Below are 72089 nucleotides of genomic sequence, written 5' to 3'. Positions count from 1 at the left end.
TATTGAGTTTCGCCTCTTGGGCTTCTATACTCTTTGGTCACATTAGATAAGAAAATGGAGTCAGATTAAATAATAAAATGGAGTCAGATTTGAGTTTAACCTAAATTGAATAACTCTACGCACTGAAAGACCAAACACGCAGGAAACTCTCATCCAGCACCGGATACCTTCCTTGGGCCAAGTGTCTGGACCTTAGAAAGTGGTGACCCAGCCGACCAGATCTCCTTACAAAGTGGTGACTGGTAACCGGATCTGCTAAACAGGCGAGTGACGTCTTTCAGCTCAATATGGATTTGTACCGAACAAGAGGTTTGACCATCTCCTTCTCTTTCTCCAGCTGCTGTGGTAAGAACAATTCTTTTTTGCCTTTTAGAAGTATTGAGGGAAAGACAGACGCATCCCATACATAAACATATCTCGAATGAGTCGGAAATACTCATGTTGTTTGACCGGAGACCGGATCCGGTGGGTTTGAGAATTAGACGAAACCGCAAACTTGTCGGGGACATGATAACCGCAGCGTAGATAAGGAATGAGATCTTGTTCTGAAGTGGAAATATCTCTTTGTATGCCTAAGCAACAAGAGATGAAACTTAAAATTTAAATACCATCATCCAAATTATTGTCTGGTACTCAAAAGAGAGTTCAAAATAGAACTCAGCAAACTGTGTTCTATAATGTTTTATTTGCTTCATTGCAACAAATGAGCAACAATTTAAGGAGAATGAACAAACAGAATAAAAATGCTTAATTATAAACAATTGGAAAACTTGTTATTTGATAAAGGAAGATCAATTAAGTTGATACATTTGAATATGATATGGAAGTTGGCAAAACCGAGTGATAAAATCACAACACAGATAAAAGAGCTTCCAAGAAAGCTCCAAAATGATACCTAAACTTTTGAGGACTTTTGAGGAGTGGTACACTCTGCTATTTTCCATATAGCTGCAGTTAAATCACGTAGAGGAGCATAGAAATGCCATGTGGCCCCAGTGTGATTCACAATTGTCTTAACAATGAAAATGCTTTCCTCACAACAGGATCCAATACCTCTGAACTTTGCATTGCATATTGCCCCTTAACAAAAACATTGGTATGGAAGCATTTTTTAGCCAGATCACACCTCATACTCACATTCTCAGGCGGGCTCCCTGTTACTAAAGGACTAAATTTGCATTGCAATGGTGAAGCTTCCTTGCCTTTGTTTGGAGCATGACTGTATTTACACAAAGCCACAGTCGAATGCAGCCACAAAACACCATTCAATCTTTTAAATTGACTTGAAAAATAATGAAAGGAGGGTGTAAAATACTAAACATCATACCAAAATACAAGAGGTCTTCATGTGCCACAGATATCTGAATGTGTGAACAACACCATATAACAACATTAACCAGACAACAGTGAAACAGATGAACACATTTCTGCCCACAGATCTGACTGTAATGAGAGCAAATGCAACTAAAGCCATGGACATTGGTCCATTGGAATTCACGATGACATGGGTGATAAGAACACCAAATCTAGAAAATGTCCCCAGTAGAACTGGGCTCTCTAATGCTCATGACACAGCAGACTGTGAGGGCTCGACTGCAAGAGCAGCATCAGGTGTTACACACTCAGACTGCACTGAAACAGGAGCAGTGATTCAGATCTGACCAAGCGAACTCCATTTCATGAGACATCTGGAATTAAAACTACAATACACGAGGATTAATGTAGTTAAAATAATTCCACGTGCCTGTACATGAAACTGATTATAAGGTCCAAATGAACTGTGGTTCTCTTTGTATTTGTTTCTGTTGGAGCCATAGCAGACCAATAAAAATACTGAATCAATGACCTGAGCAGACATTTGTCCATTGACTGGGTATCAAATAAAATGTTTCTCTCTCTGTCTGAATTTACTTGTGCAGAGACAACTGTCACACACAGTTAATTCATTATTCATAAATTGTTTGGATAGTGACAGTAGGAACAACAAAAGTGAGAGTGTGTTGAGTGTAGTTCTTATGGTGGAGGGAGTGTAATAACGCAAATTGCAACAGAAAAGTGTGGGGTGGGAAAGGTTAAGAATTTCTGGTGTGTTTTGTGCATTAAACTGTTACTAGTTTTAGTGCAGTGTTGTGCTTATGGGACTATGGGTTTAGAGGAACAAACTGCAACACTGGGTGGGTGAAGGAAGGATCACACATTCTTTTTATTGAGGAACAGAATTGTTTTCTGTGTTGGGGCTTAGACGATTCCTCCTTTTGGACAGAACCTCTCCAGCCTTGGAAAAGGTCCTTTCGCATGGAACAGAGGATACAGGGGAACATAAAAATGTTAGTTTCAGCTGGTATAAATGAGGATACAGATGTTAATGTTGAGCCCAATATACTAGTGGATCCTCAGAAGATTGTTAGTAGTCCGTGCATGCTCCTGCAGTGCTGGATAATGCCTGAGCATGGAGGAGGTGTTATTGTTGTATGACAGCTCCTTTAGGCACAGCAAGCATTTCACCTAGAAACATAAACGAATAGACATGAAATATAATACAGCCTTATAGTGAGTATTAATATTAGATCAAGATAGTAAAACAATAATAATACACATACCTTATTGTGACCAACCATTTCAAAAAACTCCCGGACAGAGGAGGATTCCTCTTTCTTGCTGGCTCCATTACAAGGAAAAAGGAAGATGTCACAAAAAGCAAACAAATCCAAAAAGACAATCCAAATCAAAAAGCAGTCCAGCCCAGCAGTGGAGCCATCTCACTGTAATTTGTGTCTGTGACACTAGAGGGCATATGAGTATTTTTGAGTACATTTAAGCCAACCGCTGATGAGTTACAGGTGCGCAATGGAAGGTCAAACAAACTTTTTGACCGTGCTGTGCGTGCTGAGATGAAGGTAGAGGAAATTGTGATCGTACCTCTTAACAGTTTTTTTTTTTTGAATGAAAATATTTGTTTATTAATGAAGAAACGAAGTTACGTTTAAGTTATATTTTTCCTTTATTTTATTTTGTTATTTGCAATGCCAGATGGACAATAAGTGGATTGGCATATCCGACTTTATTTTTTGACAATGATTTGATTTATTTAAGGCAAAGCACGCGTCAGAAACAGACTTCTAAATTCCATTTGCGTCCCTACAGTTTCTTTCTCAGGCTGACCACTGCAATTCTTTGGAGGACAGATACCAGGAAGGTGTCTGGTCCCATCTGCATCAAGCCAAGACAGCAGAATTGACACATAGCCTGAAATGCGGGAGTGAATGTGAAGACACTTGAAGAGGCCATTCACACCTCACAGAAGAGCATTACTACACAAACATCTACATGGCCTACCGGATTAGAACAGGAACTAAATTTTTGCAACACAGATTGCTATAGATTAGACTCCATTCATCTCCCAGACATGACCATAGAACATTCATCTTACCCATTGCATCACTTAATTTAGACGATGCAGTCTGTACACTACGAACAGAAGACAATGATGGCTTAGATTACAAACGAGGTACTCCTCTAAAGATCTATTGGCGCTTTTCCACTGCATGGTATGGTTTGGCTCGCTTCGCTTTTCCACTGCTTGGTACGACTCGACTTGGTACGGCACGGTTCGGTTCGCTTTAGCTCGGTTCCTTTTCCACTGCAGTTAGTACCGCTTCAAATTGGGTGGGACTGATTGTTAATAGTTGCCACCTCTACTGTCATGACATCATCCTAAACGCGCCATATTTCAAACGCACAACACAGAAACAATGGAGCCTATCGAGGGGATGGTGTTCTTGATTCTCGGCATGTGGATGTTTTTAACTTCAAGATGGAGAAATGTGTTTAAAATGAGGCTGATGGCAGCAAAACAAATTACTGCAAAAAAAACAAACGAGTCTGGGAACTCTTACAACGAAGCGAAGATGATGACATCACTCGATTTGCCTGACGGCGCACGAGGGTAAGCTAATCTTGTTTAGGGTCTCAATCGCTATATTGTCACAAAGCATATAATGGATTTAGCTGTAGGTATTAAAATGTGTACTCTGTGTATTTCAGATGTATCATATTTTGCAAAGTCGCCGTCACAGACCATCTGTTTGGACATTTAACAGAGCTTTTGAGTGGTGGGGTGTGATTGTTCCTGGTCCTTCTTGTTTACAAACAGGCAGTGGTTGGAGAACTTTAGAATGTCGGAAGAAAAGTTTATTTACTTGTGCAATAAACTGCGTCCTGCGATGGAGAGACGGGACACAAACTTCCGCGTGTATGTATCTCTAAAGAAGAGAGTAGCCATTGCACTGTGGAAGCTTGCTACTGGCTCTGAGTACAGAAGTGTTGGACATCTTTTTGGAGCAAGCATTTCAACTGTGTGTCGGTGTGTTCAGGAGTTCTGTGCTGCAGCAGAGACGTTTTTGATACCAGAACAAATTCGTTTTCCAGATCAGGAGAGGTTTGAAGATATGGCTGGCTACATTGAGAACAGATGGGGACTTCCACAGTGTATTGGTGCTATTGATGGATCACACATACCCATAATAGCACCACAAGACTATCACTGTGACAATTTCATCCGTAAAGGCTGGCACTCCATCATCCTTCAAGGTGTTGTGGATGGAAAGGGACTTTTTCTGGAATGTGTTCACAGGACTGCCTGGAAGCCTGCATGATGCTCGGGTTTTGAGACTGTCCACACTGTGGGAGGTGGCAAGCCGTGGAAACCACATACCAGCTAGCACCAAAAACATTGCTAGGGTGAATGTTGGCTACTACATCCTTGGAGACTCTGCCTATCCCTTGCAGAACTGGCTATTAAAACCATTCATTGACACTGGACGGCTAACAGCGGAACTATACTAACTAAATATTTTGTCATACAGAATAGCTTTTTTGTTCATTTTATGCACAAACACTATTTTAAACCACGAGCAGAATATGATACAAATACTCAATAGCAGTTTAAAGTGAGTTTTAAGTATAAGTGTACTATAAATCTTTTAAATTGTGACATTTAGCTTGATAATACCTGTTGCTCTAATCCACATGTACCATTAAAAAGGAAAGTACATGTTTGACAAGTAAATTTTATTTAAGAAAATAGTAAACAGATCAAACGTTAAACAAAGTACTAATTTATGTAGTGCAAAAAATGTATATAAAGAAAATGTAAAGACAAATTTAAAAGTAAAGAATGTACACCAAGCAAACTTTAAATGTGAAAATGTATGTAGTGCAAAAAAATAAAAATATAAATAAGACATATATATAAACTTTTATAAGTAAAAATAAATTACACTCAACAAACTTTAAATGTTGTGCACAAACGTATGTAGTAGAAAAACATTCACAGGAAAACAAGTTAAAAAATTAACTATTTCCATAAAGTATGGACTAGGGAGGTTTTAGTCGGGCAGAGTGTTCTGTTCTTGTCAGTTCTGTCACTGTTCTGTTCTGTTACTCACCGCCTGTACAAGCATCCACATGATGTTGAGAAAGGCTCGATTGAATGCAGCCGTTTGTGCATTTTCCTCCCTCCTTCAGGCTGTTTCCTGTTCCCTTGCTTGCCGGGCCTCATCTATTGCCATCTACAAATGTAGCTCCCTCTGTGCCCGGTTCGGTTCCTGCTGTTGAATATCAGCCACCTGCATCTCTCTTAAAACAGCAAGCTGCTCCTGACGGTGCATGTTCCGTTTCCTCTTGCCTGGACACAAAGAAAGAAAAGTTCCCAGGGTCCTCCATGTAAATTACCCCCTGTTCCCATTGAGGTGTAAACTACCCTGGTCTGGGACCTGAGTTAATGCAAATTCCAATTGTTAGTTTCTGTCTTCATCTCATGGGTTGTTTGTCTTGGTCTGAGGTATTTAAACGATTGCAGCAAAAGGATCAGGGCCTTCTGTAGCTGGAATGAGCCCATAGCATGAAGTGCACACTTCAAACTATGTATTAGGGGGGCTAGACAGATAGTGCTAGCAGAACCGCTGATTATTGTTTTGAGCTTTAACTAAGTTGTACATGGGTAGCTGATGGGGACTAAACGGATTAGTCATAACCTCTGACTACTGTTGAGACTGGCGAGTTTGTGATCGTGGGGCATACGTAGAAGAACGGCCGTCGTGGGGCACCCTGAGCGACATAGATTCCTAATGAACGAGTAAAATAAAGTAAAGAGTTAAATTAGAATATTCAAATGTCAGAAGAATAACAATAATAATTAGAGACCAACAAACAACCAATTTGCCTTTCAACCTAAATTTGAGGTCATACTAAAATGGAGTAAGATTAGATAATAAAATGGAGTCAGATTTGAGTTTAACCTAAATTGAATAACTCTACGCGCTGAAAGACCGAACACGCAGGAAACCTTCATCCAGCACCAGATGCCTTCCTTGGGCCAAGTGTCTGGACCTTACAGGGTCTATGCGATTTTGTTTTACTCAGTACTTTGCCATCTGTATTTGATAAGTAGCTTTTAATAGGTTAATTCACTCAGACCGCATTTTGCATTCCCTGCTGTTTTTTCCCCATTGTATTTCAATGTAAATCCACTAGCTGATGTCTTGAATGCTTCGCTCACGTTTCAGGTCTTTCTAAAACACAGCGCTCAAATTCAGATAAATTCAGCATCTAAAACACTTCTTTAGACCTTGACGTTTTGAGAGAAAAGAGAGCCGGCTCTGCCTCACTATTGGTTATGAAGGAAAATTATTAGTCTCCCCTAATAACTTTTCACATACCTATGATAATCGTTCTCATAATAATTACTTGCAGTAGTTTCCCATAATACTGAGAGACTTTCTTGTAATAATGACTTTGTCAGAATTAAAAACTACAATTATTATTGCTTTATGCACAAACATTACATAAACATTTTGTCATACAAATATCCTAAATCATAAACATCCTAAAGATCCTATTTTCACAGGAAACCTACAGCATAATGGTCAACAGGGGGCGCCGCCTTCAAGTTAGCCTCCTTTTATTTGATAACAATAAGTGAAAATCATATCATAATTTATTTTACATCCAAAAATCAAAACAATATTTTTCATATGTGTGTGTGCGGGGGGCCAGACTAATGAGTATCTATGTAGGTACACAAACTTACGAACCGCTTGATGAATCTTTTATTCTCAATGCCAAAACACTGAATACTGTCAATTATTCCATCAGTCTGTGACAAACAACAATGCATATATTTCACTTATTAGTGTTTCACATAAAACCAGCATCTAATGATTTCATAATCAGAGTCAGAATGAGCTTTATTGCCAGGTATGTTTACACATACGAGGAATTTGTTTTCGTGACAGATTTAACTACATTCCAGTAGCTTCAGATTATAATGAATAAAATACTGAGTATCTTTGGTGTACCAGTACAATGAAGCTGTAAAAATAAGAAATTGTGGTATGTTGTTGTACCTGTTCTTCAACAAACACTGAGATACGTAGTTTGCACAGATTTTTTTTTATGGAGGTTTCAACTTCTGCCCAACCCCCATAAAAATGTTTGATTATTTAATTTGTGATAGCTTCCGTCCCTTTTAAAAACTAATTTGAAACAGCAGCAAACTGGGTCAGGTCCCCTGATCTGAGTCTGGATGGATTCAGCGTGTTTTTCGAACAGAGCGAACATCAGAGAGTACAAGGCAGTCCCTCCACGACTCTTTTGTGTGATTTTGGAGATCAAAATGACTGATTTTGCTGCAGCTTTTCTCAAAATTTGCAATGATATTTGCGGCATTTCTTTTAGTTTTGCAGTGAAAATATACCACAGAGCACATTCTTCTGACACTGTTATGACTCTTCTGACTTGGAGAACCACTGTATGTCTCCAGACTAATGATTGAGGACTAGCTGTAGTTTGTTTACTAAGCGTGCAGAACAACCACCCAATAAAGCATTACAATAGTCTAACCTTGAGATCATAAATGCATGGATTAACATTTTTGAATTTGACATTGAGAGTATAGGCCATAATTTAGATATATTTTTGAGATGGAAAAATGCAGTTTTACAAATGCTTGAAATGTGGCTTTCTAAAGAAAGATTGCGATCAAATTGCACACCTAGGTTCCTAACTGATGAAGAATTGACAGAGCAACCATCCAGTCTTAGACAGTGTGATCACAAGTGCAGTATGGAGTACCTCAAGGCTCAGTACTAGGGCCGCTACTCTTCACGCTTTATATGTTACCCTTGGAAGATATCATCAGGAAACATGGTGATACTCAGCTCTATATTTCTTCACAGCCCAGTGAAACACACCAATTTGAAAAATGATATAAAAAGTCGATATAAAAAACTAGATGATGAGTCATTTCTTACTTCTAAATTCTGAAAAAAGAGGTGTTAATTATAGGCCTTAAAAACTCTGCTTGTTATAACCTAGAACACTGGTGGCAGATCCTTTTCCTATTTGGTGCCTAAACTCTGGAATAACCTACCTAACACTGTTCGGGAGGCAGACACACTCTTGGAGTTTTAAATCCAGATTAAAGACCCATCTCTTTAACCTGGCTTACACATAACATACTAATATGCTTTTAATATCCAAATCCGTTAAAGGATTTTTAGGCTGCATTAATTAGGTAACCGAACACACTTCCCATAACACCCTATGTACTTGCTACATCATTAGAAGAATGGCATCTACTAGGGCTGCACGTTCTCAAGTTTTTCATTAACCGTTAACCGAGGCCCTTAGCGGTTAATACTCGGTTAACCATAGTGTGCCATAGTAACCATAACCATAGTAATTTCCGGACATTGGCCGAAAAAAAAAAAAAGGAATGTCCGACAAAATTTAATCTCTCCGGTCAAATTGTCCTATTAAAACTGCCTAATAATGCCGCCCATTAACACAATCTGAATTTGAGAATAAGCCTAAAATGTATAAGGCAAAAGGTAACAAGCAGACTCCGCGGCCGCCTCGCTAAGGCTATGACTATGACTATGTTTGACACGTACAATATTTGAAAATCGATAATTATTTATTTATTTATTTAAATTACATTTATATCTGAATTTATGTCAACCTATAGACTTTCAAATATCAAAATGTCATGAATTAATATGTATTTTTGTACAAAATGACATATAAACATATTTTCCTATTATACTTTGCCTGAAAACGCTTCCAACAAGGCGTCGGTTCTATTTCTAGCATGCACGCGTCGAGCCACGCGTCTCACGCAGGCAGTCGGCAAGCTCTAACCTGTTAACATGGGAACCGAATTAAAAACAGACACGCCACGCATCCAGTGTGTCCTGACCGGCCTAATGATGCCCGGGTGTTGGCTGTTGAGATTACAACAACGAGGTTGTACTTGAAGTATATCTAAGCACTGTATTGCAATACTTGCATTTTGCCCCGTCACTCGTATTAGCCCGCTTCATATTAGAAAAATGACTTCTTCTTGTGGACATTACAAATGTCTGGGAGCGCTCTGGCGGTCTCTGGTGGTGCAAAAATGTATTACAACTAAATTCAATTCACGCCATTGACGTCACTTAACCGAGCAAAATGTTTCACTCGGTTACACAATTTTTAACGGTTAATCGGTTAACCGGTTAACCATGGACACCCCTAGCATCTACGCTCATATTTGTCTGCTTCTCTCTTATTCCGAGGTCACCGTAGCCACCAGATCCAGTCTGTTTCCAGATCAGAGGGTCACTGCAGTCACCCGGATCCAGTACGTATCCAGACCAGATAGTGGATCAGCACCTAGAAAGGACCTCTACTGCCCTGAAAGACAGCGGAGACCAGGACAACTAGAGCCCCAGATACAGATCCCCTGTAAAGACCTTGTCTCAGAGGACCACCAGGACAAGACCACAGGAAACAGATGATTCTTCTGCACAATCTGACCTTGTTGCGGCCTGGAATTGAACTACTGGTTTCGTCTGGTCAGAGGAGAACTGGCCCCCCAACTGGTTTCTCCCAAGTGTCGTTTAAGCATCGATATCGCGATGTACGAATCCACGATAGTCACATCTCAGGATGTACGATGTAGGCTGTCGTAGTTGATCCGTTATTCGTTAACTGTACAAGTTTAACTGGGCAGAGAGAGAGGGAGAGAGTGAGCGCGAGAGAGACAGAGAGAGCGTGCGCGAGAGAGACAGAGAGAGCGTGCGCGAGAGAGACAGAGAGAGAGCGCGAGAGAGCACGCTATAGAGACAGAGAGAAAGCGCGCGAGAGAGACAGAGAGAGAGCGCACGAGAGAGACAGTTTAAAAGGGCAGAGAGAGAGAGGTAGCGCGAGAGAGACAGAGAGAGAGCGAGCCATCTTAAAACAACACGAGCGCTATCTTGCTCTCTCCCTCGCACATATTAATCAATTGACACGATGGTGTCGATGTTTAAAACATTAAAAAGTGTGCTCACCCCATTTTTGTTTGTAAGATAAAATATCGCAATATATATCGCAGAAAAATAAAATATCGCAATGTAATTTTTTCCCAATATCGTGCAGCCCTAAATTGAACTATTGGTTTCGTCTGGTCAGAGGAGAACTGGCCCCCCAACTGAGCTTGGTTTCTCCCAAGGTTTTTTTCTCCATTCTGTCACTGATGGAGTTTCGGTTCCTCGCCGCTGTCGCCTTTGGCTTGCTTTAGTTGGGGTCACTTTATCTACAGTGACATCGCTGACTTGATTGCAAATAAATGCACAGACACTATTTAACTGAACAGAGATGACATCACTGAATTCAATGTTGAACTGCCTTTAACTGTCATTTTGCATTATTGACACACTGTTTTCCTAATGAATGTTGTTCAGTTGCTTCAACACAATGTATTTTGTTTAAAGCGCTATCTAAAAAAAGGTGTCTTGACTTCATCTTCAGTTCTTTCTTCACAGCAGTTTGGTCAGTATACTATTTGAGTAAATTAATTACCTTGGGATATTGGTTTGTTTTAACTCGGAGGAAGTGTCAGCCACATTAAAAAGTAAACAGCTTAAGTCATTTGTGGATTAATGCGTATTGAAGACGTGAACCGTTTAAAACGATTCAGTTCGATTTGGTGAACTGATTAAAAAAGATCCGGTTACAGCGAATGATTCGTTCATGAACCGGATATCACAAACTGCTCTGTTTTGAACTCTCTCTCACAACAGACACAGAAGAGAAGACAATGCTGAATAAAGTCATAGTTTTTGCTATTTTTGGACCAAAATGTATTTTCGATGATTTAAAATATTCTAATTGAGCCTCTGATGTCACATGGACTACTTTGATGATGTTTTTCTTACCTTTCTAGACATGGACAGTTTACTGTACACACAGTTTCAATGGAGGGACTAAGTGCTCTCAGACTAAACCTAAATATCTAAAACTGTGTTCTGAAGATAAACCGAGGTCTCACTGGTTATGAACGACATGAAGGTGAGTTATTAATGACATAATTATGATTTTTGGGTGAACTAACCCTTTAAACCTATTTTGGGTAGCAGGCGTCATGGGGAATTTAATAAATTTGTTCACATGTCGGACTAGGCTTGATGTTACTGTATGTATGGAAGAACTTACAGCAGGTGTGGATATGCCTCCAATCGAACTCAAGGGATGTTGGAATCACCCACCCGCAAAAAAAATTAACTCTAAAAAGGAAGCTTCTGGCAACACTCCACCTCAGACAGGAACAGATGGGTGGACCTCAACCAGTAGATCCTATGCCTCCTCTGTCTTTCAATATTTTGGCCGAGCAGGTACTCCATTTGGCTGAACTATTCAAAAATACGTAATATTATAAAATACAATGACTTATTAAACACACTGATTACACTGAAGAGTTCAACGAGTGATGTTTTGCTGAAGTTACCAGTTAAGTGGCCAGTCAAGCTTTCAGTCGACTGTGTTAGATGCAGGCTTTCAAATAGCTTGATATGTCAGTTAATATATATGTGTGTATTGGCACGATTGTTCATTTAATTCATCAATTACATTCATCATTATTAGTAATAATAGGCTGAATTGCACTGTCACCTTATCATGGTGGAGAGGTTTGAGCACTCGAATGATCCTGGGAGCTATGTTGTCTGAGGCTATATGCTCCTGGTAGGGTCTCCCAAGGCAAACAGGTCCTTGGTGACGGGCCAAACTAAGAACAGTTCACAAACCTCCTTATGTTGACAAATACAGCAAGGACCGAGATGTCGCCCAGCATGGTCTGGAGCCAGGCCCGGGGTTAGGGCTCGTATGTGAGCGACTGGTGGCTGGGCCTCCCGCCATGTGGTCCGGCCGGGGGCTCTGTGGGATCACCACCTGCAGGAGGGACTGTAAGGGGCCGTTGCATAGTGGATCGGGCGACAGTTGAAGGCGAGACCCCCAACAACCCGATCTCTGGACTCGGAATCTGGCTTTAGGGACGTGGAATGTCACTTCATTGGCGGAGAAGGAGCCTGAGCTTGTGCGGGAGGTCGAGAGGGGCCAGCTAGAGATAGTTGGGCTCACCTCCATGCACAGCAGGGCTCTGGAGTTTGCTTATAGCCCCCCAGCTCAGCCACCATTTGTGTTGGAGTTCACCCCGGTGAACGAAAGGGTCGTTTCCCTGCACCTTTGAGTCGGGGATAAGTCTCTCACTGTCGTTTGTGCCTACGGGCCGAATGTCAATGCGGACTACCCGGCCCTCTTGGAGTCTCTGGGAGGGGTGCTGGAAAGTGCCGTGACTGGAGACTCCATCGTTCTACTGGGGGACTTCAATGCCCACGTGGGCAGTGACAGTGACACATGGAGAGGCGTGATTGGGAGGAACGGCCCCCCGATCTGAACCCGAGTGGTGTTCTGTTATTGGATTTTTGTGATAACCACGGTTTGTCCATAACAAACACCATGTTCAAGCATAAGGGTGTCCATCAGTGCACGTGGCACCAGGACACCCTAGGCCGGAGGTCGATGATTGACTTTGTGGTCGTGTCATTAGACCTTCAGCCACATATCTTGGACCCTCAAGTGAAAAGAGGGGTGGAGCTGTCAACTGATCACCACCTGATGGTGAGTTGGTTCCGACGGTGGGGGAGGAAGCTGGACAGACTCGCTAGACCCAAATGTACTGTGAGGGTCTGTCGGGAATGTTTGGCCGTGCCCCCTGTCAGAGAGATCTTCGACTCCCAACTCCGACAGAGCTTTAAACGAATTCTGAGGGAGTCTGGAGATATTAAGTCTGAATGGACAATGTTCTCCACCTTTATTGTCGCTGCGGCTGCTCGGAACTGTTGCTGTAAGGTCTCCAGTGCCTGTAGAGGTGGAAATCTCCTAACCCGGTGGTCGACACTGGAATTAAGGGATGCCGTCAAGCTGAAGAAGGAGTCCTATCGGGCCTGGACGGCTTGTGGGACTCCAGAGGCAGCTGACAGGTTCCGGCAGGTCATTGGAGGCAAATTGTCTTCTGTTGAGGTTGTACATATAAAGGGTTCATGGTAAAAACACTCATATAAATACATTGCCATTGATCGCATAATGTTTCGAAGGGATTGTACTGTCAATTTGAATCAACTTTCTCCTTTAGAAAACTGGCGAACGGTACGATTCAATTTACCCCCATTTTCTGTAGGAAATCCACAGTAAATCGAGTTCGTACACCTCTATGGGGTGATGTTAAGCACCGGAAGAACCCCCCCACCACCACCCCCCTGTCCACGAACCCTATAAAGGTCCTTTTGCCATTGTTCTGCTGGACATTGGGGGTATTCGCTCCCTGAACCCTATTATTTGGCCTTTCTCCCTTGAAACAAATGACCGGGGCTGTTCTCCGGTGGGCTTCGCATCCCAGTGAGCCACGTTTTGTCCATCTGCCATACCGCTCGCCGGGGTCCAATCGGGTCGAATTTGGTATGTTCGCCTCACTGGGCCCCTTCGACCAGGCGGAAAAGTCTGGTGGCCCTACGACCTTCCTTAGGGGTCAAAGGGTCAAAAAAGGGAGCTTGTGTCCAACAAACACGTTTGGAGGTGGGACATCCGCCCTTCGGAGACGATGGGTCGTAAGGCCCCGAGATTCTCACATCTCAGTGGCCCCTCTCCCATGTCCCAGAAGAACTAAGCTGTAGGACCTTGAAAAAAAATACCTGTCTGGCACCCTGAAATCTCTCAAAAGGCTATGATCATGTATGAGTCAGAGAGGGCTGAGGGAGAGATTTTGTGCAGGATTTTGTGCAGGAGGCTCTGAATTTTTCCGTCACCTTAGGGCCCCACGCCATCAGCAGCTCACTCGGGCGGCCCCTGGACCCACCAATCCGTATTTTGGGCCCCTGGGTCTTTTCTAAAAAAATCACCCCTGCCATTTACTTGAATGTGTTCGGCCTAGCGGTTTCGTGGACACGGCTCGCTGGGGTCCGATCAGGCCGAGTTTGGCATGTTTGCCTCATGGGGACCCCCTCGACCGGGCAGAAAAGTCTGTTGTCCCTACGACCCTCCTTAGGGGTCAAAGGATAAAAAAGGGAGCGCATGTCCAACAAACCAGTACGCATTTACAACTTTTTTTTCTATGCAAACTCTACAGTATTATGGCATAAAACTTACACAAATGGATTCCGTTCCACCTGTGCCGACCGCTGTGCGTTTGTTGTCATGTGTGTTGTCCTACCAAGCCACTGGTAAGAGACTTTTTGAATGTAATCGATTCTTTCAATCTTATACAGCACGTGCATAAACCCACTCATGTTCAAGGTCATATTTTAGACTTAGTTTTGACTTATGGTTTTGACCATAAGTCAAGTATTTTTAAGATCTTGACACCACATGTTGAAAAACCTAGAGCTCAAAGCCAACTACAACGGGCTTTAAATGCTGGGGCAATAGAGCAATTTAAAGATAAATTTTTTGAAATTAACCCTTTTTATTTTATGGATAGTTTTTCTCTTAATGTGGACTCCTCACTGGTGGTGCCATATTCTGTTTGTTTATCCCTCTTGGACTCAGTAGCCCCACTTTATGTCAAAAAGTGCAAATTTAGATCCGAGCCTTGGCTGAATGATGCGACTCGTGCGCTGAGGATAACCTGTAGAAAATTTGAACGAAAATGGAAAAAGATAAGTTACAGGTATCTTTTCAAATGTTACGGGAGTCTCAAGATAACTATCAGAATACCGTTCAGATGGCTAAGAGAAATTACTTTGCTGAAGTAATTACAAAAAATAATAATAAGCCGCAAGTGATCAGATCATGTGTTACAAGATGGCGTAACTGTGCAGACGTGTTTTGTCTCTGTCCCTGTATTCATTTTTGTTTATGATTTTATAAGCTGCAAGCTAAGCAATTTGCTCGTAAACATTTCTTTTGCTATTATGTGATATTTATTTATTTATTTTTCCTATGTGCAACACATATTTTTGTTACTAATGCCGACCAGCATTAGCGAGCTAATAGTTAGCAAACCAGTTACAGCTAGCGGCCTCCACCTATTGTTTTGAACCAGCCGGAGAGCTCTCTCCCCAGGATCGTCTCCTCAGACCCCAGGTCCACCTGCTAATCCGTGCAGCACATTACCACCAGCCCTGGGGTCTTACGTCTTTCCACTGTTCCATCGGACTCTTCATAATACAATATTGGACATTGGCTGCCGTGCATCATCGGATCATCACAGCCAGCCAGTTACCTGGAATCGGATCCGACAAACGTTTAACGAACTACGGCTAGCGGCATTGTTCCAGACTTGGCTCATAGCGTTGGCTAACCATTCAACACATCGACTGTTTACTAGTCTATTCTACGTGTTCACCGAACTTTTACTGGACCTTTGTCTCATTACACAGCCGGAGCATTCACAGCTAGCTTATCCCGGCTGGTCGATTAAGCAGTGGTAGCATTTCATCGCCCGGAGGACAATAACAACATAATATCACGGTACTGTTTTTGTCTGTTGGGCCAGGTCCCAACACTGATTACTGTCCTTGCTCAGTCCTAGTTATTAACGATTATCTGTGATTTCCCAGTTTTTTGTTTATAGTAAATTATGTCGTGTTTTTTGCTGTTTTTGCTTTCCTTCACTACCCTACTCTCATGTAGAATATTCAACCCCCTCTGCTTCAATTATGCTAATTCTTTTATTTTGACGATAGAGCCAGGCACCTCTGGCATATTTGATCTGTTCAGAGATTCGATCTCTTTTTTTACCACTTTACACTTAGGTTTACCTCAACTGAACACTTATACTTGCCATATCTATAGCTTTTTACACTGCACTGCAGTTAGTGTATTATGATCTGATACCCAGTTCTTTGTATAATGCTACCCGCCAATCTAAACGCCCAGTCCTTAAAGCCATGTGCCACACTCTTATTTTTCTTCTCCTTTGTTCATCTGGAGACGTAGAGCTCAACCCTGGCCCGAAAACACCTAGTGCCTTCCCTGAGTCCCAGGCAATCTCTTTCACTGACTTTTGTGATCGTAAAAGCCTTGGGTTCATGCATATCAACATTAGAAGTCTACTCCCGAAACTAGACTTACTTACAGCTCTTGTACATTCAGCCAACCCTGATATATTAGCTGTATCCGAATCCTGGCTTAGGAAGTTTGTTAACAGTACTGAAATAACAATCCCCAACTATAATATTTTTCGGCAAGATCGAGTTGCAAAAGGTGGTGGAGTAGCAATCTACTGCAGAGATAAGCTACAGAGCTCAGTAATTTTGTCCAGATCAGATTGTACTTTTAAAAATCCAGTTATCTCGAAATAAGGCCATTACTGTTGCTGCCTGTTACAGACCCCCTTCAGCCCCGTGTAGGGCCCTTGACTCCATATGTGAACTCATTGCCCCACACCTATCCTCTGAGTTTTTATTGCTTGGTGACCTAAACTGGGATATGCTCAACCCCCCAGTTATTTTACTTTCTAAGCTTGATGCACTTAACCTCACACAGATTATAAACGAACCTACCAGGTTCAATCTCAAATTAGCGACGAAGGGAACGCTCATAGACGTTGCCCTGACTAACTTGCCTTGTAAACATTCCTCTGCTGTTTATAACCAGGATCTTAGCGATCATTGCCTTATTGGCTGCGTCCGTAATGGGACCGGGGTTAAACGACCACCCCTCATCTCCGTCAAACGCTGTCTAAAATATTTCAGTGAACAGGCTTTTTTAAATGACCTGAACGCTATTTCCTGGTTAAACATTAATCTTATACCGTCAGTGGAGGACGCTTGGCTGTACTTCAAAAGTGAATTTCTCTTTGTCCTAAATATGCATGCCCCTTTTAAAAAGTTCAGAACGAAAGATAGATATAGTTCGTGGTTCACCACAGAACTGACCTCCCTCAATCAACACAAAAACACTCTGTGGAGAACAAAGTTATCTCCTCCCAACTTCCTACGATCTAGTAGGTATATTGCCTTAGTCACCCCGAAAGTCTGCACAACATTCGGCCGCCAATCCTTCCAGTTTGCAGCCGCCAATGACTGGAATGGATTACAAAAAACCTTAAAACTTGAAACACTCATATCACCAGTTGCTTTTAAACTACCCCTTTCTGAACATCTGACCGATCTTTGTACTTGTTAATTGTCTTCAATTCTTCTCTCCTTTATGCTATGTCCGCATTGCACAGTGGACTTTTTTCACATGCAATATTGTCATACCTGCTGAGTTTCTTGTATTATTATTATTGCTCAGATATATATATATATATATATATATATATATATATATATATATATATATATTTTAATGCTCCTTTCCATAATTGCGGTCATACAATCCATGCACTTAAATGATATTTCGGTTAGATAGATTTTGAATAAGATACACCTTATATATTCAATAAAATTATTTATTTGTTTTTTAATCTAAAAATATTTTCGCTATGTCCTAATATGTCTTAATTATGTTGCTTAACAGACTCACATATATCTTATCCTGTTTTTTGATACCCGGTATTGCCTTCTTGTGTTTTACTGTAATTTTATAAATTTGCACTCCTGTGTTCTGTGTATTTATTGTGTAACACTATGTTGTTTTGCACGTTTCGCCTTATCTTGGCCAGGTCGCCGTTGTAAATGAGAATTTGTTCTCAATTGGCCTACCTGGTAAAATAAAGGTACAATAAAAAAAATAAATAAATAAAAGTTTTATTTAATGTAATAAATTCAGATTTTAATCCAAAATTAGATGTGCTATTCCATCTGCCACCCATTACTTGTGAGACTTTTTTGGATTATTTTGTCCAAAAAATCTCGGACATTAAAACTAAAATCAAACCTAGTTTGTTTGATCCTTCTGTTGTTCGGCCACCATTTGTTACTTTTGACCATTTTGAAATGATCTCTTTGCAGTCACTAGCTGAGGTAATCAAGCAGTCAAAACTGACTGTTCATTAGACATTATTCCAGCTAAATTGATAAAGGAAGCATTTGATGTTCTTGGCCACAGTATTTTAGTCATTATAAACAATAGTCTTTTAACAGGAGTTGTTCTTAAACATTTTAAATACGCTCTTGTCCAGCCCCTTTTAAAAAAAACTAATTTGGACCCTGCTGTTGTATCAAATTTCCGGCCAATCTCGAAGTTACCTTTTTTGTCCAAGGTTTTGGAGAAGGTCGTTTTGAATCAAATAAATAGCTTTTTGATTCAGAACGATATATTTGAAGTTTTTCAGCCAGGTTTTAGGGCTTTTCACAGTACTGAGTCTGCTTTGATCAGGGTTTTAAATTATTTGCTGACTGCAGTCGACTCAGGGTCTTCAGCAGTTCTTGTTTTACTGGACCTTAGCACTGCGTTTGATACTATTGACCTAGAAAATGTAGTAGGAATTCAGGGTACAGCGCTTGCTTGGTTCAAGTATTTTCTTTTAAAAAGAACCTTTTCGGTAAATATTGGTCTAGATCGTTCAAAACATGCTTCTCTGCTCAGTGGGGTTCCACAGGGGTCCATTCTTGGCCCAATCTTGTTTTCCTTGTATTTACTACCCCTTGGGTCAATTTTTAGCAAGCATGGAATCCCCTTTAACTTTTATGCAGATGATATGCAAATGTTTCTCCCTCTAAAAAAGAACAGCAAGAACCAAATAGAGTTGTTGCGGAATTGTATACATGACATTAAATCATGGTTATCTTTACATTTTTTAAAACTAAATGAAGAGAAAACTGAAGTCGTCTGGTTTGGAGTTCCAAATAATCTTAATGATCTGGGTGATTTAGCACCCTTTTGTAAGCCATTAGTCCGGAATTTAGGTGTTCTTTTCGACAGTGATCTCAGGTTTGAGAGACACGTTTATTCTGTTGTTAAGTCTTGTTTCTATCATTTGAGCTTAATAGCGAAAGTGAAACCATTTCTGTCCACTCGTGATCTCGAAAAACTCATTCATGCATTTATATTTACAAGACTAGATTACTGCAATGCGCTTTAGGTCGGCATAAATAAGTCACTGATTAAACGCTTACAACTTGTTCAAAACGCCGCTGCGAGACTTTTGACGGGTACTCGTAAGTGAGACCATATTACCCCAGTATTGGGTTCTTTAAATTGGCTACCGATTGACTACAGAATAAATTTTACAATTTTAATTTATGTTCATAAATCACTGCATGGTATGGCTCCATTGTACCTGGCAAATCTTATTGAGAAATATGCACCAAAACGGTCCTTGAGGTCAGCTGATCAGCTGGTTTTAACGACTCCAAGAACAAAGCAGAGAAGTGGAGATCAAGCCTTTGTAGCGATAGCTCCTAAACTCTGGAATGACCTTCCCCTTTCTATTAGATTGGAGTGTACATTTACGGTTTTTAAACATAAGCTTAAAGAATACCTTCTAGCTCTAGCATTAAAAGGGGTATAGTAGTTGCTTTGTAGGTTATCAAACTGAGGGGTTTAATTCATTATTTATATGTGGTGTAAATGATGTATGTTTTTATGATTGCTTATGTGTTTGTACAGCACTTTGTTCAATGACAAGTTGTGTAAAAGTGCTTAATAAATAAAGGAAAGGAAAGAAAGAGTTGCTATTTAATAAACTGCAAGTGTACACATATGCCGTCAAATAAATTGAGGGTGGACACCATATGTGGTGAAATTAACCAAAATCTACATTTTCTATGGAAATTCTACATTATTATGGGTTAAATCTTACATTAATGGACTCTGCAGAGATGACTGAGTCCACTGCAGAAGTTTTGATCAAGAATATTGCATATGTTTAATTAAATCAAATTTTATAGAATTGCTATTTATTTAACCTGAGGTGGACACTTGCCATTTATTCATATTGGATGGACACCAATTTTAGGGCACCGTATCTCCGCCCCCCCGGGGTTTAGGGACTTGGGGCCAGTGGCGTCGGATAGAGGTCCCCAAGGTCTAATTTTGCCCAGAGTTTGGTGTTTTTCCCCGGGTCAAATTTTGGGACTTTTCACATTTGCAGGTCCGTATCTCTGGCCCATGGGGGTCTATTGACTTGGGGGAGGTGGCTTCAGAGAGGGCCCTTCGAGGGCTATCAAGTCCCCGAGTTTCATGTCGCTAGGTCTCTTCCTTCCATTTGACTAGCAAAAATATGGGGGGCCATAACTCCACCCCCCGGGGTGTTATCGATGGGGGGCCATTGGTGTTCGGTAGGCCTTCTGGAGGTTTTACTCTGACCCGAGTTTGGTGAAGTTTGCCCCCATTTTGGGGGAGTTACAGCTTGGCAAATTTTGTGACATTGTGGTGAACATGCACCATATGTGAAAAATCCAACCTTTTTTCTATGCAAATTTTACAGTATTATGTGATAAAACTTTAATGAATGGGCTCTGCTGAGTGTGCTGAGTACAGTGGATGTGTTTCCTTTAACAATATTGCACACATAAAAAAAAAATCTAAATAGAATTGCTTTTTAATAAACTGCAAGTGGACACGTAAGCCGTCAAATAAATTGCAGGTAGACATGCACCACATGTGGGGAAATTAACCAAAATCCAACTTTTATTTCTATGCAAATTCGACAGTATTATGGCATAAAACTTACAAAGATTGATTTCTCGGATCTTGCAGAGTACAGCTGATGAGACTTCAACCATGATATTGCTAAAATGTATCTGTCCACGGAACCACTAGGAAGGGCGCGCTGAATAAATGGTAACTGGGAGTTTTTTTAAGAAAATGTCCATTTACAATTTTTTCAGCGGGACCTCCGCAGTGCTCCCGTGGACTTACATTTTTGTGCATATTCTACAGTATTATGTGATAAAACTTACATGAATGGACTCTGCTGAGTGTGCTGAGTACAGTACACTGAAAAAAATTATACTTTGGATTAACTGTAATTTGTTACATCTATTTTTTTAGATTTTCTCAAATTGTATTTATTTAAAAATTACTAAAAAATTATTTATTTAGTTAAAACTGTACATTTTGATTTAACACAAAACCTAAATGTAAATTTTTTTCCAACAGAATGTTTTACTGTAACCCAAAAAAATAATATTGTTTGAAAAAAGGAATGGTAAAGGAGCGCTTCCTGGACTCCAAAACTGGTTAAAATAGAGGTGCTCTTTGGATGGGAAACTAGATGCCAAAAATGAAAAAGAAACTCCAAGGCATTCTCAATTACAAAAGTAAAAAAGCCTTTATTATTATGGCTTGGTCACATTAACCTTCTAAAAAAACTCCAACGTGTTTCGGCTACATGCCTTCTTCTGGGAGTTAAACAGATCTCAAACAAACAAAGTTTCTTATGAACTAACAGTCCACCAATCAGAAGTCTCCATCTGTCAACTGTGGTGCTAAGGTTACAATTGTTAGTACACACAAGAGACAGTAGATGTCATCATTTCCACTTCTTAACAAATCAATTAAGTACATACAAAAACTAACTTCCTGAAAGGACCATACCTGTACCCAACACGGTGACCCATTAAAGTAAAATACAAGCATAGTATAAAAATGTCAAACCACCATAGGACAACAGATCATCAAAGATATACACTAAGGTCAAGTTCCTCATTCAAGACTGGATATTTAGTAGCCTGTGGGTGAAATATCCAGAAAGCTTCCCGTTGATTCAGCTGCCTTTGCCTATTGCCCTTTCTTGAGGACAAAGGAATGTGGTCAATCCCACAGACCTGTAAGGTGGATTGGTCACTATTGTGATGTTCCATATAGTGTCTTGCCATGGGATAGTTGGTGTTTCCTGTGCGAATTGCGTATTTGTTTTCAGCCAGTCTGTCCAATAAACGCTGCTTAGTTCTTCCTAAATAAAAGACTTCACACATAGGACATTCCAATCTATAAATGACAAAGGTAGTTTGGCAGTCTATAAAATGGTTAATAGTGAATTCCTTTTGAGAACCAACATCATGAAACATTTTGGTTTGTCTTACATTAACACAATGGTTGCAGTGATGGCATTTGTAAGAACCTCAGGGCCTAGGGCCTAACCATGTTTGTTTTACTTCTGGTTTAAGATAACTGTGAACCAGTCTATCTTGTAGGGTGGGACATCTTCTAAAACTAATGAGAGGTGGTTCAGGAAAGACCTGACATAGTACCTCATCACTTTCAATAATTCCCCAGTTTTTTTGTATGATTTGCTTTATCTGTTCAGCCTCTGTACTGTATGTAGTGACAAAAACAGACCTCTCTTTTGTTAGTTTCGGTATATTCCTTTGTAGTAATGATGCTCTATCTATATGTTTGGCTCTGGTGTAAGCTTTTTGGAGAGTGGAGCTTCTATATCCCCTTTCCTTAAATCATGCCATCATCTCTAGTGACTTACTCTCAAAAACATGATCTTGGTCACAGATCCTCTTCACTCTCTGAAACTGCCCATATGGGACATTCTCTTTAAGCCAATTTGGATGGAAACTCTTGGCATGTTAAATTGTGTTTCTGTCTGTCGGTTTTCTATACACTGATGTATGCAAGGTTTCTTGGTTATCTTTTGAAATTGTCAAATCGAGAAAATTAATACACACTTTGCTATGTTCTAAAGACAACTTGATGTTTGCATTAATGCTATTCAGATAACCATGAAATTCAATCAACTCTGTTTCCGAGCCAGACCAAAAAAGACTTATGTCATCAATATAGCGCCCCCACCAGACAATAAACTTGTGAAACGCATTATTTTCTTGGTTCAAAACAAAGTCCTCCTCGCATTAATAATATTGTTTGTTACAAAGAATATGTGTCATTTTTTTGCTTTGATACAACCTAGTGTTTTTATTTTAGAAAAACTTACAATTTACAATTACATCCAAGTTTAGTTTTTACTTTGAAATAAACTAATTAAATAGATGTAATTAGTTTCTCTCAAATAATTTGTTTGATTTTGTTGAAACTATAAATTTTTACTTGATGTAAATCTAAATTTTGCGTTGGTTCAAATTATTTTTTTCATTTTTGGAAAAACTAATATTTTTAGTTTCAATAAAATAAATTGAATTCTTAGTTTGGAAAATTAATAAAATGTATGTAATTTTGTTAAAAGTTAAGATTAAATTTTTACTCAGAACAAACTATCAATTTTAATTATAACAAAGTTAATAAATTTTGGTCAATATTATAACGCCTCAATAAAAAAGCCAAAGTTACTCTCATATTCAAGTTTTGTTGTACAAAATATCTTGTTTCGGTCTGTAGCTCATTTTCCTTAAATAAAGACACAAAAATTTACTTCAAAAGGACAGGAAATTTAATTCTGCAAGAATTACATCTCTTTTAAAACATGTTCACAGACCATGTAACATCCACAGCTGTGACAGTAAATATGGTTTGAGCTTTTTTGTATAAACAAATAACTTGCAAGCTCTGTTTCAGCTTCATCCCTCTGGACAACCTGAAAAAAGACGAGCTACAAGTTATTCTGATGAAACCAGTTTCAAATGTGACGACATAAAGGATACAGACAGTTCCCAAAATCAAATAAAAAAATGTTGATGATGAGATTAAGCTGGTTCATATTATATACATAAGACTCGGGATTCATAGTCGTCTGATTGCCAGTGACAAGCAAGTTCCCTATCTGTCGGTCACTACGAGTTATGTCGACCGACAAATGGGGTCTCACTTGGGAGGCCAATCATCTCTGATTTTAAGAGAAAACGCCAATGAAATTGGCAAGTGGATTAACACACCTGAGCCACTCCCCGTGCTAGCGGGTATAAATAGGGCGACAGGTGCATCCACTCATTAGATTTTTGCTTCGGAGCCGAGTAGTCGATGAAGAAAATCACTACAAAGCCATCATCTTTGTTTTTGCTTAAACTGTTCCTGGTCGGTGTGACGGCGCGTTACAGCGGTGTCCCTGCGAGACGGCGATTCCCCTGGGCGCTTCGGCTAAAAGAGACAGTTCTAAAAGAGCAAATCACGGACGATTCGCGTCTTTTTCAAGATGCCGTTTCGTCCGTGTCCTTCTGGATGCGGTCGTTTCCTGTCTTCGGTTGACGGTCACGAGCGTTGTCTGCAGTGTCTGGGCGTCCAACACGCTGAGGCTGCGCTCGTGGATGATTCATGCGTCTACTGTGGGCGTATGAACATGGCAGCGCTGCGATCGCGTCTCTCACTCCTCAAGGGGAGTGCAGCAGACCCCTCTGTCGCCACCCGTCCCGGTCTCTCTGGCTCGAGCAGAGGGCCGCCGGCTGGCGCTCTGGGAGATCTGAGGATCACAGTGAGAGCTTCTCCGCCGGGCCACGCCCCACGGACCTCTCACTCCTCACGCAGCGACTGTCCCGTGCAGCTGCCGATTGATTCTGCTGGGCCGTCTCACAGCGGTCCCAGCGTGTCTTTCGGTGCGCCGCCCGAAGACCAGATGTCGATTGCTGCATCGGGGGATGGGTTATCGACCTCTGAGGATGAAGGTTCGGCGGGGCTGCCCCCCTCGGGTGTTGTCGCTGCTGCCGAATCGGACTTGGAGTTGTCGGCCATGCTTGCCCGGGCAGCCGTGAGTATCGGACTGGAGGTGACTACACCGCCCAGTCCCGAGCCCTCACGGCTGGATGATTGGTTTCTCGGCGCGGGACGTGGCTCACAACCTCGTTCTGCTCCGGTGCCTTTCTTCCCGGAGGTGCATGAAGAGGTGACGAAGTCGTGGACGGCCCCTTTCACGGCCAGAAGCCGCTCTTCTCCCTCTTCCATCCTCACCACCCTCGATGGCGGGGCAGCCAGGGGGTACGTAGAGGTTCCCCAGGTGGAGAGGGCGGTTGCGGTGCACTTGTGCCCACAAAACACTGCCACTTGGAGGAATCGTCCGCGCCTCCCGTCCAAGGCCTGTAAGCTGACGGCCGCACTCGCTGCCAAGGCTTACAGTGCTGCGGGCCAAGTTGCCTCTGCCCTGCATGCCATGGCTATCCTGCAGGTACGCCAAGGCACTCAAAGCCATGCACGAGGGTGGTACCGACCCGGGGTTGATGCAGGAGCTGCGCACGGCGACTGACTTCGCCTTACGGGCAACGAAGGTCACGGCGCGGTCCCTCGGGAAGGCGATGTCCACGCTGGTGGTCCAGGAGCGGTATCTCTGGCTGAACCTGGCTGAGATGAGGGACATGGACAAAGCGCGCTTTCTCGACGCCCCCATCTCCCAGGCAGGCCTGTTCGGCGACACTGTCGAGGACTTTGCCCAGCAGTTCTCGGCGGTACAGAAGCAGACTGAGGCCATTCAGCACATCCTGCCCCGACGTGTCTCTCCGGCTGCCACCGTTCCGTCGCGGGTAGCGCCTCAGCCTGCTCGTCGCCGTGGGCGCCCCCCTGCGTCCTCTACGCCAGCTCCGCCCCGTGCTGAGAGTTCTTCGAGGCCGGCGCGTCGAGCCCCGCGCAGGAGAGCGGCGCCCCCCGTGTCACTCCCGGCTGCGAAGTCCTCGAAGAAGTCGACCAAGCGGCCCTGACACGGGCAACTCGGAGATGCGGAGAACTGCTCTTCAGGAGATGGCGAAGACAGCGCCACTCCTTCCCCCGGAGGAGGGCCGGGTGGAGAATCTTCAGTTTCTCCTTCCTCCGAGTTGCAAGGCTCGTGGGTTGACAATGAGCGACGCACAGCTTCCTCACTCTCACCCACGACGCCCCCTTTCGCCAGCGGCCAAGAGGTCGCGGTTCGGAGACGCAACGCCTCTCCACGCGTCTCTGGCCAGTTCCTCCGGGAACACGGGGAGTGTGGTTGCGATGACCCAGGACGCAGTGCCTTCTGGGCCTTCCGGCACGACTCCCCATCGCTGCACCACTGCGGGTATGTCGACTGTCCCTTTGGTGCCACTTGTACGGTATCTGGGAGCGTGGCTTGCGCTGCCCAACCCGTCACGCTGGCTCATCCGGACGGTTCGACTCGGCTATGCGATTCAGTTCGCCCGGCGACCCCCCAAGTTCAATGGCGTGCTCGAGACTTCGGTGGCAGTCCTGGACGCCCTTGTCTTGCGCGAGGAGATTGCTGTCCTCCTGGCGAAGGATGCAATCGAGCCGGTCCCTCCAGCCGAGATGAGGACGGGGTTTTACAGCCCTTACTTCATCGTGCCCAAGAAAAGCGGTGGCCTTCGACCTATCCTGGATCTGCGAGTCTTGAATCGGGCCCTACACAAGCTCCCGTTCAGGATGTTGACGCAGAAACGCATTATCAAATGCGTCCAGCCCCAGGACTGGTTTGCAGCGATCGACCTGAAAGACGCGTACTTTCATGTCTCTATCCTCCCTCGTCACAGACCGTTCCTGCGCTTTGCTTTCGAGGGTCAGGCATGGCAGTACAAGGTCCTCCCTTTCGGGCTCTCCCTGTCCCCCCGTGTCTTCACGAAGGTCGCGGAGGGCGCCCTTGCCCCACTCTGGGAAGTGGGCATCAGGATCCTCAACTATCTCGTCGACTGGCTCATTATGGCCCGGTCCCGAGAAGAGTTGTGCGATCACAGGGACTTCGTGCTTCGGCACCTCAGTCAGTTGGGGCTTCAGGTCAACCGGGAAAAGAGCAAGCTCTCCCCTGTGCAGAGAATCTCTTATCTCGGTATGGAGTTAGACTCGGTGAGTATGACGGCACGTCTCACCAGCGAGCGTGCCCACTCAGTGCTGAACTGCCTGAGTTCCTTCAGAGGCAGGACAGTGGTACCGCTGAAACACTTTCAGAGGCTCCTGGGGCATATGGCATCCGCAGCCGCAGTCACGCCGCTCGGGTTGCTTCATATGAGACCACTTCAGCACTGGTTACACTCCCAAGTCCCGAGATGGGCATGGCGCCACGGTACACATCGTGTCACCATCACACTGATGTGTCGCCGCCTATTCAGTCCTTGGTCGGACCTTGCTTTTCTACGGGCCGGCGTGCCCTTAGAACAAGTGTCCCGGCACGTTGTTGTCACAACAGATGCCTCCAACTCGGGCTGGGGCGCGACATGCAACGGGCAGGCAGCTTCAGGGTCCTGGACAGGACCTCGACTGCTTTGGCACATCAACTGCCTGGAGTTGCTGGCAGTGCATCTAGCTTTGCGACGGTTTCGTCCGCTAGTGCTGGACAAGCACGTGTTGGTCCGCACGGACAACACTGCGGCTGTTTTGTACATCAACCGACAAGGCGGTTTACGATCACGTCGCATGTCTCAACTCGCCCGTCATCTCTTCCTCTGGAGTCAGACGTGGCTCAAGTCGCTGCGCGCTGTCCACATCCCGGGGGAGCTCAATCGTGCAGCCGACGCGCTCTCACGACAGCTCACTTTCCCCGGGGAATGGCGACTCCATCCCCAGACGGTCCAGCTGATCTGGAGTCGATTCGGGGAAGCCCAGGTAGACCTGCTTGCTTCCCACGAGTCCTCCCACTGCCAGCTGTACTATTCCCTGTCCCAGGCCCCCCTGGGCACAGATGCACTGGCACACAGCTGGCCTCGGGCTTTACGCAAGTATGCGTTTCCCCCAGTGAGCCTGCTCGCACAGACACTGTGCAAGGTCAGGGAGGACGAGGAACAGGTCCTGTTGGTTGCGCCTTACTGGCCCACCCGGACCTGGTTTTCGGAACTCATGCTCCTCGTGACAGCCCCTCCCTGGCGCATCCCCCTGAGGAGAGACCTTCTCTCTCAGGGGCTTGGCACCATTTGGCACCCGCGTCCAGATCTCTGGAACCTCCACGTGTGGCTTCTAGACGGGACGCGGCAGACCTAAGTGATCTGCCCCCAGCGGTGGTAGACACTATCACTCAGGCTAGAGCCCCTTCTACGAGGCAGGCCTATGCTCTGAAGTGGAGTCTGTTCACGAATTGGTGTTCTTCTCACCGAGAAGACCCCCAGAGATGCCAGGTCAGAGTCGTGCTTTCTTTCCTGCAAGGTAGGCTGGAGCGTGGGCTGTCACCCTCCACCCTGAAGGTGTATGTAGCTGCCATTGCAGCACATCACGATGCAGTGGACGGCCGGTCCCTGGGGAGGCATGACCTGATCGTTAGGTTCCTGAGGGGTGCCAGAAGGTTACATCCTCCTAGGACACCCCTGATTCCCTCCTGGGACCTCTCTATTGTCCTGGCGGGACTTCAGAGGGGTCCCTTCGAGCCGCTGGATTCGGTTGAGCTGAAGTTCCTGTCTCTCAAGACAGCGCTCCTGATCGCGCTCACTTCCATCAAGAGGGTCGGGGACCTCCAAGCATTTTCGGTAAGTGAAGAGTGCCTTGTGTTCGGGCCGGCCTACTCTCACGTTGTCCTGAGACCCCGGCCTGGATACATGCCCAAGGTTCCCACCACTCCCTTCCGAGACCAGGTGGTGAACCTGCAAGCGCTGCCCCTGGAGGAGGCAGATCCAGCCTTGTCGTTGCTGTGTCCCGTAAGAGCGCTTCGCATATACGTGGACCAAACCCAGAGCTTCAGAAGCTCTGAGCAGCTCCTGGTCTGCTTTGGAGGTCAGCAGAAGGGGAAGGCTGTCTCTAAGCAGAGGTTGGCCCACTGGATAGTGGACGCCATCGCCTTGGCTTACCATTCCCAAGGCGAGCCGTGCCCCCTGGGGGTGAGGGCCCACTCCACACGGAGTGTGGCCTCCCCCTATGCGTTGGCGCACGGCGCCTCTCTGGCAGATATTTGTCGAGCTGCGGGCTGGGCGACACCTAACATCTTTGCGAGGTTTTACAACCTCCGTGTAGAGCCAGTTTCCTCCCGTGTGTTGGGTAACAGGTAATTGGCGGGAAGGGCTGGCTGGCTGGGTGTCTCGCTTGCTGCGCCATTCCCCCTAACACGGGGATGTGAGCGCTTTCTTCTCCCAGTAGGGTCCCCCGGTTGGCGTACCCTGGTCGAGCATCCTCCAGCACCCTCGGCGTCAGACTTGGCGGAGCAGTCTGTCGCCAGGCCCAGTACTGGCGTTAGCATGCCCGGAGCCGGTCAGCCCCTGTACTGGGCTAGGTGTCCATATGGCTGGGTTCCCTACGGGTAATCCCATATGTGTATTCTTCTACGGTAAGGTTTCCCTCTTGGCAAACCCGTGTCTTCCCTTGACAGATCGCTCTGTCAGTCTCTTCTGGCAGCCGTTCCATCCCTACTCCAAGGTAGGACCTGCCTCAGAGACCCTTTCCATATGTAGTACTGCCCCCTGGGTCAGTCCATACCGGTATATCCACATGTCACCTCCCTACGGGTAGGATGTGGTCTCCGTAGCGGCCTTTCCTAAAGGCTTTCTTCCCCATTGTCTTGCCAGCTGAAAGAACAAATAGGGAAGATTTGAAGCAATCTTTCTCCGAAGGTTGAAATCCCTTCCATTTACTTATGTGGGCGGAACAGCAGCATGGCCTTCTCCAGCAGCGATGTACTCACCCTTTGGCCCCTTCGGTACCAAGGTCAGTGAATTTGCGCTGGGGCTTTGGGAAGGTTACGACCTTAAGCGTAGCTTTTGTGGCACGCCAAGGCTTGTCAACAATTGCAGCGCCTCAGGGTTGTGACGAGGTTCAGGTTATGGCGTTTTCCATAGGACCCCATTTGTCGGTCGACATAACTCGTAGTGACCGACAGATAGGGAACGTCTCGGTTACGTACGTAACCCTCGTTCCCTGATGGAGGGAACGGAGACGTTATGTCCCCATGCCACAACCTTGAACCATTCGCTGTTGCCGGGACACGTTCTCGGCTCCTCAGCGTAAAACCTAATGAGTGGATGCACCTGTCGCCCTATTTATACCCGCTAGCATGGGGAGTGGCTCAGGTGTGTTAATCCACTTGCCAATTTCATTGGCGTTTTCTCTTAAAATCAGAGATGATTGGCCTCCCAAGTGAGACCCCATTTGTCGGTCGACATAACATCTCCATTCCATCCATCAGGGAACGAGGGTTACGTACGTAACCGAGACGTTTTGGATTATTATAAATTGTAAGTAAAACGCCCTGCTGACGACTTGGTTTTGGTTTCTAGCAAATTCAAAATGTAATGAAATTATGCAAAAAATTTGCATTTTCTCATCAAAATATGACAAAATTAGCACTTTCCCAGCAACACTTTCTTTTGTTTCCACATGGGCAAGGGTGGCAATGTGTCAGATGCATCAGATGGAACAGGAGCGAGGCCGGTGGAGTGGACCCCTTCGGTCTCGAGTCCCACGGAGGAGACGGAGGGATATAAATCCGGAGCGACGAAAGTGACGCACGAGAGAGGACCAGGCCTGAACTTCATTTTGGATTTGTTTTTTATTTGTTCGCGTCAGTCATCCTTGAGGGGCTGACACGCGGTTTTGTCTTTATTTTGTAATTAAAGTTTGATTTGTATTATCTTCCACTTCTTCCCGATGATTATGAAGGTTTTATCGTTACAGTGGTGCCGAAACCCGGCAGAAGGAGGGATGCGCTGCTGAAGATCCTTCGCCTGAATCCGCGGTGCCATCGAGTAGGCGAGGAAGTGTGCCGCCATCGACACTCGAGGCGGTGGGCTGGAGTGAGTTTCCGGGGATGGGTGAGTTTGCTGCCGGCCGCCTGTGATGTGGAGGGGCAGCTGCCGTCTGTGAGGGACCGGAGGAGACGACGCCATTCGCCAGGGGCCGGAGTCTGCTGCCTCTGTGAAGGAATCCAGAGGAGCAGGGAATGGGGGACTCCTGCTGGCTGCCCAAAACCGGAGGAGTCGTCACCGTCCACCGGGTGGCGGAGGAGTATCGTGCCGTCCGCCGAGGGCTGTCCAGTGCCACCGCCAGGCACCGCAGCGTGTCTGGGAACTGGAGTATTTTTTTTTCCTCTCTCATCTCTGTTGCTCCTCCTTCCATCTCCTTTTCTCTCACCTCGTCTGTCCTACCCCCAGGTTCCCGCAGGTCCCTGTGAGCGGTCCCCCCCAGAGGGTAAAGCACAGTCTGAGTGACACCTGCTCAACCCACAGGTCTCGAGTCCCACGGAGGAGAAGGAGGGATATAAAACCGGAGCGACGACAGTGACGGACCAGGACTGGGTTTTAGTTGTGTTTGCTTTTTATTTTATGTGCCTCAATCATCCGTGAGGGGCTGACGCGCTGTTTTGTTTTTATTTTTGTCATTAAAGTCTTGATTTGATTGTCTGCCGGTTCCCGCCTCCGTCTTCCCGATGATTATGAAGTTTGTACATTGTTACAAAAAGCTTATGGATTCATGCAAAACTACTTACTACTTAATATATATATATATATATATAATATAAATGTCGTTATTATTATTATTATTATTATATAAATCCTTAAAAATAACTTAACAATTCACTTAACTTATTGTTTTAATTATTTTCTTGATGATTTTGGGGCAATGGTTGTTCTCAATTTTTTTAAGTGAAGTCAACTTATCATTTTTCACAGTGTACATGCATACATACATGCGTTTATTTGCAAAAACCAATAACTTTGCTTTTAACAATTGACAAAAAAAAAAGGTTTTTCCCAATTAATTGAGCACTCCAGTTAATCTCAATTAACATGCAATTGCATTATTTTGATTAGGTAAAAAATACATTACAAATACTAGATTACTAACTAAATAAAACACAATAATTTAACCATTAATTAATAATTAACCATTATAAAAAAATATATATATATATATATATATATATATATATATATATATATATATATATATATATAAATGTGTGTGTGTGTGTGTGTGTGTGTGTTAAAAATCATCAGTCTCCGATAATATACAAAGTCTGTACCTGAAATTGTCAGCTGCTGTTATTTAAACTCTTCTGGATTACGTTTTTGATATTTCACTACAACAGGTTCTGGTAATCTGCAAATGGTGTGGTATTAGATCCATCACTTTTTGTCTCACTGAAGACAAGCCTCACTTGTTTCAATCCTATTTTAGTTATTTTATCCCATCTCAGAGGGAAAAATAATATCAGGTCCGATAACTCCAAGGGCTAGTAATAATTATCTTTTTATGAATATCATAAAATTGAATCCATTCATTCATGTGTTGTTTTTAAATATAAAATTTAATAAGCTATACACTGGGGAAGTCGTGGCCTAATGGTTAGAGGGTTGGACTCTCAATCGAAGGGTTGTGGGTTCTAGTCTCGGGCCGGACTGAATTGTGGGTGGGGGTAGTGCATGAACAGCTCTCTCTCCACCTTCAATACCACGACTTAGGTGCCCTTGAGCAAGGCATCGAACCCCCAACTGCTCCCCGGGCGCCGCAGCATAAATGGCTGCCCACTGCTCCGGGTGTGTGCTCACAGTGTGTGTGTGTGTGTGTTCACTGCTCTGTGTGTGTGCATTTCGGATGGGTTAAATGCAGAGCACAAATTCTGAGTATGGGTCACCATACTTGCCTGAATGGTATTTTCACTTCACTTTAACTTATTTTTATATCAACGTTCTGTCCTTTTTTACTTGGAAAAAAATCTAATTAAATCTGACTTTGAGCAGAAATTCCATTTATTTTGTGAGAGCAAATATGCTAAAGTGAGACTAAAATGCTGTAATTGTGGAGCTAATCACAGAGTTGCATGCTGGGGATGTGAGGTGTAACCTTAAACATAAAGTCTCATATGATGATGCAGCTAGAATGGTAGAGCGAGGAAAAAAGAGTAAGGAAGGAACAACTAAAGAGATGGTGGTGGCATAACAAAAAGTCAAGACAAGAGGAAGGCATGGATAGAGGAAAATGGTGACATTCATAGCAGGGGTAATAAATGCGACATTTGACATCAAACCAAAAACAGAAAGGATTCAGATTATTGTTAAAGCAGCCGAACATCATCTAAACATGATTGGATTGAAATGGGAAGAGATGGTGGAAGCTAATATACTAATGGTGTTAATACTACAATGGAATATGAGAAGATTGATAGCTAATGGACAGGATTTTAAACAATATGTATTAGAAAAAGAGGAAAGGCCAGACGTGGTATGTATTCAGGAAACCTGGTTATAGCCAAGATTAGATTGTATACTACTATATGGATACGTTGCAGTTATGAAAGATAGAAGGGAAGGTGGGGGAGGAGGATTTTCTACGTTTATAAAACAGGGACTACCATATAGAATAATAGATGATAGGAATAAACAGGAATGTATAACAGTGAAGGCATGGGCAAGAAATAAAGAAATTATAATAATTATTATAATCCATGCCAGAGATTAGAACTAGAGGAATTAGGAAATCAAAATAACGTTAATATTGTATGCTGTGGTGATTTTAATGGACAAAATACATTATGGGGTAGTGAAAGATCAGATAGAAATGTACAGATTATTGAAGAGCTAGCAAATTAGATTAATTGAGTATGCTTAAATGATGGTGGAAATTTGATAAGGCAAAATGGGAGGAATTTCAGGAAATAAGTAATATGTATTTTAATCAGATTAGTAATGGAGAGGATGTAAAAGATTAGATAATCAAATTATATGAATTACATTACAAAAGACCTCGGGTGTGCATTATTTTTCTAATAATTCAATGGTCTGGAGTCAATTATTCTGCTTATACTACAGTTACCATACCACAAGACATTGATCAGGTTGTATATTTAAAGAGATTCGTCCGGTTTTGGTACTTAAATAGCTATTGTGAGTCGGGTTATTTCTTCTGCATCTCATCCAACGCCTCTTTTGCCATTACCAAAACATTGTTTTAAAGCTGGTAACGGAGGATTGAGCCATTGATATAATTTTAATTAAGTTATTAATGAAGTTATTAGAGAGAGAGAGAGAGAGAGAGAGAGAGAGAACTTGTGTGAATTAGGCTAACTTACCTCTGTGCGTCTCTAAACAGCGATGTCTCCTCGCTGGTGAGAAATGACATGTGAAGCCTTTAAGATGCTACACTATAAAGGCTAAATTATAAATCCTCAGGGCAGCGCAGACAAAACCTTTTTGTGCAAACTTGTGCAACTGTAATGTGGTAACTGTAACTACGTTCGCTGTGCGTTTCCCAGAAAATAATTGCACACCTCGTTCAATTCAATTCAAGTTTCAATTCAAGTTTATTAGTATAGCGCTTTTTACAAAACAAATCGTTACAAAGCAACTTTACAGAAAATTATGTTTCTACAATATTTAGTAGTAGCTAGTAGTTTGTGCACATTTGACAGGATTTTCGAAAAATTCAAAATAATAATAATAATACAAGACGTAGTCAGCTAGACGATGAACTATCAATATTCTTAATTAAGTTATTATATGATGCAGTCACACATTTAGCAATAATTGTGAGATCTGTTTGTTGATTCAAGGTGAGCATCATCTGGGGTCCTCTGAGGGTCAGCATCATCTCTTCTCAGGTGTTCTGGATCCAGACTGGAGCTTGTGTAAATCCTAGTTACCACGGGATGAAGATCCCAGCAGAAACAGAGAAACAAAATACAGACATCATTAGCATAGCTGCTGATCCAACAAAGTAAAATTAGTTTAACCCAAGCTAATGAATAAAAAAGCACCTTTGATCAGATGCAACAACACTCACAATTAAAAAGATACATTATTCGAATGCTTGGAGAAAGAGATGTGTTTTTAACCTAGATTTAAACAGAGAGAGTGTGTCTGAACCCCGAACATTATCAGGAAGGCTATTCCAGAGTTTGGGAGCCAAATGTGAAAAGCTCTACCTCCTTTAGTGGACTTTGCTATCCTAGGAACGACCAAAAGTCCAGCGTTTTGTGACCTTAGGGTGCGTGATGGGTAGTAACGTGGTAGAAGGCTAGTTAGGTACGCAGGAGCTAAACCATTTAGGGCCTTATAGGAAAGTAATGATAATTTGTAACTGATACGGAACTTAATAGGTAGCCAGTGCAGAGACTGCAAAATTGGGGTAATATGATCATATTTTCTTGACCTGGTAAGGACTGTAGCTGCTGCATTTTGGACGACCTGTAGCTTGTTTATTGAAGAAGCAGGACAACCACCTAGAAGTGCATTACAATAGTGCAGTCTAGAGGTCATGAATGCATGAACTAGCTTTTCTGCATCAGAAACAGATAACATGTTTCGTAGCTTGGCAATGTTTCTAAGATGGAAGAATGCAGTTTTTGTAACATTGGAAATATGATTTTCAAAAGACAAATTGCTGTCTAATATAACACCCAGATTTCTGACTGTAGAGGAAGTAACAGTACATCCGTCTAGTTGCAGATTGTAATCTACAAGATTCTGTGTAGTGTTTTTTGGTCCAATAATTAGTATCTCTGTCTTATCCGAATTTAATTGGAGAAAATTATTTGTCATCCAATCTTTTACATGTTATGAATGATAAAAAAGTGCATTTGAATGGCAAGGACTTGGAGGAACCACACAACAAAGAGTAAGCTGTTTTTCAGTGTCTTATGAAATAGGTTACACGGTCCATTTTTCTGTGAAAGTTCAGTCAAAATCAAGTAATTTCAACAGGAATCTGCACAAAAAAACATTTTGATGACAACAGAGTTCCCTTGATTTTCATGTGGAGGTGAAAATTGGAGAAGTTTGACATGACCATATAGAAAGTGTGTATTTTTCTGTGATCTGTATTGATGGAGCTTTTTTACAGAAGCATGCAGTTACAAAATGGACAAAGTGTTCATTTTAGTGGTTTCTTCTTGGACCATTCTGTCCAATACAACATGGTATTTTTACAGCTTAATATTCACAGACACTAGTCCATATCGTATTTAGATTTAATCAGAATCAAAAAGAGCTTTATTGCCAAGTATGCTTGCACATACAAGCAATTTGTTTTAGTGATGACGGCCAGATGGCAAAAGTTCAAAGATGGGGTGACTTGGATGTGAGGGATCCAGAGTGATTTTCTGAGCCCTTTTCCTCACTCTGGATGTATACAGTTCTTGAAGGGTGGGCAGGGGAGCACCAATAATCCTTTCAGCAGTCCGAACAGTTCCTGTAGTCTTCTGATGTCTGATTTTTGGGCTGAACCAAACCACAGTTATTGAAGTGCACAGTACAGACTCAATGATGGCTGAGTAGAAGGTTTTCTAAACACAAAACCCACCTAATTTCTATTCAGAAGTATAGCCCAGTTGTGTTTTGAAGGGGGTCCCCAGTTAAAAATCTCATTCTAGTTTCAGGGTTTTTTGGCAGGGTTTCTATGGTACAATTCCAGAGGTTAAATATCAGGTTATTGGAGATGCTTCAACCCGTGGACATGAAAAACAAGTAGCCCAATTCTGCGGGAAAAAAAAGATCTTAGCAATGCTCCTCCACACGTGCTTCCTCCTGAGAATAATAGCATGTCATTAAACCACAAAGAACCAAACTGTTGCAGTTTTAATGACGAACCAATCTAGAAATATCAGAATGCATGTGTTTTTTCCTGTTTAGACAGTCATAGAACACATCAGATCTGTGTCCCTGCAGCACAGACGCAATCATCAGTAGCATTTGTATGTATAGCATATTTGTATAAATAGACAACAATACATTGTATGGGTCAGAATTATATAAAAGAAATGTATGCCAAATAATCAAGACTGAAAGTCACAACGAATCCTCGTCAGACAACATGTCCTCAAGGTAAATGTCCTCAAAACAATGGTTATTCATGATAAAGATATATTAATTATATAATAACTTATATAAAAACAGTTTTATCTTGAAGTAATCTTTCATGGTTTTGTTTCTGATGAGGATAATGAATTTAATGTACAAAAATTGCCTGCCGTTGACTTAGTTAGCCCTGTGCATTGCAGTTAAGACAGGATTGTAGCTTACAATATCAAGGCATGCCGTCATGTTCAACACATTAAGCAAGCTAGCTTGCTTCTTGCCTCGTTATCATTTGTAAAAATGCTTTATAATTTAGGGAAACGATCATTTGAACTTTATTCATTTTATTTTTTGCAGCAACCATGTCTGTGTCTTTAGAGGAACTCTGTCAGATGCAGCCTTTATTCAGACCACCTGAAGATCAAAGAGCTGAAATTCAAACTCCTCCAAGACCTGAAGGAAGGCATCCCAAAGGACTTAAACTGATTTTATGACAATTTGCTTCACTAGGTTAATATAGGATGCAGTATTAACACAGTCAATATGATGGCAGCAATCGGTAATGCTTCTGTGCAGAAGGAAGCCAGAATCAGAATTAGCCAGAAGTGCAGAATAAGCCAGAACAAGATTAGACATCTTAATCAGATCATCGTTTTTTTTTTGTACTGCATCACTTACAGCTCTCAAACCTTAAAAATAGATTTTAGGAAGATGTTTGTAACCACAGTCGTTAGCTTTGGTTAACTATTGAAGCCTTTTTTTCCTTTCAAAAGGTTCAATGCAATCGCCAATTTTGCCTGCGGATTAATTTCCACCTATTGGCCTAGTCAGTTTATCTTTTGATTTAGTATTGTATCACTCATAGCTCTAACGTTTAAAATAGAGTTTAGGAAGATGATTTGATTAGCTCGTAAAGCCTCGTCTCTTGACAAAAGACTCAACGTGACACAGTCTTTGATGAACACTGCTGGCAGCAGCGATGTCTGTGTCCGTATATACATTGACTGCACTTCTAAAGACCCCTCTGTCAAGCTCCTGAAGTTTGCAGATGACACCACACTCATCGACCTCATTCAGGACGGTGATGAGCCTGCTTACAGACAAGAAGTTAAAGAGCTGGCTGTCTGGTGCAGTCTCAACAACTCTCTCTCAGGAGCTGAAGTGGAACATTCACATTGACTCCATTGTGAAAAAGGCCCAACAAAGGTTGTACTTCCTTTGTACAGGTTTCAAGACTAATTCATTTTACACAATGTATTTCTTGGTTTCTTGTTCTTATTTCATCACTGTTTATGTATATCCAGTGAGCTTGAGTTTTTTTTATTATTATTTTATTATTATTTTCTTGTATTGGTTTGATACTGAAATTGATGACAAGGAATATGAAAATTCTGTGTTATCAAATCTTAATATCATAAAAAAACGTTATTAAAAGAAAAAAAAGAACTATATCAAGATATATATTGTTATCAAGATATAAAATGTATCATGTAGTGATATAATATTATGGTCATACCAATCATTACACTATAAAGAATCTTGTATTTGTATGGGCTAGTTGCATATCTCCGCCATCTTGGATTTCCGGTCTTGCGAGTGTGTGCGTAGATATTTCCGGTTGTGCTAAACGTCAGTGCAGAGAACCAGAGAAATCCAAATATTACCTTCTATATGTTTACAGGATTTATAATATCACTTCAAATGCAAATAAGATATACAATCCTATAATCACTATACTATAAATGTTAACTGAGCCAGTGGATTTGGGTCTGGTGAATGTATTTAATACACTTGTTACCTACTGTTCACGAAATGAAAATTGAACTCATGGTGTGTACACACAGCTACATAATGTATTTTTATCTTACCAATTATGTAAATGTAAAAATTACTTATTTCTCGAAAATGTTTTTATTACATTGATTTTTTTTAAATTAAATATTTACCTCGTGAGACTTGGGCTGCGATTTATCTTCAGAAGTATCTATTTCTCAATTGTTCACATTCATCAGTTTGTTTCATCATTATTTTCACAACATATTATTATTTTACACTGTTTTACTATCTGTTTTATCTGATAGGTACGGTGGCCGAGAAGGGTCACAACATGTACAAACGCCACAACAACTACATTTTCAGAAAACACCTCCAAATTCAGAAAACACATGCAAACGCCGCCACAACAACTATATATTCAGAAAACACCTCCAAATTCAGAAAACACATACAAATGCCACAACAACTACATATTCAGAAAACACATACAAACGCCACAACAACTACATATCAGAAAACAACTTCGTCGATTTCACATCACGTACGCTGCAAATATTCACAGCACGAGCAAATAGGGAAACGAACTGCAAACTGCGAAGACACAACGGAAATGTTTCCAGGGGGGGGCATAATCAGTGACGGACCCGCATCCATCCGGTTGTCTTCGCGTTTCTGAATGTGCGCTTTTGTTGCTTATGGCTACAAGACGTAAGTGTTTCTCTTTTATTATGACAGACTTGTCGATGTGATCTGATACCGTGTTTTCAACATATTATCCCCATAACGTATTAGTCCACTGCCAACGCTGTTAGCTGGAAACTAGCTCGCTTCTGGTCACTAAATAGATGCATAACTGGCGTTTGTACATTGTTGTCCTGATATCGGAACTATTTATTTTTCAGATTGAAATGTTCTGTCCGTTTTGTGCTGTGCAACTAGGGGACGCTCCCAAGTTTTGCCCTTCGTGTGGTATGAACGTGGGGTTCCTTACGGAGCGTCCATCCACGTCATCAAGCGTAGGCCATGGGCCTACAGGTAACATCCCCTTGTTGTGCTCCTATTCCACTGTGCTGCATTGAATTGTCGTCCCGTGGTTTTAGCTGTCAGAAAGGCGACAATTTATCAACCAATCTCAAATCATAGCTATAATGAATCTGTGTGTGTTAGTGAATGAGACAAGTATCCAAGGAAGAGCAGCTCAATTCATGAGGTTCAGGGAAGTTAAAGAGGCTGAGAGGAGGACCTTTTCAAAGGCTAAAAAGAAACCAAACATTACGGTCAAGGTAAGCAAATATGGAGGTTTAAGGTCACAATGTGAATATTACACACAGTCTTAAACATGTTTTTTTTCCTCCTTCTTTTTTCTTATTTATGTAGATATTGATTGGCATAATGACCAGAACAAAATATGGGTTAAAACCTATAAGGGGGAAAACCTTGCCATTAAATGTTGAACCCCTGTGGTCATCAAAACAAATTTTGCCAGCTGCTATAAAAAAACAGCGAGATTTTAATCAAGACACAATGTACGATGGAGAATATGTCCTGGTCTATCCTGATGGCTCTCAGGTACAAAATATACCAGGCACAGACAGACCCTTTGTCCTTGAACATTATAAAGAGGCCATTGGAAAGGCTTACCAGAGGATCGTACTGTTCATCTGCCCCCTTCAGGATTTGAGTAAGTATCGAAGTACATGTATGTAAAATAATAATAATAATAATTGCTAATGGTTGGTTATTGAGTGAGTTCTTAATTTAATTTGAGCTGGTTGAAAAATTGCTATATATTTTGCGTATACCTAGCCTTATAACGATGCATCATTTTCTCTTTTCCAAGGTCATGGAGATGACTCATCTTCAGAATCTGATGATGAAGCATTTGCTAGGCTTCCACTGAAAATGTAAGTTTCTCGCGCCATTTTGAGACCTGTGCTAGCGATTTTTTAATATCCAGATATTTCACAGCATTCTTTTTTTTATTATTATTGCTAAAAGGAATAGATCGAGCATGTTGTGCTCTTTAAATCATATTAACAATTACTTATGTTATGATTTAAATAAAATGATTCAAATTATTTGTTTTTTTAGTTTACCAAAACAATGTCCACCAACAATGTCCAGGCCATCTGATGGGCAAGTATGTATTATTCTGTAATGTTATTAAGTTTATGTTAATGAGGTGGTGATGTAATTATTGTTCATTTGTTTGGTGTTATCTCTACTTTCATCAACAGGCCAACGGAGCAGGAGCAGAACCAAAAAACAACACATCATGTGACTCCTACAAGTAAGTCACAATGGATTAAAATTGTTCTCTTCATTGCAGTAATACTTTTGGCTCTATCGACTGCTGAATGTAATGGATTACAGTACCAAGTAAAACACCTTTTTTACTGTAATTTCACAACCATCTTGTTTTAGTATTTCATTGTTCCTTTAATCCACAGCACATATACCAAGATCTATGCCCCAGTTGTCATTGACAGCAGTTGCTCTGATGTTGAGGACGTAGAGAACTTTCAGGAGGAAGACAGGTACTTTGATATAAATAATGCTGTCAACCTTTTTTCTTCTTTCTCTCTAATGACATATTAAATAGTTCAAGCTACATTGGGCATTTATTTACCTTGTTTCTGATGCCATACAATTATTAAAGTAAATATTTACATTGTATTTATTTTTTTACTTACCCCTTAACAGAAAAAAAAATCTGGCAGAAATTATAGAAAGCTTGCAATGTGTGCTTCATGCTAATGCCCATCACATTTAATCACACTCTCATGGTGTTCTCACTGTAATGGATCAATAAAAGATTTATATTTTAATTATCCGCATAAAAGGCAGTGTTAATGTTTTTCTTTCTTGTGTTGCAGAGACACTGATATTGGACTGACGGCTGCAGACATTCTGTCAAATCTGTCATTCAACATTAACACAATGAGCTGTAGCAGGTTTAATATAAACCGTGCTAATGTCTGGGATGGTGCTCTGAGGGGATTCAAACGTTCCTCATTTGACCCCACCTGTAGCCTTTTGGTCAAATTCACAGATGACATCGGGCAAACAGAGGAGGCTGTAGACACAGGAGGGCCTACGCGGGAATTTCTTACACTCTTGATGGACGCCATTAAAACCAGTAGATTTTTTGAAGGCAAAGATGATGGCAAATACCTGTCATTTGATAGCAAAGGTAATTAGCTTTTTGTCACTTTTTTTGACAGTATTATAAATCAATTTGAACTAACCGTGGAACATTGCCATTGTTAGCTGCAGAAGGTGATGAGTATTTCCAGGTTGGAAGAATGGTTGCGGTCTCTATTGTACATGGTGGTCCAGGGCCTCGATGCTTTTCCCCAAGCTTCTACCATTACCTGGTTGGTAAAGTGAAGACCATTGAGGCCCCAATTGAGGATATACCTGATACTGAAGTCAGGAATGTTCTCCTTGAGGTAATTATGTGTTTCTAAGCATATTCAAGAAAAATATATTTTATTTTTATTTTGATGAACAATCAACAATATGGACACCCCAGTAGCTTGAAAAGCCAGTGTGATACTGGAATAAAGCCAGTGACTTCCATGCTTTGTCACTAATATGTACAGTTTAAATTCCAAACAATACAGACTCCTGTCAAAGAGAAATTTAAAATATTCTATAGTCTCATCCTTTGTGACATGTATAATGTAATTTTGTCTATTCAATGTTTTTATTTTACTCTAGATTACGAATGCTAGAACATTGGAGGAACTCGTAGAACTCGCAGACAAGCACTCCAGCATGGTTCAGACAGCAGGATCCTATCGATGCCTGAGGACACTGGGGGATAAGGAAAAAGTTGTGGATGGTTACATCCAGTGGTACTTCACCTACCGCAACCATGTTTCCTTCCAGAGGTAGGTCACATTGACTACTTTGTAAGTATTCAAACGAGAATTTGAATGAAACTTAAATGAGTGTCTATCAAATAGTTAAGTCAAAAGTGAGTCCTACTGGCAATAGCACTAATAACCCAACCCGGTTATAGGTTCAAGGATGGCCTGGCTACCCTCAACTTTTTCAACGCTCTGGAACAGCATCCCTCCATTTTCCTGCCCTACATGTGTTACAGAGCGGAAGACCTGACAGCCGAGATTGTTGAGTCACTGTTCCGTCCACAATTGAGCCCAACTGGTAGCTCAAATCGGCATGAGGAGGAGAGAGTGCTTGGCTACTGGCTGGACTACTTAATCGCTGTAAAAGGTATAATTTTCTTTACGCTGTTTAAAGTGAAGTCCTCAAATGGATGATAAATCTTAATGTTTCATTACTCCCAACCCCCACAGAGGACGGGTCAGGGATGTCTCTGCAGGACATTCTAATGTTTGCAACAGGCCTGAAAGAAATCCCAGCAGCAAAATTAATACCACAGCCTCAACTCACATTCCAGAAACACGCAAGGTTTCCTGAGGCTAATGTCTGCGCTAACACAATAAAACTCCCGATCTTACCCTCATATGAAATCTTTGAGGAAGCCATGAATTATGGAATCAAGAACGCCCCTGGATTTGGGCTTCATTGAGGTGTCAATCAGAAATTAACATTCGTGGCAAATTTGCATTACTGTTGTTACTGTTTGCATTGCACTTTACTGTTTGCACTTTTACATTGTTTACAGAAATCCAATTATTTTTTTATAAGAAAAGTTGCACGTTTCTCTATTTGGAAACTTTTTGTGGCAGATTTGCTCTTACTGTTCGCACTTTACTGTTTGTCAGTACTGTCACAGTTTAAAGAAATAAAATCATTTATATAAGAAAATGTAAGTTTGTCTATTCTGAAACATTTTGCAAGGGCCGTCAGAATGAAGTTTATTTGTTGTTGCATAAATTGGTCATGAAATGTTACTGATCTAACATGAAAGTCACCTTTAGCTTCAGCATACCGTATTAATCAACACTGGGTTAACCCCAAAATCATACATTGTGATGGTTTAAAAAGTAAGGGAAAGTCATTGCAATCGATTAATATCTTTGCTTTTAATTTAACCATGTGTCAAACATTAAAGGTGTCCATATCAGTACACACTACACACTGGAGGCAATGCTGTCTGAAAGAAAATAAACTGGCTATACGTCTGTCTCTCTCACTCTCAAAGACCAGCCATTTCCTTTAGTCTAATGTAGTTGTCAACAGCAGCTGGCCAGTTGATGGGTGGAGCGAGCTGGCTCTGTCTCTCCAAGTTGGCAAAATATGCTTGGAGATTAGCATCTCCACACAAACTGTTTGTGGGTGGCAGAAGGTCTTTGAACTCCTGTAACACTTGGGGATCCACTGGGAATCCACAATCCCTTCCACCAAACCTAAGGCCGCACAAAAAACACAACAGTGAACTCATTATGAATAATATTTAAATCTCAAATTGAAAACAACCAAACATTTATTGAATGACAATCCAGGTGCTACAAACAAACCTGTGAGGCAGGTGGTACATGGTCTCCGGTTTCCCAGATGGACAGAGAGACTGACGGACAGGCCTGATTGTATGATTATTCCAAAGCTCTCGGTGCTCATCAAGCTCTTTCTGAAAGATGCCCAGGAACACATACCGTACAAGGCACTTGTGTTCATGGGTGCCGTTGAAGTAGTGTCTCTCTCTCAGGTCACTGAATAAATCCATCCAGAACTGTGTCCTAATAATGGAGTTAAAGTATACACAGTGATTTCAGTTTTGTATAAATGTTTCTAACACAAATACTTTAAAAATTATGTGACCGTCTTGGAAAACAACATTCTGCACTGCATTCACCAGCAGAATGTTGGACTAGCAACACTTGTTTCTCGTTAACAAATTTGAAACAACCACGCACACTAATCCTTTTACTTGTCATAACTATTGCAAAATCAACAGTACACAGCCTAATCCATGAATGACGCTCATAAAAATAAACCTACATTTTCAAAGTCATCATTGTATGGTGCCAACCCAGCATAATAGAATTATGAAATTCTAACATTATGAAAAGATTACAGAAATATCAAACAGTATTGAAAAATATGTATGTATGTGTGTGTATATGTGTGTAAGTCTTCTATTTCACACCCTCTATAACATCTAAAAACATACCTCTGTTTCCTGAAAAAGGACCACCAGCTTTCAATCCTTTGATTGGCAGTTGAAGTGCCATACATGTGGCTGACAGAACCCGCAAATTCATCGGTGTGGTCCTCTCTTAAAGAACAGTGGATGGCAGCCATGTCTCCATTTTCTGTCCCACAGTCTGTCCGAAGACGAGCCGGAAGGCCATAGCTCGAAACACACTGCAGGTAATGTTGAGCGATTACTGCAGGGTCGTTGTTGGTGCTACCACTACTTAGCCACATAACCCGCCTTGAATACCCATCGATGCAGCCACTGATGGCAATCCCAAAGGGCTTGAGCTTGTCATAGCCATCCACGTGCCACACCTGATTGGGTCCTGCGGCGCAATAGGATCGCCTAACAAATCTGCGCCTATGACGGAGAGATACTCCTGTTGGATTTAATAATCTGAGGGCTTGCATGACATTGTCTCGTTTTACTGTCAGTGAATGCTTCTGTCGCAGGGTCTGCCACATAGCCCTGTAGCCCAACAGCTGTCCTGAGCCATTCAATTCAGTAGTGATGGCAGCATTCACAGTCTCCAGTGGAGTGTAATTTGCTCTCCGATTTAGGTTTAACCGTTTCAGCCTTCTTTTTTAGAGTTTTCAGGCTCATTACAATCCCATGCTTTGACTCCAAAAAATCTCTAATAATCTCGTTGGAGTGGTCCTTTCTGAAGTAGGCACGTATTAGGTCATCCTCTGAGGGTTCATGGTTATGGACACACACACACACAGAGAGAGAGAGATAGATAGATTCATTATAATAACTAATATGCTCTGATGGGGGTTGATAATAGGAGCACAACAAGGGGATGTTACCTGTAGGCCCATGGCCTACGCTTGATGACGTGGATGGACGCTCCGTAAGGAACCCCACGTTCATACCACACGAAGGGCAAAACTTGGGAGCGTCCCCCAGTTGCACAGCACAAAACGGACAGAACATTTCAATCTGAAAAATAAATAGTTCCGATATCAGGACAACAATGTACAAACGCCAGTTATGCATCTATTTAGTGACCAGAAGCGAGCTAGTTTCCAGCTAACAGCGTTGGCAGTGGACTAATACGTTATGGGGATAATATGTTGAAAACACGGTATCAGATCACATCGACAAGTCTGTCATAATAAAAGAGAAACACTTACGTCTTGTAGCCATAAGCAACAAAAGCGCACATTCAGAAACGCGAAGACAACCGGATGGATGCGGGTCCGTCACTGATTATGCCCCCCCCTGGAAACATTTCCGTTGTGTCTTCGCAGTTTGCAGTTCGTTTCCCTATTTGCTCGTGCTGTGAATATTTGCAGCGTACGTGATGTGAAATCGACAAAGTTGTTTTCTGAATATGTAGTTGTTGTGGCGTTTGTATGTGTTTTCTGAATATGTAGTTGTTGTGGCATTTGTATGTGTTTTCTGAATTTGGAGGTGTTTTCTGAATATGTAGTTGTTGTGGCGGCGTTTGCATGTGTTTTCTGAATTTGGAGGTGTTTTCTGAAAATGTAGTTGTTGTGGCGTTTGTACATGTTGTGACCCTTCTCGGCCACCGTAGATAGTTAATGCAAAAGGATAACAATATACATGCGCTGCTCATAGACAGATAATGATATGGTGCAGATCTTTCACAAAACAAATAAATATTGATAAAAACACACATGAATGCAAACAACGATCTTTTAATTTATGCAAACCTACCATAATTACTTTACGTTTAATTGTACAGTTACAGTTATAAATTAAATTCCCATTATTCAGTGTCTCTCCATCGCATTGCTGCTTGCAAATCAGTTTGCAGTTTGTTTCAGAACATCTGAAATCCACGTCTAAGATAAGTGAATGCTTTTTAATCCATATCGCTGTGTATGTTGCATGGTGGTTAACATGGTTCTGCATCGGTTGCAGGAACGAATATTAAGCATATTTGCAGCAGCATTTATACATCTGTGTTCATACACCTGGAGCAATACGCAGCTAGAGCATGCAATCGCTCTAAGGACACGCCGATTAAGCCATAACAACGGTGGGTTAAACGAGACCAGCATTCTCATGTAAGCGTTTCAATGGGGGTTCGCTGTATTTAGCGGCGCAATATCAATGTCACTGGTGTTTATTTCTAAGGTTGAGAGTCACATTAACTGTGTTATAATAGGGGTTATAAGAATGTGACAAAAATAGCCACGTTTACATGTATTTTATTTTTTCATCCAGATTTAAAGATTCGTTGGACCACATGAGATGTTATCTAATCCGATGTGGTGTTTACATGTGCTCGTGCTTCGATTTTGGGACATAAGTGGCTACGATGACATGCAAATTATCAGAGAAAAAAAGCAGAAAAAAAAAAAAACGTGGTTGCATTCATATTTTTAATAGCTGCTCACACAGACTAATATTGAACTTCTAGTGTTCATTCGTGTGCTCAGTGTGTAAGTGACCGTGTTCAGGTCACATGACCAAGGCCGTCTTCTGTCGTACCACTGGTGTGGTCGGGGCCATTAAGTGTATACACACTTGTTTTTTTGCTTCGCAAAATCTGTAATTTACTATCAGGAATCGTTCCCTTTAATGGTGTACCATACAGTTGAGAAACTAGTAATTCTTTTTTGTAATTGGTGCATTATCAGTTCTGTCATCTCACATTTCCCCGCCCATCATCTACTGAGTGCGCGTGTCCGCTACAGCGAGACAACTCAAATGCCATCGGGTGCACCGGGACATTTCTGGTCCGGTTGAGCGAGAGCTGATCGCCGAAGCAAGGGAGTTTTCCACCACTTTAGGCACCGTTTCTAAATAACACCAAACTGAAGAAAGAAAAAAAAAGTGTGAGGCGGCGCTACGCACTGCATCCGCCAGTTGAATGCAAGAGCGGAGTCTCCCGCACAGCGCTGCGTTTGCGCAACAATGTAAAGTGATAAACCGCTTCAGCCATTCAGATGTTACACAGAATTATTGATACTGTCGTGTGACGCATGAGAACATTAAAGGTTCTGTAATGTTGCTGGCTGAAAACATCCAGAATAATGTTAATGGCATGAAGAGGAAAACTGGAAAACACCAAGGCATGTCAATTCAGCAAGGGGAAATAACTGCCTAAGACCTTCTTAAATGCAGCTCTGAAATGAATTGTTTTATGATATATATATGATAAGCTATCTTACAACATTTACAAATGGGTTTATGAATCTGTAATAATTCATGCAATAACAGGCAAATTTTGGTCAAGTGTTTTCATTGAGCTATTCACTATCATAGGTTGCATACGAAAACTGAAAAATGCTGCCTTCGGAGGTCGCATTCCAAGGTAGGAAGGCTTCAAGGCACGTCCGAAATCAATGTCAGCTTCATTTCCTGTCTCCTGAGATGACTTCATCTGTCCGGTTTTGAAGGCAGCATAGATGTATCCTTCGCTGCCTTTGATATTTCACAATCCCGTGCGTTCCATTCTGTGACAGTTAAGCCAAAAAATAAAGATGGCGTCTGAAAGTTGCGGTCGGTGGTCAGTTTGTGTGTAAATGTGAGTTTCTGAACAACTTTTTCCACTTATGTAATTTCTAGCGAGAAATTAATATTGCAGTATTGAAATATCCACTTAGTTATAACCAAAGCTCTCTATATTTTGATGTAGATCATTAAACCATTATTCCGCCTCAGAAGCCTGTTCGAAATCCGTTGCATGAGGTGCCTTTGCATGAGGTGCCTGTGCCTTCTGCCTGCAAAGTCATTGAATGATTAGACAGCAGCCAGCAAGTCATCTGCCTAAGTTTCAGATGCAGCCATAGTGTTGTTTCTAAGCTGAAAAGCAGTTAATTGTGCTTCACTTATTACATCAGCTTTCTGCTCTGGTCATGAGATTCCAGATTCCATTCTAATGTGTGTTATTGTATAACTGGAGTTTTATAATTTTTGTTCACGATTTCCCAGTCTCTACTGTAATGTCAGTTTCTACAAATCACTGAAAGCACAGCGTTGCCGACATCACGTTCCCATTCTGATGACCGACTATTGATGCGATTACTTGGGTACAAGTAATCAGTTTAACATGTTTACATGGCACGATTTTAATTTAGTTCGGTTCTAGAAGGTTAGCCTACCTCTCAACAGGTTACCATTTCGGTTTAGGCATTTTTATTCTGACGGAGGTGTTTCTATGGAGCATTTTCATTCATACTGGACGCCATTCTGAGTTTCCGAAGGGTGCATGCTTCCCCTGCTGGACTACCACCCTCCATTATGTACCACCCAGAAATCTTATTTCTGGGTGGTACAAGTTTCGGTTGTTTTCGATGATGGGTCTATGATGTAGATGATGGTGGAACTCCTTATGAGCATTTCTCTTGGGAAAGCACGCCCATGCACATCTCGACCAGAGGAGAGCAAGACATCGCTCGTTAACACGCTTCATCAGGAAATCGTTGGCAGCGCTGCATTGGAATGTTTGAGAATGTCTCCAAATAAGTGTGTTTTGGATGTGAGGGGAAAGTTTACCACGTTCAGCTTCTCAAACAACCTAGCATTACATGGACCGTGGATGCTTTTGCTTTTTTCGGGCAGCAATGGAGTGTAGCAAGTGTTGTTTTCGTCATTTCAGTGATGAATGTTTTATAAACAAGACCAGGTTGACGCTGGATGTGCACATTGTTTGCTATTAAAACATGGTGGAAGACCCCATTCAGGTAAGTACAACTGCATCAGATTCTCTCTTTTGTTGGAAATCAGCACATAAGTGAATATGTTATGGAAACAACACAAATCACTATTATAGCTCCGCCCACAACATGCCTACAGGAGCTTGGTTTTTCCAGAGAGAATCGAAGCTGTATTTTTGTTTTGCAGATATGAACAGGCTGGGGACTTTTGGAGATGGGGATTCGTACTGCTCTGTGGGTACTCGGGATTGGCATGAGATTTAAGCATTTTTAAGAAACATGCTTGTTGCACATCTTCAGTTGCTTAACTTGGGGTGATGCTTCCCCCTTTGTAATTTTTTTTTACAGCATGGTAGATGGATAAAATTGGATAATACTGCCATCATATCAGACTGCTGCTACTAGGGGAATATTAACTTTGGGTGACGCTCCCACCCCCCACCTTTATTTGCATCAGCTGACAGTCAGCTGTTCCTGACATGTACCAATCCAGTCTTGACACCTATCACCTGTGGTCTATTTAAATTCCCATTATTCAGTGTCTCTCCATCGCATTGCTGCTTGCAATTACCTCCCTCCTCCAACCCCAACTCCACCAACTGAACCTGTAATCCGATCTAACTTATTCTTTCTTTACAGTGTCTTCATTGGAAGCAGTCTCTATGACATTTTGTTTACAAATCATGTTATTGTGAATTTTAATTATATATGCTTATAATGGTTCTGTTCTGTACCACAGGGGGGTTTGTCTTGGTACTCTCCCCACTCTGTCCGAGCATGGCTGCATGGACAGGCTTGTGGAGTGTTGCCCAGAACATAACAATACCGCCAACACTAACTGTATGCAATTATAATTGTCATAAATATACTTGACGGTAGTGGTCCTGATTGAAATTTTATTTAACAGAATTCGCCTACAAAAAAACGACCCGTTTGGACTTCATCCCTCTAGTTCTTGCAGTAATGACATCACTAAAACAGTTTTTTGACTAACCTCCACCCACATCAATACACAACAAAGGGGGCGTGGCCTTGTTGCGCTATGACGTAGAAGAGGAAGAGCTGTGTTTGTGTTTGTCACCATGTCGTCGAAACGCTGTTATTTTCATCTAGGAGTCCATCTTTTTGTTTGGGCTTCCCAGGGACGCTGTACTTGGAGATTAATGTTTACAATTTATGTTTAAATTGTAACATAAAAAAATATAATCCACATGTAAAACTATGTGCAGTAGGTATGACAGCGAGGTTCCTCAATCTCAGTTTAATGACAGATTCGAACAAAGATTATTCTTGAAAGATGGAGCAGTTTCCTCTTTGTCTGGAAAAGGCGTTGTTTATGGACCACAACCGGTAAATGTATTTTATTATTTAAGTTGGTGCGTTTAACAGTTCTTGTAACTTATTACACAAAGGTCAACTCTGTTTAGCTTTGTTAACTAGATGTTAGGGCTGTGGAAAAAAATCAAATGCGATTTTCATGTGCATCTCGTCAGTAAAAACACTCCTGTGATTATAAGTACATCTCCAGCACGTACTGGATTGCCAGGATTTCAAAACAAATCCTGCCCACTTGCTTCTCAAAACTAGTCCAATCGCGTTACCAGGAGGGCAGCCTGCGCTCAGCTGCTGTCGAATCACAACAGAGGAACCGCTGGGACAATCAGAACTCGTTAAGTATTTCTGAAGGAGGGACTTCATAGAACAAGGAAGTCATCAGCCCATTTTTATGACTGAAAACAGTGGTATACAGATAGGTGAATTGTGTGAAAAATACTGTTTTTTTACACGCGAAACATGAAGACGTTATATTGCACACTGTAAACACAATCAAAGCTTCAAAAAAGCACGAAAAATGGGACCTTGAAAAAATTATTTATGATAACATATCATTAATTCATATAAATAAAGTAATTAAAACCTTTTTTTCATACTAGATTCAGCTTGAATTTAAATAGTATCAAACTGACTTTAAAATCTCAAGGAGTTTATAAGTTGAAACGGTACAATATCACAGTCCATGTCAAATAGCCCAAATGAACTTGTATCTTATAGTATCCGAAGACCTTGATTGCGTGTTATCATGAAATTAACAATATTATTTGATTTTTTTTAAATGGACAGTTTCCTGTATAAAATAGGACATCAACCTTTATATCAAACATTTTGAAATTGTCCACAGCTGAGAAACTCTGTAGGCAGGTTGTGTGCAGAGCACATGAAGTGAATGTGTAAACATATACAAAACGTGTAAATAGTTAACAACATAGCCTAGATTAGGCCCATGCTCTGTTCCTAAGTATATAATGTAAATTTGTTAACCCACAGTTACAAATTTTAACAGATTAATCGCCTATGTTTGCTGCATGTTTTTAAAAAAACACGCTAAAAAATAAATTAAGTTTGTGAGAGGAAATAAATATATCCATATCCGTATCCCATTTGAAGCGTAACTATTATTCATTAGGCAATATAGGCTTTGTAGTTCACGCGTGTTTCAGTATCGACGGGAAAAAATCATAATGATCATTCACAGTAATTCTTGCGCCGAATGTCTGGTGAATGGCTTCACTGTTTCCAAAGAATACGTGCGCAAGGCACCAGCACAATCAAACAGCTGAAACAGAAAATACTACATTTTTGGTCATACAGTAAAGGCATAATTCGAAAATGCATAGTGTTAACAGTTTGAAAAATCAAGAATAATAACACAGTTAATAAGAATTATTTGTAAATGCTGGACCGTTCTCATTTCACTCTGCATATGGAACCTGAGGATTTATTTATTTTTTAACCAAGAATGAACCGAAACATTTAGCTATATATATATATATATATATATATATATATATATATATATATATATATATATATATATATATATACAGTTGGTAGACATTCAAAATGTCCTCTTTACCGCCGCACGTACCGCCGCTGCGGTGGTATAAAGTGCATTTGCAGCTTCTGACCGCTGAGTGGCGCTTTAACCACAAGATATCAAACAAGCGCATCAAAGCACATTTTCGCAAATAAAAGTCAGTTTTGCCTTGCTGATGTGTTACATTTGACGGCTTCAGTCACGGAAAATGAAAGAAAAATACTATAGTTAAAATATTTGTTATTTATTATTAATTACATTATTTAATATGTAATATTCACAGATGAAAGTTTGGTACTTATGAAGTTATGTGCATTTCTTAGAATGAATTCAAGCAGGATAAATGTCAAGCCTGTGCCTGAGCCTTTGCTTATATGTTCTCTAAGCTACATGGTATTAAACCATATTTTAGATTGGACACATTTAAAAGGTGTGCAGTATTATTTATATAATATGAATTAAGTGTTATATTATTCAAAAGAAATTGTGGTTTACTTTGCATCGGAGCATTAAAAGTGATAGCCTATTTTAGGGGGTAGGCTACATGGATTAATATGCAATATCAATATTTTCATATATTATGCCTATATTTTAATTTATATTTAAAAATTCTTTTAATAAAACAACATGCATTTTTGTTATTTGTTACCTGTCCTTTATTTTGACAGATAAGTTCTTGGGATAAAGACATTTGTCTGTAAACTGATTAAGAAATTGTTGCATTTTTAGCAAAACGTGAGGCACTGTATAATTTCGTTCACATAATTTATGCCTAATTAGCCTAAAACAAGAAACGAATACATTAAACCTGCACGATTTAGCTAAATCTTTGAAACTCTAAAGAATGGATGGATTAATAAACCGTCCTCACGATTAAACTCAAGTTCTCTCATTATAATTAACAAAATGCACACGATGTAAAAAAGAGCTTCATTAACTGACAACATAAGTGATTTTAAAGGGAGCCTTCTTTACTTGCTTTTAGTGCTGGGCGATAGCATATGGCCTAAAAAAACTATGATTTAAATCGATTTTAAAATCAATATTCAAATGACAAAGAAATTTTTCAAAACAAGTTTTAATAATCGTCTTCATTTCATCGGGTGAAACATCTCTCTAACTCAGCAGCAGAGCCTGTGAGTGGAGCAGCAACAACTTCCCCTCAGTGCTCAAAGCATCAGCTGTGCGCGCACTGATACCAGAAACACCGCTTGCCTTCACTCCGTGCATTAAGTATTTAATAAATAAATAGATAAATAAAAAATAGCAGGACAGTTTCAAAGTAACTTAGGCTATTGTGTGTAAGCTTTTTTCCCTATCACATGCCAAACTAATAACATTGTAAGCATTAAATCTTTAATTGCTGCTTTCTGCTGTGAAAATTATGTTTGTGAGGAAAATAACAGTACATTTTTGTCAGTTATTTTATCTAAACAGATCAATGAATTTCTTCAAGATTTCAAAATCAGATAGCATGCTGATAATGTAGTAGCACTGTAAGATTAAATTTGTTTGAATGCATTATTGCTAAAGCGATTGTGTGTGAATGTGCTTTATCTGTTTAAATCATGCTTTAACCCGAAAATAGTCAGTAAAAGAAACAAACTCCTTAGCCAGACTAACATCCCGCTGGACTATTGCAGTCATTATAACTTGATCAAGCCATAGCTAAATATGTTTAACATGAATTCTTGCTGAATATGCAGTTATATTACGGGCTGTTGGCATGAATTGTACTCGTGATGGAGGCTCCAGTCAGAATCACACGCTCAGCTCATCCTTTGTTCGGCGGCGTGTCTCTGTCAGACTCGTGGCGAAGGGTTGAGCCACTCTGAACTACAGGAGCCTCAGTGGTGCGTCAGTGGATGTTAAAAAGAAACAGATTTTCATTCAAACAAACCGATGTCAATTACAAATTCGAGTTAACTGACAAAATCGATTTATCACCCAGCCCTACTTGCTTTCATATTATTTAATGAAAAAAAATGCAGCTGCATTTAAATGCAAGTGTGTAAAATATATGCAAGATTTGCACTGCACGTGTGATGGTAAATGTGCAGCTTTTATTCTTATTTATTTTATCTTCATTACAAATCTTGTTTGATTTTATTTTGGATAATTGCATATAAAAAATAATTTACGTTGTGATGCATATGCAAAATGTGAATTAATATTAATAAAATTATTAATGCGCATTAAAGACAGGGCGCATACATTTTTAACATTTAACAATCGGTGAATGTTGCATTTCTCTGTCGGAGAGAGTCAGCACTGTGAATTTCATCTTGCAGCAGACAAGAAAACATGTGTTTATTAATAAATAATTAAAATGTCTAATTTTTCACAATTATTAGGCTACTTCTGCATGTGCTTTGTGGCAAACTTAATGCATGTGCTTGAGCGCGGAATATATAATGACTTGATTATGTAAATTTAATATAAACCTCTGATTAGTTGAATATAACAAATGAACGACTAGAACTAGAAAAATCTTACATGGGGGGAGACCATTTTTTAGAGATACATCCTCGCTACCTCATACTGATCACAGAGTCAGTTTGCCCTACATTACTCATTTTCATAAATAAGTCCTTAGCTACTGGTATGGTTCCTAACGCTCTGAAACGGGCACGAACCCTCTCCTCAAAAGACCTTCATTGGACATGTCGTTGTTAAATAATTTTCGGCCTATTTCTGTGCTCCCGTTTGTTTCTAAGGTGTTAGAAAAGCTGGTCTTAACTCAACTTCAGTTATTTCTCAGCACTAACCACATTTCTGAACGCTTTCAGTCTGGCTTTAAACCTCTCCATAGCACTGAATCAGCTTTACTGAGAGTTTTTAATGATATTTTAGTTACCACTGATTCAGGGGACTCCTTAATTTTAGTTCTCCTAGACTTAACAGCTGCCTTTGACACCATTGATCATCAGGTGCTTCTATGGAGACTAAAATCGCTAGTGGGATTAAATGGTTATGTCCTGGAGTGGTTCAAATCTTACCTAACTGTCCGCTACTTCTCAATAAAAATGGGAAACTACTCCTCTGCTGCGCGTCTCGAATTTGGCCTCCCTCAGGGTTCGATCTCATCCTCTCTGCTTTTCTCCCTCTATATGTTGCCACTAGGATCGATTATGAGAAAGCATGGAGTTCAATATCATCTCTATGCTGATGATACCCAAATCTACCTACCTAAAAAAAGAGATAATCCCCTTTCTGTCACTTCGCTATTCTCCTGCCTTGACGAGATTAAAATCTGGCTGGCAAATAATTTTTTATCCCTTAACAACTCAAAGACAGAGGTTATTGTGTTTAACTCCTCAAATGTCTCCAAAATTGATACCTCTATTCTAGATGACCTGGCAGTTCACCAAACAAAGTGTGCTAAAAATCTTGGTGTCTTGTTGGACTGTCAGCTCACTCTAGACAAACACATCTCCTCAGTAGTTGCGTGTAGTTTTTTCCAGCTCCGTCAGTTATCAAAAATCAAACACGCATTGCCTGTTAGCTCGCTTGAGACAGTAGTCCACGCCTTTATTGTTTCACGGCTGGACTACTTTATACAGCGGTATTTCAAAAATGTAACTAGATCGGCTTCAATTAGTCCAAAATGCTGCTGCGAAATTTCTAAAAAATGGCCATAAATATGACTACTCCACCCCTCTACTCTGAGCCCTTCACTGGTTACCAATCCAGTACCGCGTAAATTTTTAAATAATTTTATTCGTCTACAAATGTGTGCACGATCTGGCCCCAAGCTATCTATCTGAACTCATCTCCACATACAACCCCACTCGAGAGCTCCGCTCTGGAAATCAAAAGCTGCTCAAGATCCCCTCATCCAGCATCAGCTGACAGTCAGCTGTTCCTGATGTGTACCAATCCAGTCTTGACACTTATCACCTGCAGTCTATTTAAATTCCCATTATTCGGTGTCTCTTCCATCACATTGCTGCTTGCAATTGACTCCCTCCTCCAACCCCAACTCCACCAACTGAACCTGTAATCTGATCTAACTTGTTCTTTCTTTACAGTGTCTTCATTGGAAGCAGTCTCTCCATGTCAAAAAAAAAAAAAAGACGTTTCCTTTTTCAACATCAAATAAAGGACGTACGTAAAGAGAGTGCTCGAGACGCACAAGTCAGCAATATTTCTTATTTATTGGCATGAAGTTTCGTGCTGAATTACAAACAGCAACAGGAGTGCAACATTCTCAAAAAATATATATATGCGGAGGGGACGGCTGCCATAACAAAAGAAAAACATCACTGGAGGCTTCAACCCAGCTGCATTTATGATTTAGGCAATTCAAAAATCTCCAAGATTATTTTAAATAATGATTCAGTCCATTTCAAACACCTGTTCAAAAAATGAAACTTTAAATGGACTTGAGGACAGGCCATGTGTGTGTTTTTTTTTACGTAACCGACACTTAATGAAAGTATAATGAAATGTTCAAAAAGGCTAAGGCCATTACAAATTTATTGGACAGGGAAACAAGTCGATCAACATTTTCGGGTCCAGAGCAGAGGGTTTTTTATTCACTTCACTATATGTCCAGCTGTTGACAAGACGCGCTCCGACCGCACTGACGCCCCAGGAACACTCAGATACAGCTGCGCAAGGTAGGGGTATTACTGCCAATTTTCCACCACAAAAGCCGGTCGCTGTCAGCTTGCAACGGTCCTTTTCATAACTCAGAATCCTCCATAACTAGATGCGCGAATGAGGCGAATTTGCATCTACAGTGCCGCGAGACCTCCATATGCGCGTAAACTCGTCTTTACATTGAATTAACATTAAAATCATTCGCGCCAGACGCTCTATTCACGTTTGGTGTGAATGCAGCATATGACAGCGCTTTCGACATCACTGGGTCTTGTAGGCACGTAAAATTGCTGGTATTTTCTGTCTAGCTTTCACAATGCATACTGCACTTTTTCTGCTTGTTTGTGAGTTTTGTTACATCCATATTTTTTAATTGATTGATTCTTTTAAAATTAATAGTGTACATATTTGGTTAAAATTGATTCCCTTTTTTCATTTTGGAAACTTTTTTTGGTTGGTCCGATCGATTGTGCAATCGATTTTTGAACTAAAAGTGACAGCCCTAATCTCCACGTTGTATCTTCATGAATTTCCACACAGAGTTACGCAAAATGTAGGGAGGATGTTTCCCCATGTTTTTGATCTATCATTATCTGCTGTTAAATTAAAAAATCATTGATTATAGTCAATTCAATTGTATAGTCATACAAGTTTTGTATGTAAGTTTACTTTATAGTAAATGCGAGCGTCACAAGACCGGAAGTATGTATGCACACACTTGCATCGCTGAAGCTCACCGGCGCCATCTTGTGCACCTGCTGCTGCTTCATATAAGTTTTGTAATTTCATGAAATAGACATGTTGACAAATAACATCTTTCTTTGGCACAGTTCTCATTGCATTATTTAACAGTTTGTTTTATGACAACTCGATTAACAGATGTTTTATATATATTTCCTAAAATAACACAATAGCATGACAAAAGCAAAGCAGATCTGATGCTGAATTTTTATTACGCATATCCAAAGTTTACTGAAAATATTCAGGAATTTCATTCAGAAAATGCACATCTGATACTTGAAATGAGACAGAACCCCACAGAAACAATTAAATGCAACTGCTTGATATTTATAGAGTTGTTCTTGTACATTAGTAAAAAAATCAGAGAGAATCAGGTAAAGGAGCAGTTGACCAAAAAATGAAAAAATGATTACAAACTTGCAGCCTTTCACTTCACAAGTCATGAATTGATGGACTGGAGTCGTGTGGATTATTGTGATGTCTTCATGATCAGATGTTTGAGCTTTCACTCTGATGGCGCTCATTCACTGCAGAGGATCTCCATCAATAAGCAAATGATGTAAAGTTATATTTCTTCAGATCCGTTCTGATGAAGAACTAATCTTTATCTTGGATTGACTGAAGGTAAGCGATGTTTTAAATATTGTAATTTTTTGGTCAACTATTCCTTTATTCAAGACACTAAGACATTAAAAATTTAACATGAAGCTTAAACGCTGGTGTTTATTTCTTCACACACACAAAAGCCCTTTTCTCTTTACAGAGGAAGTCATTCCAGTGGCTCGAGGCTATAGCAGGAAGGGAAAAAATATATACTATTGTTACAGTAAAAGTATTCTGATCAAATTTAATGCTTGTTAAGGTAATACCGCTAATTCTATTCCATTAGCATTTCATAAACATTAGGTGAAGTTAAAATACAGTTCTACATTCGGCTGGTTATTTGAATTGAGGCTACTAAGGATTTGCAAGTATAAAAAAAGATAAATATAGTAATGATATTTCATAAACATTTAAAACACTCACGCTGATGGTTCATCAAAAGACAGTTCTCGTTTCCGTTGAAATTGTCAGGTTGTGAAGGAGCCCATATCTGTATTATCATACTTGATCCATCACTCCAGAGCCAGTTTCCCTCCTGTGAATAGAACACCATAAATATCCTATTTACTGAAGTATTTGGCACTGTGATGAACACCACAGCAAAACCGCATATCTGAATGGTTATTTAAATCTATTTACACATGCTTAGAAAGTAGAGCAGCTGCTTTATTTCTGGGGTTTCCAGGGTAAGGGCTGTATTTTCTGCAGTTTAGCGCCATCTGCTGTCAGACAGTGAATGTGCTTTCATTCAGCTCGTCTCTCACATGTTCCCCATGTGCTTCTCATGTGTGCTTGTGTACATCAGAGCGCACACACATCTTTTAAGAGGCATACAGTGTGCTGTGCATTTTGACCAGTTGATGGGAATAGTATTCTTAAAATGAATTCCAGATTCTGAATAAATTGTACTGTATAATTATTCACTGTATTTTGGAGTACCCACAATAACAATATACTCCATAATCATTACAGTGATGTATCACATTACCGGCACATGTCTAATATCAGCAGTACAAGAAAAAAACAATTATTGTACAAAAACCCCTAAAATAAAATCCTAATTTATGAATTCAAACAAACATACTGAAACAGCGTCATAGCCTCCTATCCAGGCCTCAGTTGCAGCTTGAGTTTGATATTTAATCATGAACTGTACGAAGGTGTACTCCTCATAACTGTGTACAGAGGCCAGGTTCCCATCGTAGCCCAAACACTGTTTCTAAAGAGAGTAGGACATAAAAACTATTGTTAACTAACTGAAAATTTCAAGACTTAGAAATGAAGGAATCCCTATGATAAGATGGCATCTCATACCTCTGCATCAATCCAGGAACGCTGAAAGTTAAAAAAGCGGAATCATCTACCTTTATATGCAGACCATCCACTTTCACAGGTTTCTGTAAGAAAGATAAGTGAGTATTATTGCTGCCTTAAACCTTTAGTATTTTCATTAAACTGAGATCAGATTGATATTGTATGTATACGCACCTTGTCTGACCAGGGTACAGGTCCCTGTTTAAAATGTGTAAATAAATAGCACAAAGAAATAAACAGAACAAAGAAACAAATTAAACAATGCTTAAGTTTGTAATTGTCCAGTTACAGAGACCATATAATCAAATGTAAAATAGCATTGCATAGTCTTCAATAGAGTTGAATTCTTGTTAAAAGGACAAAGTAATTTAGTGAAGGGCAGTGAGAGATTTTCTCTCATTAGATTTCATGAATTAAAATAAGGACATAGACAGCAGCTGCTAAATTAGGCGCAGTCACTTTAAAACACAATGCATCCAAATTCTTTCTCAACTTTTTACATTCACTTAAGTGGTAACCGACCGCCAAGACAGGTACAACATAATATTTTATGCATTTGTCCGTTCAAGAGCAAGAAGAGGCAAAACTCAATTTGGTGTTGAAGGGCTTAGACGTGGCTCTCTGTGTGCACAGAACACAGCGCTCTGATGCTGAATTAAGCTTTTCACCTCTTTTTGTGTTTGTATGTTTATGTTTTTGTTCACTCAGGTGCAGATGGAGAACTCAGTTCGGTGTTTTAGTTCTGTCCACATCCGTGGGTCCCTATAATCATCACCACCTTTCACCCCACCAGTGACGACCCTGCTTTTGTCACTACAACTAGACAGAACAAATGTAACACACTAAAATATCTCACCATCGCTTCTGCAAAGAAAAAAGAATATATATATATATATTAAACATTTTAATAATCAGATTACAATTTTATGTCTAAGTCCAAACTAACAGTCTGAGGGATTTGAGGTAAACTGAATAAATTAAAAACTGTGCCACATACACTTCACAACAATTACCTGAAGCATCCAGAGCAAAAGAGCAGAACAAATGTAACACACTAAAAGACAGCATCAACATCTTACCATTGCTTGTGCCATTAAGAGGTGTTGCCTCTGAAATAATCAAAGAAAAATTATATATGTGTGTGTGTGTGCTTTAAAAATTTTAATAATCAGATTACAATTTTATGTCTAAATCCAAACTAACAGTCTGTGGGATTTGAGGTAAACCACATGAATAGAAAACTGTGCCACATACACTTCACAACAATTACCTGAAGCATCCAGAGCAAAGAGCAGAAAGAAAGACAGACAAAGAGGCCAGACTGCCATTGTTCCTGAAATCAACCAGTACTACTGCACACCTGACAAAACATGAAGACAGAACAGTTTTTATTCATTATTAACCTGTTCTCAATATCCACATTCCAATATTGCCAGCTGTACAAGAGCCCTGTGCATCACTATGAAGAGGATATATATATATATATATATATATATATATATATATATATATATATATATATATATAAGCATTTCAAGTTATCCATTGACTCAAGCCACACTTTTATGAAACAGTAAAGTGTAAAGTTTTGAACGGCTGAAAAACCTCACCCTCTATGAAGTTAGTCACGTCCAAGTCGTCTGTAGCTCTCTGCAGAACAACAAATGCTTGACTCTTCAAAACCAGATCATGACTCCCCTCTTTTTATTTGGTTCATACACAGAGGAGACTGCTGTCTGATTGGTTCCTGTCTCCAAAACCCACAACAAATCTTTATCTTACACCTAATCCCACACAGGAAAACCAGGAGAGTTATGATAAGAAATCAGATCCAACACCACACATTACATAACCTAGAATCAATACAAACATTTACTTGACTTGGTTATTTTATACATTTAAAAAAAAAAAAAAAAAAACTATGCTGCAGTAGTACGAATATAGACTATGTATATCTATTTTTAATTATTATAAAAATAATTATATATTTAATATTTATAGACTATGAAAATATAAATGTAGACTATGTATATCTATATAAGCGAGTATAGAGTAGGAATATAGAATGTGAAAAATAGAAATATAGACTATGTATATTTGTACATGGAAATGTACAGTATTAACAATAAAAAACAAATAGTGCAGTAATGTGCAAATTGAGTTCAACTACGTGATAACAAAAGCAACAGTAATAGTAACAGATTTGAGATGAGGCTATATGAGTAATCTTTAATGTAATCAATAATCTTTACTTACTATCCTAATGATTTTTGGCATAAGAGAAAAATCTATAATTTTGAATGTTTTTTTTTTAGCTATTGCTACAAATATACCCTTAAGAATTAAGGTTTTGTGCTCCAGGGTCACAAATTATGGATCTGCTATTTAAAATGCTGCTTTTTCATCTGAGATAACATTTTAAAATGTATCTCCTCCAAGAGCTCAATCTACAACAACCAAACTCAGGTTGGAATTATTTTTTCTAACTAGTCGAACTTTTCGTTAACAATTTTCGTTAAACAGATGATCATAACTATTAAGGGAGTTGACACTATTAAGGGAGTTGAGACTTATAGTGTGTTTAAGCTGTCTATCACTAGCAAAGCTTAATGATCATCCTAGGACAACATGCTAAGTCATGCTAGCAAACATGTTAATCATCCTAAAAACCATAGATGCATAGAGTTAGATTCCCAAGACGGGGACACGAATAAGTGTCTGGATCAGTCGAATGTGGCATCTACCTATACATATCTATGGTAACAACATGTTAGCAATGTGTTAAATCATGCTATAAATATGCTAATGACATGCTAACAAAACATTAATTATGCTAGGAACATGATTAACAATATGTTGATCATGCTAGAAACATGCTAGCAATATGTTAATTTTAGAAACATGTTATTCATGTTATTCATGTTAACATGGTAATCGTGCTAAGACATGCTAATCATGCTAATAATGTTAACCCCTTTTAACTAATTGCCCAATTGCACAGCCTTAAGAGTGTGCATATCATGAATGCTGGGTCCTGTTTGTTTTCTGAGAATCTACTGCACTTACTGGTAACTTGTTTGCCACGTAGCAATAAAAAATATACTAAAAACCTGGATTATTCTGGATAGTCACATTGTACTGCTATTATTTTGAACAATACAACATGTGAAAGAATGGACACCTTCTAATGTTGACGTTTTGAAGGGGTGTTTAGATTGCACCGATTGGAATATGTTTTTGAATACATCTTCTGATTTGAACGATCAGGTGGTTACCATTTCTAAATATATAACTTTCTGTGTTGATTCTGTTATACCTACGAAAAAGATCACTCTGTATCCTAATAATAAATCCTGGATCACGAAGGAGTTAAAATGCATATTGAACGAGAAGAGAATATTTTTTGTGGGGACCAATGAGGAGAAAAAAACAGATAAATAGGGAAGTAAAAAGAGCAATTAAAATCGCTAAAAATAATTATAAAAATAAGATTGAGGATGTGTTCATGCAAGGTAATCTCAAAGCTGCCTGGAAAGGAATTAAGAGTATGGCTGCAGTGAGTACAGTAGTACCACAGATCCACATTCCAAGTGGAAACATTGACAATGATTTAATTCTAATGAGTTTAATAACTTTTTTCTCATTGGGATACATCCTCGGTCATTGATGAGATAACCATTTTTAAAAAGACCTTGAGTATTTCTAATAATTTTAAAATGTATCTAATATATCAAGACAGCTGAAGGCCACACCGCTTAACAAGGCCCCAGGTCCAGATGGGATATGTAGTAGAGCACTGAAATACTGCGCTGACCAGCTCAGTGAAGTTCTCCAGTTACTTTTTCAGTTGTCATTAGATCAAGGGTTGGTACCTGATTTGTGGAAAAGTTCAATTATTGTACCGATACTTAATAAAACTAAACCAAATTCCTTGAAAGATTACCGGCCAATCGCCTTGACCTCTGTGACAGAGTGACCTGTCCCTGTTGGTTAGCACAGCACATACACACACACACACACACACACACCCTCTTACCTCATCCTCCATTCCCTGCTGGGGCGTTGTGGTTGCACACGCACGCCATTAGCACGCTGGTCATCATACACTCAAACATAGCCACTCCACTTCCATCCCCTTCAGAATCCCTGCTGCGTATAACAACATGCATACATACCTGAGTTGTGTTTGTTTCTGTTTCTATGTTTTATGTTTCGTCATGTTATGTTAATACATACATACCTGTGTTTGTCAGCGTCTGTGTTGCTGGTCTTCCACGTTGCTTCTCCACCATCGATAAACCGAACCAGAGCGCCACCCAGCGGCCTGGATAAATAGTGTCAGGACCGCTGTGTGTGGCCGCATCGGCACGAAGCAACCAGAAGTTGGCTCGTCCATTGTCTGGTTCGTTAGGGGGGATAATGGAAATTTGTTATTATTAGGCAATTTTTATGTTTCTACATTTGTATTTGTTATTTTGGTTTGTTTTTGTAAATATTTTGGCTATTTTTGTGTGTATATATTTGTGATGTTGAGAAAAGGGTACATACTCACCTGAAATACTTACCCACAAATGTATGCAATGGTTTTAACAAAAGGGGCGGGGTTTGGACTATAAAGAGGAGCCCCAAAGAACTTTTGTGGTCAGTTAACCTGGCGTAAATTATCACTTGATGGCGCCGCAGACGGTTGCTTTATGCTTGGCTCTCCAGTGTTTGTGCTGTTTTTGTTCGTTTTTCCTGTTTTTTGTTTAACAAACATGATCAGTTTCACCAGGGATGAACTGCTGAACATTCGGCAGAACACACCACAAGATCTTTTACCGGATTTAAATTATTCAGACGTTTTACTGAACGTTGTTATCGGAGGAGCGGCGGCGCTGATCAAGCGCTTCAGGACGCGCAGACGGGGGAAGCGAGCGGGAACGCTCGTCAGACTCAGGAAGCGCGGATTTCGAACGCCGTTGCCTAGCATCCATCTCGCAAATCTCCGCTCTCAACCCAACAAAACAGACGAACTGCTTCTGCTCTCTCGGACAAATAAGGATTTCTCACACTCTGCTGCTCTGTGTTTCACGGAAACCTGGCTGAATGACGCCATACCGGACAGCGCGCTCCATCTGCCGGGCTTTCAGCTGTTCAGAGCGGATCGCGAATCAGAATCAACAGGGAAATCGCGCGGCGGCGGGACATGCTTTTACATCAATGAACGGTGATGTACAGATGTAACTGTGTTAAAGAAGATGTGCTGTCCTGATTTAGAAATGCAGTTTGTCAACTGCAAGCCGTTCTATTTGCCGCGGGAGTTTCATTCGTTCATTCTGGTCAGTGTTTACATCCCTCCGCAAGCGCATGTGAGCTCAGCTTTACAGAAACTTGCTGATCAGATCACAGACACAGAACAACAACACCCGGACTCTGTTTTACTCATTCTTGGGGACTTTAACAAAGCCAATCTCTCCCGTGAACTGCCAAAATACAGACAGCATGTTACATGTCCCACCAGAGACAGTAATATATTGGATCACTGTTACACCACAATAAAGGATGCATATCACTCTGTTCCATGAGCAGCTTTGGGACGTTCTGATCACTGTCTGGTTCATCTTATACCGTCCTACAAGAAAAAACTTAAATCTGCTAAACCTGTAGTAAGGACTGTGAAGAGATGGACCAGCGAATTACAGGATTTACAATCTTGTTTTGACCTCACTGATTGGAGTGTTTTTGAAGCTGCTAACACCGATCTGGACGAACTCACAGAGACCGTAACATCCTATATTAGTTTCTGTGAGGATATATGCATTCCTACCAGGACTTATTTAACATTCAACAATGATAAGCCATGGTTTACAGTAAAACTCAGACATCTTCGTCAGGCCAAAGAGGATGCCTACAGAAATGGGGACAGGATCTTGTACAATCAGGCCAGGAACACACTGAGCAAAGAGATCAGAGCGGCTAAAAAGACCTACGCTAAAAAGTTGGAAGACCAGTTTACTTCCAACGACTCAACTTCAGTGTGGAGAGGTCTAAGAGCCATCACGAACTACAAGACACCATCCCCTTGCACTGAGGCTAATCAACGACTTGCTAACGACCGGAATGAGTTTTATTGCAGATTTGAAACCCCCATCACCCATTCTGACCATCTCCCTACACAACCATTAACACCTCCTGCAATCCCACCCTCCACACCTCCTGCTCTTCAAATCTGTGAAGATGATGTGCGCCAGGTCTTCAAGAAGAACAAAAGAAGAAAAGCACTTACTGGACCCCCTCCAGTTTGCTTACCGAGCAAACAGGTCCGTGGATGATGCAATCAACATGGGATTGCACTTCATCCTGCAACATCTGGACAAAACAGGGACTTATGTGAGGATCCTATTTGTGGACTTTAGTTCGGCATTCAACACCATCATCCCAACAGCCCTTCAGACAAAACTGACCCAGCTCTCTGTTCCTAGCTCTATCTGTCAGTGGATCACCAGCTTTCTGACAGATAGGCAACAGTTAGTGAGACTGGGGAAATTCACATCAAACAGCTGCTCCACCAACACTGGTGCCCCTCAGGGATGTGTTCTCTCCCCTCTGCTCTTCTCCCTGTACACCAATGACTGCACCTCTAAAGACCCCTCTGTCAAGCTCCTAAAGTTTGCAGACGACACTACAGTCATCGGCCTCATCCAGGATGGTGAGGAGTCTGCTTACAGACAAGAGGTTGAGCAGCTGGCTGTCTGGTGCAGTCTTAACAACCTGGAGCTGAACACGCTCAAAACAGTGGAGATGATCGTGGACTTTAGGAGAAACCCACCTGCACTTTCCCCACTCACCATCATGAACAGCACTGTGACTGCAGTGGAGTCATTCAGATTCCTGGAGTGGGACAATCACATTGACTCCATTGTTAAAAAGGCCCAGCAAAGGTTGTATTACCTTCGCCAGCTGAGGAAGTTTAACCTGCCACAGGAGCTGCTAAAAGTGTTCTACTCGGCCGTCATTGAGTCTGTCCTCTGTACTTCAATAACTGTCTGGTTTGGTTCAGCAACAAAATCAGACATCAGAAGACTACAGAGAACTGTTCGTACTGCTGAAAGGATTATTGGTGCTCCCCTGCCCACCCTTCAAGAACTGTATACATCCAGAGTGAGGAAAAGGGCTCAGAAAATCACTCTGGATCCCTCACATCCAAGTCACCCCATCTTTGAACTTTTGCCATCTGGCCGGCGCCTCAGAGCCGCAAACACCAGAACAGCAAGGCACAAGAACAGTTTCTACCCCCAGAATTAATAACAGTTGTTGTCTCTGTGTACTGGAAGCTTATGTCACTAAAACTAATTCCTTGTATGCGTAAGCATACTTGGCAATAAAGCTCTTTCTGATTCTGATTCTGGTAACACCTTACATTTCTGCTAGTATTGCCATATTTTTTTTGATTATTATTATTATTTTTATTTTTTTTGGCAAACCCAGTTTCGTCTGACAGCGGGCCTGTGAAGACCCGTTGTCCCACATATGGTGTCAGAAGTGGGATGGCTACTCGCAAAACTGCATCGAGAGGTAGGAAGCCTAGGGTGGGGCTTCGGTCCCAGACCAAAGCTGTTACTGAGTCAGATGTGGCCTGGGACACTGCTGTCTACAGAGGAGGAGAAAGAGGAGAATCTCCCATCAGCTCGTCAGAAGTCTACATCACCCCGAGAGTCTGTCTCTTCTGCTCCAACATCTAGTGGTGGGATGTTTGCAGTGATGCGCGACTTCCTGAGCGCACAGGAGCAGAGGGAGCGACACCACGAACGGAGCCAAGGTTGCCAGTCCTCCAGCCGGGGGAGGACGTTGAGAACTTCTTCTGCTTCTTCAGCGCTCTCCACCTATGAAAGGTAACTTTAAAACCCCTCCTATTAATTCTGGGGAACTTAACACTGACTCTGTCACTCAGGCACAGAAAGCAGCTCCTGAGAAAAAACTTGTTTGCTTTTACGGTCAACAATTGGGTCACAAAGCAACAGTGTGTCCAGTGCGTAAGGCAAAACTGAATGGCTTTTGTTACATCCCAAGGGAAGAGGACAGTGCGAATAATGTATGCAAAACACAGAATGTGCATGTGACTGTTAATGGACAATGTATGAATGCTTTGTTGGACACTGGAAGCATCATATCACTGTTAAAAAAAAGAAAATAATAAAAAATAATAATAATAATTTGTCACATGTTCTGTCTGATAATTTGGTCCGTGTACAATGTGTTCATGGGGATGTCAAGCAGTACCCCCAAACAGAAGTTAATGTATGTGTGCAAGACCAAACTTACCTATTGAATGTGGCAATTGTAGATGACCTACCTGCTGATATGGTTTTGGGAAGAGACTTACCAGTACTCACCAAATTACTGCATTCTGTTAAGAGTTCTGTGTATACCTCTAATGCTGTTAATGTTGCTTGTCCAGTAATGACATGAGCCCAGGTGAAAGCAGGTCTGCAGCCATTGCCAGACTTTCATCATAGTCTGCTGCAAGGCGGGACCCAGGGCCCCAGGAAAACACGGAAAAAGGCCTAGGTACACCAGCCCCTAAGATTCAAACAGAGGGTCTGGGAATTCATGACTGGCAGGTTCCAGAAAATATTGCAGAACTGCAAAAAGCGACGAGTCTTTGAAACCCTTGTTTAATAAGGTGTTGGAGGGAAAACAAGCTGACATGTGTGGGGAAAATTTTTATTGTTAATGATGAATTGTACATGCAAACCCCTGATTCTACCAGTTTGGTTGTCCCTACATGTTGCCGTCCCCTTGTGTTACATTTAGCCCACAGTGTTCCATGGGCAAGGCACATGGCACTCCAAGAGACCTATGCACGCATTAGCTCACGATTCATTTGGCCCTCCATGTACACTGATGTTCAAACATACTGCACCACATGCCATATATGTCAAAAGACCAGGGCTGTGCGCCAACGAGACAGGGTACCATTACATCCTCTCCCTGTGATATCTGTCCCCTTTCAGCGCATCGCCATGGACATTGTGGGGCCGTTGGAGAAAAGCATTGCAGGGCACCAGTATATCCTGGTCATAAGTGACTATGCGACAAGGTATCCCGAGGCTTTCCCTCTCCGTTCTATCACTACACCAAAGGTCATCAATGCTCTCGTCCAGCTGTTCTCCCGAGTGGGGATACCTGAGGAGATCCTCACAGATCAAGGGACCAACTTCACGTCGAGGCTGATGAAGTTACTGCACCGGCAGCTGGGCATCACTGCCATAAAGACTACGCCATACTATCCACAGACCGACGGGTTGGTGGAGCGTTTTAACCAGACACTAAAGAATATGCTTCGCAAGTTTGTGTCAGACACTGGAAGGGACTGGGACAAATGGCTACCATTCTTGCTGTTCGCCTACAGGGAGGTACCACAAGCATCAACAGGCTTCTCTCCATTCGAGCTCCTGTATGGATGGCAGGTTCAAGGGCCGCTGGATCTACTACGGAAAAGTTGGGAGGCCACTTCATCAGGAGACGTAAAGAAGTCTGAGAAGGGCATTGTCCAGTACGTCCTTGAGATGAGAGACTGCCTAGAGAGCTACAGGGAAAAAGCCCAAGAAAACCTCCGACAGGCACAAAAAACACAGAAGACGTGGTACGACCAGCATGCTAGATCCCGAGAGCTGCAACCTGGACAAAAGGTTTAGTTATTGCTCCCAACATCAGCGAACAAACTACTAATGAAGTGGCAAGGCCCGTACAGTGTTGTTCGAAAGATGGGACCAGTGACTTACGAAATTCATCACACTGACAAGGGCAAGGCGGTACAAACGTATCATATCAACCTCCTGAAGGAGTGGAAGGAACCACCCAGGAAGATCGAAACATCACTGCTGATTCGTGAGGTGGAGGATGATCAGGATGAAGACCAGCCAGAGCCGAAAGTGAGAGAGTCAGCACAGCCAGCAGAGGTTGAACTCCGTCATCTGGGAGAAGACAAACAGGCTGAACTGCACAACCTTCTGGGTCAATATCCCTCGTTGTTCCGCCAGAGGCCTGGGCGGACCAGCTTGGTACAACATCAGATCCATCTGCTCGATCAGAACCCTTCACGACAGAGACCGTATTGTGTTCCTGAGAGGCTGGTGGCACCTCTGAAAGCAGAGATTGGGACGATGCTGGAGTTGGGAGTTATTGAGTGAGTGAGTGGAGTAGCCCAATTGTTATCGTCCCAAAGAAGGATGATACCTTGCGCATCTGCATTGACTTTCAGAAGCTGAATGCTCAATCGAGGTTTGATGCATATCCAATGCCGTGCATCGATGACCTCCTAGAGCGTATCGGCCAAGCCAGGTACATTACAACTTTGGACTTATGTAAAGGTTACTGGCAAGTCCCCCTTGAGGAGGCATCCCGGACCCCACTGGGACTATACCAGTTCACCGTCCTACCATTCGGGCTGCATGGAGCACCCACAACGTTCCAGCGACTAATGGACCAGGTCCTCAGAGGCTGTGAAGAATGGTCGGCTGCATATTTGGATGATGTGGTTATCTACAGTGCAACTTGGGAGGACCATCTTCTACACCTCAGAGAAACCCTGAGCAAGATCCAGGAGGCTGGCCTGTCGCTGAATGTGGCAAAGTGTGAGTGGGCAAAGTCGGAGACCAACTACCTTGGGTACCACCTGGGAAACGGAGAGCTAAAGCCTCAAGTGGACAAGGTAGAAGCAGTGCGACGTAGCCCAAGACCAAAGACAAAGAAGGAAGTCAGATCCTTTCTAGGACTGGTACCGACGGTTCATCACCAATTTTTCTACCACTGCTGTTCCCTTGACCAACTTGCTCTGAAGAACGTGAAGAACCCTGTTGTTTGGACTGAGGAATGTGAAATGGCCTTCAACACCCTTAAGAGGCAGAGGTGTTCTGACCCAGTCCTTATAAGTCCTGACTTCACCAAGATGTTTGTTGTCCAGGTAGATGCTTCAGCTGTTGGAATTGGAGCAGTCCTGGCCCAAGGCGATATGGGTAAAGAGAGGCCCATAGCATTCCTGAGCAGGAAACTTCTTCCAAGAGAAAAACAATACTCTACCGTGGAGAAGGAATGTTTGGGGATCAAGTGGGCCTTGGAGAGCCTAAGGTACTATCTGCTAGGAAGGGAGTTTACCTTAGAAATGGATCACCGAGCCCTGACATGGATCCACACCATGAAGGACCACAACTCTCGGGTAACTAGGTGGTACCTTTCCCTGCAACCCTACCAGTTTAAGGTCCGACATCGATCAGGACCTCAAAATAAAATAGCCGACTACCTGTCTCGGAATCCCGTCAGTTCGCGGCCTGGAGAGGGGAGAGGTGATGTGACAGAGTGACCTGTCCCTGTTGGTTAACGCAGCACATACACACACACACACACACCCTCTTACCTCATCCTCCGTTCCCTGCTGGGGCGTTGTGGGTGCACACGCACGCCATTAGCACGCTGGTCATCATACACTCAAACATAGCCACTCCACTTCCATCCCCTTCAGAATCCCTGCTGAGCATGACAACATGCATACATACCTGAGTTGTGTTTGTTTCTGTTTCTATGTTTGATGTTTCATCATGTTATGTTAATACATACCTGTGTTTGTCAGCGTCTGTGTTGCCGGTCTTCCGCGTTGCTTCTCCACCATCGATCAACCGAACCCGAGCGCCACCCAGCAGCCTGGATAAATAGTGTCAGGACCGCTGTGTGTGGCCGGATCGGCGCGAAGCAACCGGAAGTCGGCTCATCCATTGTCTTGGTTCATTAGGGGGGATAATGGGAATTTGTTATTATTAGGCAAATGTTTTTGTTTCTACATTTGTATTTGTTATTTTGGTTTGGAGTTTGTTTTTGTAAATATTTTGGCTATTTTTGTGATGTTGAGAAAAGGGTCCATACTCACCTGAAATACTTACCCACAAATGTATGCAATGGTTTTAACAAAAGGGGCGGGGCTTGGACTATAAAGAGGAGCCCCAAAGAACTTTTGGGGTCAGTTAACCTGGCGAGCGAGCGTGCAAGTGTGGTGCCGTGAGCAATTTATCATTGAAGGAGTTTGCGTATATACGCAAACTCCTTCAGACCAGACCACATCTCCAACAGCTACATTTCGCTCTTTGGTGTGCCATGTGTTCCTTATGAACAGATTAGGTCCAGCCAATTGGCTCCACTTCTTTCAGAAATTATTTACCTCTCCTTGAATTTGTTTAATTCTTTTGTAAGGGTAGCCATCAAATTGGAAATCTCCAGGGTCTCCCTTTGGATTGCCACGTCCTAAAAGCAGAGAATTTGGGGTGATATACTCTATACAGTCTTCTCTGCTTTGAATTCTTGCATCAATGGGTCTCTCATTTGCAAGGTTAGCTGCCATGAAGAGAAAAGTTTGGAATTTACTCCATGTGAAAACAGCATCTCCACCAAGGTTGCTCAATGCCCGCTTTACTACTTTGACAGCTGCCTCTGCTGCACCATTCCTATGGGGAGAGTCTGCAGGGTGGATCTTCCACGACCATTCGGTACCATGCTTGGCAGCTGTGTCTTCAAGTTCAGACTTGTTTATTATATTAAGGAATTTGTGGAGCTGTTCCAGTGCAGGTCTGGCTCCCACAAAATTAGTGCCAGGATCTGACCAGAGGTTTCTGGGGTGTCTTCTTAGT

General features: G+C 41.5%; 3 protein-coding genes and 1 pseudogene across 3 annotated transcripts; 2 read left to right on the top strand and 2 right to left on the bottom strand.

The window, feature by feature from the left end:
- Positions 1–30898: 30898 nt before the first annotated feature.
- LOC113070354 (uncharacterized) lies at positions 30899–40704 on the top strand. Its single transcript, XM_026243635.1, has 6 exons — positions 30899–31031; positions 39465–39560; positions 39693–39808; positions 39903–40206; positions 40366–40429; positions 40617–40704. Exons 1-6 carry the CDS (start codon positions 30899–30901, stop codon positions 40681–40683), a joined length of 780 nt encoding a protein of 259 aa, XP_026099420.1. The 3' UTR covers positions 40684–40704.
- A 64-nt stretch (positions 40705–40768) lies between these two features.
- LOC113070352 (G2/M phase-specific E3 ubiquitin-protein ligase-like) lies at positions 40769–43240 on the top strand. The gene is made up of 7 exons (XM_026243634.1): positions 40769–40815; positions 40976–41062; positions 41402–41718; positions 41796–41977; positions 42249–42421; positions 42553–42767; positions 42851–43240. The coding sequence occupies exons 3-7, from the start codon at positions 41466–41468 to the stop codon at positions 43084–43086; spliced, it is 1059 nt and encodes a 352-aa protein (XP_026099419.1). The 5' UTR covers positions 40769–40815; positions 40976–41062; positions 41402–41465; the 3' UTR covers positions 43087–43240.
- Positions 43241–43600: 360 nt separating this feature from the next.
- Positions 43601–45207, bottom strand: LOC113070325 (uncharacterized). Its single transcript, XM_026243589.1, has 3 exons — positions 44632–45207; positions 43979–44197; positions 43601–43867 (listed from the first exon to the last, which is right to left on the bottom strand). The coding sequence occupies exons 1-3, from the start codon at positions 45120–45122 to the stop codon at positions 43657–43659; spliced, it is 921 nt and encodes a 306-aa protein (XP_026099374.1). The 5' UTR covers positions 45123–45207; the 3' UTR covers positions 43601–43656.
- A 12987-nt stretch (positions 45208–58194) lies between these two features.
- LOC113070351 (ladderlectin-like) lies at positions 58195–61155 on the bottom strand (annotated as a pseudogene).
- Between the last annotated feature and the right edge of the window lie 10934 nt (positions 61156–72089).

This window comes from Carassius auratus, unplaced genomic scaffold (genome assembly GCF_003368295.1).
Source record: "Carassius auratus strain Wakin unplaced genomic scaffold, ASM336829v1 scaf_tig00003761, whole genome shotgun sequence".
NCBI classification, from domain to species: Eukaryota; Metazoa; Chordata; class Actinopteri; order Cypriniformes; family Cyprinidae; genus Carassius; species Carassius auratus.
The sequence above is the reverse complement of the archived record's forward strand: the minus strand, read 5'-3'. Positions and strand labels throughout refer to the sequence as shown.

What these genes read in the sequence shown, in the direction of transcription:
- LOC113070354 (XM_026243635.1), top strand. Translation starts at nt 30,899, where the DNA reads ATGGGGGACTCCTGCTGGCTGCCCAAAACCGGAGGAGTCGTCACCGTC. An exon ending in CAGCGTGTCTGGGAACTGGA is followed by an intron (nt 31,032 to 39,464) that starts GTATTTTTTTTT and finishes CTGTGCAACTAG; the next exon opens with GGGACGCTCCCAAGTTTTGC. An exon ending in CTGCCCCCTTCAGGATTTGA is followed by an intron (nt 40,207 to 40,365) that starts GTAAGTATCGAA and finishes CTCTTTTCCAAG; the next exon opens with GTCATGGAGATGACTCATCT.
- LOC113070352 (XM_026243634.1), top strand. Translation starts at nt 41,466, where the DNA reads ATGAGCTGTAGCAGGTTTAATATAAACCGTGCTAATGTCTGGGATGGT. An exon ending in TCAGGAATGTTCTCCTTGAG is followed by an intron (nt 41,978 to 42,248) that starts GTAATTATGTGT and finishes ATTTTACTCTAG; the next exon opens with ATTACGAATGCTAGAACATT. An exon ending in AACCATGTTTCCTTCCAGAG is followed by an intron (nt 42,422 to 42,552) that starts GTAGGTCACATT and finishes ACCCGGTTATAG; the next exon opens with GTTCAAGGATGGCCTGGCTA.
- LOC113070325 (XM_026243589.1), bottom strand. Translation starts at nt 45,122, where the DNA reads ATGTGGCAGACCCTGCGACAGAAGCATTCACTGACAGTAAAACGAGAC. An exon ending in TCCTTTTTCAGGAAACAGAG is followed by an intron (nt 44,198 to 44,631) that starts GTATGTTTTTAG and finishes CTCCATTATTAG; the next exon opens with GACACAGTTCTGGATGGATT. An exon ending in ATGTACCACCTGCCTCACAG is followed by an intron (nt 43,868 to 43,978) that starts GTTTGTTTGTAG and finishes GTGCGGCCTTAG; the next exon opens with GTTTGGTGGAAGGGATTGTG.